This window comes from Oreochromis niloticus, linkage group LG13 (assembly GCF_001858045.2).
Source record: "Oreochromis niloticus isolate F11D_XX linkage group LG13, O_niloticus_UMD_NMBU, whole genome shotgun sequence".
Taxonomy (NCBI): Eukaryota; Metazoa; Chordata; class Actinopteri; order Cichliformes; family Cichlidae; genus Oreochromis; species Oreochromis niloticus.
The window spans coordinates 31,240,648-31,311,998 of NC_031978.2; the positions used below are offsets into that span (position 1 = coordinate 31,240,648).

The 71,351-nt window shown below is 42.1% G+C and overlaps 4 protein-coding genes and 2 long non-coding RNA genes across 7 annotated transcripts; 1 reads left to right on the plus strand and 5 right to left on the minus strand.

Annotated features, from left to right (window-relative positions):
• Positions 1-353: 353 nt before the first annotated feature.
• Positions 354-4,503, minus strand: sdhaf4 (succinate dehydrogenase complex assembly factor 4). Its single transcript, XM_003456670.2, has 3 exons — positions 4,199-4,503; positions 1,993-2,106; positions 354-647 (listed from the first exon to the last, which is right to left on the minus strand). Exons 1-3 carry the CDS (start codon positions 4,275-4,277, stop codon positions 538-540), a joined length of 303 nt encoding a protein of 100 aa, XP_003456718.1. The 5' UTR covers positions 4,278-4,503; the 3' UTR covers positions 354-537.
• A 1,846-nt stretch (positions 4,504-6,349) lies between these two features.
• Positions 6,350-12,688, minus strand: tlx1 (T cell leukemia homeobox 1). Of its 2 annotated transcripts, none has more exons than XM_013265006.3 (3): positions 12,099-12,688; positions 11,009-11,210; positions 6,350-10,142 (listed from the first exon to the last, which is right to left on the minus strand). In XM_013265006.3, the coding sequence occupies exons 1-3, from the start codon at positions 12,547-12,549 to the stop codon at positions 9,932-9,934; spliced, it is 864 nt and encodes a 287-aa protein (XP_013120460.1). In that variant the 5' UTR covers positions 12,550-12,688; the 3' UTR covers positions 6,350-9,931. The 2 variants fall into 2 exon arrangements, with proteins under 2 accessions (XP_013120460.1, XP_003456734.1); XM_003456686.5 differs by having other exon boundaries at positions 11,009-11,246.
• Positions 12,689-22,238: 9,550 nt separating this feature from the next.
• Positions 22,239-27,042, minus strand: LOC112841942 (uncharacterized). The gene is made up of 2 exons (XR_003213438.1): positions 26,965-27,042; positions 22,239-26,795 (listed from the first exon to the last, which is right to left on the minus strand). It is a non-coding gene; the product is annotated as an uncharacterized LOC112841942 (long non-coding RNA).
• Positions 27,043-35,742: 8,700 nt separating this feature from the next.
• LOC106096653 (flocculation protein FLO11) lies at positions 35,743-38,243 on the minus strand. Its single transcript, XM_019366362.2, has 2 exons — positions 36,109-38,243; positions 35,743-35,925 (listed from the first exon to the last, which is right to left on the minus strand). The coding sequence occupies exons 1-2, from the start codon at positions 37,699-37,701 to the stop codon at positions 35,743-35,745; spliced, it is 1,776 nt and encodes a 591-aa protein (XP_019221907.1). The 5' UTR covers positions 37,702-38,243.
• A 122-nt stretch (positions 38,244-38,365) lies between these two features.
• Positions 38,366-39,732, minus strand: LOC112842026 (uncharacterized). Its single transcript, XM_025897768.1, has 2 exons — positions 39,231-39,732; positions 38,366-39,049 (listed from the first exon to the last, which is right to left on the minus strand). Exons 1-2 carry the CDS (start codon positions 39,624-39,626, stop codon positions 38,807-38,809), a joined length of 639 nt encoding a protein of 212 aa, XP_025753553.1. The 5' UTR covers positions 39,627-39,732; the 3' UTR covers positions 38,366-38,806.
• A 13,575-nt stretch (positions 39,733-53,307) lies between these two features.
• LOC109204773 (uncharacterized) lies at positions 53,308-54,258 on the plus strand. The gene is made up of 3 exons (XR_002064268.2): positions 53,308-53,487; positions 53,560-53,649; positions 53,728-54,258. It is a non-coding gene; the product is annotated as an uncharacterized LOC109204773 (long non-coding RNA).
• The last annotated feature ends 17,093 nt before the right edge of the window (positions 54,259-71,351 follow it).

Here is a 71,351-nt window from a genome sequence, read left to right on the forward strand (position 1 = left end):
GCTCTATGCAGTTGAAGTCTGTGTTTAAATGTTTCAACTGATATTTGATTACTTTTTCTTGTGTAATTGTTCTTAAAACAAAATGCAAGAAAGGCCTGAGTGTTCAGTTAGCTCTGTGTATATGATGGTAATAGGATCCAGACACAACAAACACAATGTAAGCGTGCACATTCCATCTGCAGTGAACCCAGGCACCTGATCATATTCCTGGACCTGCTTTGATATAAAATGAAAATGGTAGACAAAAGAAAAACAGCATGGGGGAATTCTTCTGCCAGTTTGCCCATGGATTACCCAGAACAGAAGTGTCTCTGTAGTTATACCTCTGCTGACCTCAATGAAAACACAAAGTGTATCTTTGTTGTTTTATTACTTTAATTTGGAAACTTGCAGCAACTTGCTCGTTACTCCTCCATCATGATTAAACAAAAGACAGAAAACCACTAATGGCTGCATACATATCCAAACTGCATCAGTATGTCATTTTACAGTACATCTCCATACTCATAAGGTACACATTAATTTACAGATAATGAGCTAGAAGTCTACACACCGGCCCTTTCTCTCCCAATCTCCATAGCGAGTTGGCTCTGGACCCCGTGGGCCCCCCTTCTCCTTCGTCACAGGGTTCACATCATCAGGGAACTCTGAAAAATAAGAGTCATTGAGATCTTCAGTGACAGTTTTTCTTTTTTCAGTTTACAATAAGGTCACTTGACCTTTTAAAACCTCTAAACCAGGGGTGTCAAACTCCAGGCCTCGAGGGCCAGCATCCTGCTTGTTTTGAGATATCCCTGCCCTACCTGCTGTTGATTACCTGGATCAGGTGTGCTTTGCCAATAAGAAGCTACAAGGACAGGTTAGTTGGAAAACAAGCAGGACAGCGGCCCTCGAGGCCTGGAGTTCGACACCTGTGCTCTAGACCAATTTGGAATGAAAATGCATATTAAATATAAAAATATACCTTTCATAAATAAACCCACTGTCAGTTCAAATGAAAATGTTGTGTTAGGAGGACTAAGCACATAGTCTAAAAATGTGTTTTAATATGAAAGTTTGAGAATCCATTTCAACGACTTTGGCAGTTTCTGATTTAACTTCATGGTCATTTTGGAGGTACAGTTTGTGCTTGTGAGCCCTTTCTTAACTTAATCCCTATAAACACCTCCCAAAAACCAACATCCCGGATGTCGGACAGAATGTGGACATGACTCCTGAGTTTGTGTTTTCCAGTAGTAACGTTGGAAAAGTGAGAAAAAAAAACATAGCATGCTCATAAAAACATAGAACCATTCATGTATAACTACCAATGTAGCATACTAGCTTTCTGTAGTACGATAGAGTCGGCTCAGTGTGCTGCTTATGGCTCACTTATTTAATCCACAACAGTGGCAGTACAGATGAAAATTTTACAATCACACTGCTGTTTAAATTCACTACCACCATCATCTTGAACTGTTCCCTCAGGGTTGGTGGGGTGGTTCTGACTTAGTTCCAGATTAAAACAGACTGGGAGCTCTGATTTGATTTGGAGCAGCACACGATTCCAGGTGCCACAGGTCGAAAGGGGAGGTACACCTTGGACAGGTCATCAGCCTGTTGCAGAGCTAACAGAGAGACTGACAACAGTCACACTCACAGTTACACCTATGGGCAATTTAGAATGACCAGTTAACCCAACTCCACTAACTGTATGTCCTTAGACTGTTGGAGGAGAACCTAGTACAGTGCTAACCACTGTTCCACACACACATGGCAAATTAAGCCACACGGTCATAAACAGTTTTACTCTCCTGTTTCATCTTAATCTCTGTTCTTGTTTCAAAAAACAAAAAATGTAATAAAGAAACAGCACATCTACTTTCATTCTTCATTATCCCTGATTATTAACAGTATTATTTACAGTTTGTTCGCTGATCACTTTGGTTGTCAACTTGCTGAGTGCAGTTTGTATGTTAACTAGATGCAGAAAATGCTTTGTCCCTTTCTCACTTTCTAGTACGTCTTTGCTCGTCTCTTCGAGGTTGTCAAATCGTCCTTTTGGGGTTTTGGCCTTCTTCAATGGCTCCTTGTCATTCACCGCTCTGCTGGCTGCCCGCAAACACCCTGAAGGAAGAGACACACTCAAGTATTAGGTTCCAGTTTGTTCAAAGGCATCTTGTCTACTTTTGTTCTGCTGAAGCTCTGTATCCAGCCATCACAGCCCCATGTGACTATGATGCATGAACATGGAAAGATGCCATACTTCACTTAACCTCCTAAGACCCGAACTCTTCCACGGCATGCATTTTTAATTTCTCTTTGATATTTGGGCTGATTGGGGCCTGATGAATGTAAAAACAGAATTACCAGATTTTTTTTTTTTTTTTACCTTATTTTTGTTTTTAAGACAAATACGAGCCACATATGAGGATATCCTTTTAAAACTTTGATAGAACAGTAGCAGTATAATCTCCTCATAAATGGATATCAGGCCCATGTAGAGCAAAATTAAGTATTTTGGTCTAAATAACCCAAAATGTGATGTCCACATATGTGGACGGCAGGTCCTAGGAGGTTAAGATTGAGGATTCTCCACCATGGTACCATTTTGACCTTGGGACCTGTACACTATGCCAGCCACTTGGTCATGGCGTTCCATGCATGCCCTGCCTGCTAGCATCTTGCGCCCTGCTGTTATGTGCCCTCTTTCAGTCCAGCTTTGTGGAACCACTGATGGGATTTCTCAATATTGGCCACTTCTTCTATGGAAGGGGCCTGACCTTCCATCATGGTTCCTGTTCTTCTTCTTCTTCTTTCTCAGGTTTCTGCCTAAGATATTCACTATGCATATTATCAGTTGTACCCATCTTCCTGTATATTGGCGTTAACGCTCACCTTCCTTCCACTTAGCATACAGACTTAGGGTGCTGGATTTGGGGTGAAATCCTCCATGCATGGTAAGGAAGTTCCTTGTCTTGATGTCAGCTTCTGTTTCCTCCTTTGGCCAGCTTATTATCCCAGCAGGGTGTAGATGTTGATTGCCTGGATCTTGTTCTTCCCATTCAGCTGACTTCTCAGGACTTGCCTTACTCTCTGCAGATATTTGGTGGTTGTGGCTTTCCTAGCGGCGTCTTCATGGTTCCCCTTTGCCTGGGGGATTTCCAGGTACATATTGCTATCCTCAGTAATGTTGCCTTCTGCGTTCAATCCCTACCTTTGCTCTCTTTGTTACCACTCGATTACATTTCTCCAGTCCAAATGACATTGTGATGTCACCGCTGCAGATCTTAGTGGCATGGATCAGTGAGTCCATGTTTCATTCACTCCTGCCCTGTAGTGTTGTTCGCCGCTGCTCTTAGGGTACTGTTTATCTTGTACAGTTCCAGGCATTCTAGAAACCATGTGTGAGGCATACACCTTCTTGTGGTCAATCCAGGCGGTGCACAGGTTGGTCAGTCTGGTCTTACAGTCTCGTGTCACTGCTCCATCTAACATTAGGTTATGTTTTGCTCCTCTAGTGTGCTTGACAATTCCCTTCAGTGCCCTGATCATGTATTGAAACATGTACCTGTTCATCTTAGCACTTATGATGCCTGACAGGTGCTTCCCTATTGTATTGAGGCAGGTTACTGGTGGTAGTTGGACAGGACCGGTCCGTTCTGGGCATCCTTGGGAATCAGTTAGCCATTCCAGGTCAATCTTGTCCATTAGCAGCTGGTTCATTTGTACTGCCATGTGCTCGTGGAGTGCAGTTAGCTTTGTTGTTAGCCTGGTGCTGTCCAGTTCTTAATACTGGAGACCCTTTCCTGGATATCTGCCACTCTGATGGTTGCTGGATCCTGTTCAGGGAGGTTGCTATGGTTTGCTCTTAGTCACTGAACATTGCTGTTGTGTGTTGCATCCTTCTCCCATATTAACACACATCTATAATCTTTCTCAGCTGCTTCTGGACCCACTTAAATGTCAAGAAGTGTGAGTTTTCCCCCTTACAGAATGCAACATGTCCCGTCTGCAACTTTCCAATCAAGAAGAATCATTTATCTCTTATTTAGAATACGGACTCTTCTGTTAATTAATTATGTTACAAGAACTCCTCCTGGCTCTGTTCTCTTGTTCTGACGGCAGATGTATTAAATAAAGCATTTAAAGAACAACAACAACTTGCAAATATTGTCAATTTTCGAGGTTCCGTTTTCTCTCACTGAAGCGAACTGACCTGTGAAAAGCGGCTCCACAGCTGGACTCTTACAGAACAGCTGTCTGCCGCCGGAGGAACACAAGCGCAGGAGTGACATCTCTAACAAGCAGAAACACTAAACCAGCAGTTGTTTTCAATGTACTCCGCCTGCACTTATACGATGACGTTACTGTTTGTCGACTAACATTTACGCAATTTTCATCATCACCTAGCGACGAAAAATGATCGGCGAGCCAGTGCAGTGCTGCATGCAGCCAGCAGGGGGGGATCAAAGGCTAAATATCCGTTTTGATGATGACTCGTCAGTTTCAACGTTGATCATTTAATTAAAATACAGCTTCACACAGTAGCGGTTTTTGATACGGGCGACACGGGCGGTTGCCCGGGGCGGCATAGTGGTGGGGGGCGGCATCACGGGCATCGGCAAAAAAAAATAAAATAAATTTGCTCGTACTCATGCTGCCCCGACATCATGCGCATTTTGGGAATGTCGTAGGCACCGATCGGTTTTCTATCGCCCATTTGCTGGGAGTAAGGGCGCCTCCGTTTGCGAGGTGCGCCTGCTGCTTGCAGCACAGGGAGGAGAGGGCGGGGCGGCGGGGGATTCTCTGGCTGGCTGGAGCAGCATCTAATAACCAACTCGCAAAATAAGACAAAATAAAAACAAACCAACAAACACGAAAACACCGGACATCATGATACAGACTTATAATTTGCACCGATGTTTTTTCGAAATTCTATACGCGAAAAGTGAGCGCGAGAGCCCTCGGTGCGCCTGCGTGCTGCTGAAGTCAAAGTAAACTTTATGTCATCTCCGCTACATACAGTCCAGTATATAGAGAGACGAGACGACGAGGCTCCAGTTACAGAAGGGCAAGTAAACAAACAATAAATATAAGAAGAGTAAGAAAATAAATATACACTTTAGGACGAGGGGTAAAGGGATCAATGACAATTTAAAATTTATAATTTACAGTTTGATGATTTAAAGTCTCGCACACAACCCGGGAGACCTGCTGCTTCCAAATAGAGCACATTTCATTCATAATGTTGTAAATCCAAGCCCATTATGTATTCATGACTTGAATCCTGGGTTGGGCGAAATCCCAGAAATACACCCTAGACAAAGCGAATCTGTGAAATAAGGTGTAGGTCTGTTAGGTTATGATTCTCGGGTTGGGGGATGGGTGTTCATACTGGAGTGCAAAATTAAAACCAAGATGGACAAGAAAAGTTCAAAGCCATCAGGTCCTCAGTTTAGAAAAAAGAGAAAAGAGGAGGAGGAGAAACGAGCCAAAGATACAGGTAAGCAGATGTGTCATTGGATAATGGCAGGTCATCCTGAAACAATCAGAATCAGAATACTTTATTAACCCCTAAGGAAATAATGTGGGTTACAGTTGCTCCAAGAAGAAATGGTAAAAATAGTAACAGTAACAGACTAAACTCCAAACAATACATTATGTTACAGATTTTAATATTAACTAGTCAGTGTCAGTTGTTGATTTGTCCTGTTCTCATTGTATGACGAATTATGATGGCTGTCCGGTAGCCGTTTGCATACTATGCATACTCTCTCTTCATATGTGTGTGTGTGTTTCTCTGGTGAAATTCAGTATGGTTCCGACAATAGTTTTATGTTAATGTACAATCCTTAATATGTTTTGTGTGTGTGTGTGTGTGTGTGTGTGTGTGTGTGCGTTGTCGGGGAGGGGGGGCGCCAGAGGGAGTGTTCGCCCAGGGCACCAAACAGGCTAGGACTGCCACTGGCTTCACATGTAGACAATAGGGTTGTGCAATTCATCGAATTTTAATCTAGTTCGCAGTTTTAATTTCCAGTTAAATTAATGTGATCAAGCAATACAAAAATGCTAACCCTTTGCTAACAGAATGCAAAGGAAAGCAGATCAGCTGCTCCCTGAATCAGCGCTCAGCGGCCTGCGTGTGCAAATCACAGCTCACTGATCTGGATGGAAAACACGGGTCACTACGCACACAGCTGCATCCCATCTAAGTCGAACAGTTTTTCCACATTTGTCCGATAAACCCACCGAGGATGGAAGGCTTCGGGAAAATGTTCACAGTACTAGACAAGATACACGATCTCCTGCAACACCTGAACTGTACACACATGCAGGGCACATGGAGCGTGATCTCACAGCTGTGGAGGACTTTTCTATATGTTTTATTCACATCATGCAGGTACAATGAATGGAGTGTTATGTTTACGTGCAACAGAAGTATTTCTCCCATTAAACTTAAGAAATAATCATGACAAATAGTCCTGATCTAAACAGTGATAAAAGAAAAGTGTGTTGCTTTCGTTTTGTGTTGGGTTTTAGTGGAATTTTTCATTTCAATTGATTTTTATGTTATTCTAAAATATGCCCTGGATTTAGGTTAATTTAAAATGTAACACCACATTGATGTGAGAGTAGTGTTAATTTTAAGTGTAACAAAAATATTTTTGTCAGCAAAATGAGCAAATAACTGTAATCTTAATACTGATCAAAAGCCGTAGTAGGAACTAAATATTAAAAACAGCAAAACAAAACAAGAGCAATAATAATAATGACAATGACAATAATAATAAACATATGCATGCCATGTTTTTTCTTTTTATCATGTGCACCCTCCGCATTCACCCGTGAGTTAAATTGATGAGTAATTTCATGTTATTCTACTTTATACTTCCATTGCATCAAATTTTAGAGGGAATAACCTTTGCTGTCAAATTCATGTGACAGCAAAAGTTATTAGAATAAAAACTTTACACTGTGAATCATAAACAACCAGCCAATAAGATAATGCCACCTAAAAGGTTAAGTGAATGGCAGTCATCATCTCATCAAAATTAACATTTTCATGTAATATCACACACACACTTTGGCCCTAGTATTGGTATATTGTGAAAATATTAAATTTCAACAATGAGTTGCAATTAAAATACTTGAGCTTTATTTCAAGCAGTAGCTGTAAAACAATTCTTTGATATTAAAGCATGCAGAATGATAATGTAATGATATAAGATTATTATTAACAGTCACTTAAAATACATTTTCGTTTTGGAACTTAGCCGTCTAAATGTTGTACAGCACTGTGTGCTTGGAGTGTTCAGCTGCCCAGATGAAGATCTAGAAACCGCTCGTGTACTGCCAGTTGACAAGTGGAGTCAGCTGTTTTCACAGGAGAAAAAAGTGTTGGGCACCTGAATCAAGTGAGAGAAAGGAAATCACACACCCAGTACATACAGTCCAGTCTCATATGATTATAAAGACACAGGCCACAGCATCAGCTTAAACAGGACAGCTGATATTGGGACCTTATAAACAACCGATTATGTAAAGGCCCTCCTACCCTCTCCTTCTAGAGCTTTTTCAAATTGCTCATCTCCACAGGATTCAACTGTCACAAAGAATCATTTCAGAGTGTATGATGCAGAGGGCCGTGCAACGTCATTTTTTTAAATTTTTGAGTAGGTATGTCAATGACATCACTGGAAGCAAACAGCTCACACACACACACACACACACACACACACACACACAATTAATTGCTCGTTAACTGACGGTGCCAGAAAGCCGTAGCCCAACTTTAACCCCTGATAATGACTTTTGTTCAGAAATACTAATATTGGTCTTTACACCAAATTCACCCCACAGCCAGGAGCTAATCTTGATTTATATGCAGATTACTCTAAAGCCACATTTCCACTGTCTGGTACTTTGATCTAGGCACATTTCTCTGTGTAGTTTTCCATTTAAGATAGAGCTCACTCAGTGCAAGTAGGACTCTAGGGCGTGCTCGGAGGCACACATGAAACTCACATCATCATTATCTTACTCAGGGCATTTATTCTGGCCTGACCAGCAGGACTTTTTGCTGTGATCCTGGGTGTGCAGCGGATTCTTCAGCTGCCTTGTTGTCTTTCTTGAACATAAGATTGGGAGGTGTTTATTAATGATTTACTATAAGTATCACAGTCCCCAACATTATGATTTAATCTGATTTCAGGCTGTTGCAGGGATGTGTGTGTGTGTGTGTGTGTTGGGGGAAAGGAATTCCAGGAGGCACCAGTGTGGATCAGCTTCAGTGTCTCAGCACTGATATTTCTGAGTGGATGATGAAATTCTCCTTCAGCCTTTCAGAAACCAGTCCTGGCAAATGTCACATCACACATGTATACACGCACAAACATGCTTCTGCAGTCTGTTGGCATCAGTGAAAAAAAGCAGAAAAATATCCACATTTATGTTTTTGTTTATACACTAATGTATGAAAAGAACTAAATCTGTCTGACAAAACAAATAAGCAAAACAGAATTCAAACCCCTGATTTGTATCTGGAAGTGCTGTGAGAACTGACTGATAAACAGTGAGATACTTTAACGATAGCCCACGAAGAGAATTCGATCTACATAAATTACAGAACATAACACGATCATAGTATTTAAAGAAATTCATTATTTTTTCACTTCAGCCATTAGAGTGTCACACAGGGAAAAACTACGGCATAAAGTGGGGAGGTTTTCTATCTCCTTCATTCTAAATTAGTTTTTAATGAACATACTTGTTATTAATTATTTCTCCAATCAGCTGTTTCAATCATCATTCTCATGATGAGGCTCAAGAGACATTCACGCTAAATGCTACGTTACACAGAAAGAAAATGTGTGTCCGTGTTCAAAATATGTAACTGCCTCCTGTGTATGAAGACAGCTTTTTGCTGTTTTGAAGCATATCACACACACACAGACACACACACACACAGACACACACACAGACACACACAGACACACACACACACACACACACAGACACACACACACAGACACACACACACACACACACACACAGTGGACAAAAAATGAACACACGACAGCTTTTTGTAATTGGTTTTTGGTGTCAGGTCTAAGATCCTTTGCTTTACAGAGGTGAGAGTTAGGAAAATACCGTCTGTAAAACCCTTTTACAAAAATAAGAGAAAAGAAAATGTGATATGAGCTAAACTGTGGTGAAAAGTATGTTTTTTGTTAAACGTACTTATAAAGTGCCATGGTATTTGTTCCCCCATTAATCAGAAGATTTTTGACCATATATAGCCTAGCTACAGTAAGACGGGGTGAAACACACAGGTTTACTCTTTTCACTCTCGCTGTTGTTCATCTCAGGTGATAAAATAAGTGCTCTTTTATGCTGCAGTGAGCCAAAATTCATTTCGTGTGCATGACAAATGTAGGATAATTTGGAACACAAAGAGGTGAAAATTTGTGTCCAGCAACACAAGTCAACAGATTAAAAGTCGCAGTCACATCACAAACTGCTGTGAGGGGTTGGATAGACACTGATTGCAGAAGCATATTCTTTTTGTAAGAGACTCCATATGAAAATATGTTATTTAGCCATGAATCATTTAGTCTCTTTTAGGAAATTACAGTAGCTACAACAACTCTTCGATGCCAGTCTGTCACACTGTCCATCAGTACTCCTCCGAATTATTCCCAAAGATTAAACCTTGGTGTCTGCAGGGCTGGATTCACTCCAGACCACTGAAGAATCCACCTCAGACTGTGATCCCCATTAGGAGCGAGTAGTGCTGGGGGACTCTATCTGATGGTGCTTCAAAGTCTATCTGACAGTAGATGGGTGACAACAAGAACAGGGACATGACCTTGCATGTAAGCTTTAGCCAGCTTCTCTGCTATTAAGCAGTCTCAGTCTCAGACACCCTGCTAGATGGTTTGTGCTGATTCTACTCGCAGGCAGTTACGCTGCCTATCTTTGCGGTATTCTCGTTCCATGGCTGCAGGCTCTGCAGGGCAAATAGAGAGCTGTTCTGTAGGCACAGCGGGTCCGGGGTCACGGGTTGGTTGATCGTCTTCTGGAAGGCCTCCTGCTGCAGCTGCATGAGGATCCGATTGGCCTGCTGCCGCTCAGCCTCTCGCTCTTCCGCCGTTTGCCGTCTGTATCAACAACAGAGTGACATGAAATCGAGCACAGATTCAGCACAATGTACAAGCACGAGCTGTGACACTCCGGGGTATCAGAATTAGGCTACATCAGTTTGTTTTGGGAGACACACAGAGAATTTGGAGAGTTGGGCTATATGTTTTCAACTGTCTAACTAAAATAGGCTAATGCAAACAGTTTCTTTCAAATATCAGTGATGTTTGATCTTTAATAGTTATTATTATGAAAATATTTCTTGTTGCTGAATTTGCTCTTAAAAATGTAGAAATGGGAAAGTGGTATTAAAAGCCTTTCCTGAGCTTTTCTGTGACACAGAAAATGATTATTTCTAGGAAAATAAAAGATTTCTACAGACTGATAGAGAAATGTTCTACAAGATTACCATATTTTAATAGTCACAGAGCCAGAGATTTTCACAGAACGCCTGTTTCACTGTCTCTAAGCTGAGCTATATACATGCCAGTAGCTGGCTAATTTCATTTTAATTAATTTGTCCAATGGCCTTGTTAAATTGGGAGGAAGCTTTCTGTCGGCACTTCACCACAATCCTGCAATAAATGGTACCTGAGACGGGTTTCTTTTTTTTGCATACCATATTTTTATCAGCAAAATTAAGCTACACAGCATCTGTGGCCTATGAGGATTTAAGGTAAATATGCAAATAAGAACACACAACAAGATAACGTCACAGAAGGGAAACTCATGGTGGAATATTTGGGTCCAACGAGACCTTTAAAAACACAGGTGGTTTTCCTGACATCCCCTAGGAATCAAATAGGCAGTCTTTGATAAAGAATGCCTGTTCGGCGCATGTTCGGTAGATTTTGTACAAACGCGTATATAGTACTGGTAACTTCACCTCCACTTGGTGCGTCTGTTTTGGAACCAGGTCTTGACTTGTGCGTCGGTCATCTTCAGTGCTTTGGCCAGCGCAGCACGTTCAGCCGACGCCAGGTACTTCTGCCGGTGAAAGCGTTTCTCCAGCTCACAGATCTGCAGGCGGGTGAAGGACGTCCGGGGCTTTTTCTTCTTCGGCGGTGTCCGGTTCTGATAAGGGTGACCTACACGACGTGTTACAGTGAGGGGTGAGAGGGACACTAAACAGGAGAGAAGGGCAGAAGGACGAGAAAGGAAAGGACAGGATGAGACAGGACAGGGAAGCAGGATGTGCAGGGCAAAAGACACCGAGAGCGCACCAGCAGCGCAGCAGGAGAAAAAGCAGCTCCGTAAAAATGAATAAAACTATTGCCTATATTACATAGTAATATAGGCAATAGTTTTTTAATATAATGCAGAAGTCATTTTTTTAAATTATGCATATATATTTTAATTCAGGAACTGAATTGGTTAAAAACCATGATCAAACCACTTATCATATTCACATTGCCTTACAGTAAATCCGCCACATATTTAGTTATAAACAAAATTATATTTTCAAAATTTTAAACCAAAGTTTTATATAAGAAACACGGTGCAGTTAATAAACAGAAGTCTAAAATTCCGGGGCGGCGGAGCGGCTACACAAACACAGAGAGGCAGCCACAGGTTTTCAACAGTCACCCGGATTTCTCTAACGTGTATTCTGTCTGTGTACAAATTACTGCTGAGAATAACTGATTCTTCTCTTTCTTCCCTTAAAAAAAAGAAAAGTACCGCGAGTTTAAACTAACGTTTAGTATTGCTATTTTATCCACTCTCTCTCTCTCTCTTCCACACACACACACACACACACGCACACACACACACGCACACACACACACACACACACACACACACACACACACACACAGATATTATTCTTTTTTTATTTTAAACAATGAATAATCGGACTACAAAATGAAGAGAGATGAGAAACCACAAAGCAGTCTGCCGGGTACATTTACATTTTCATTATAGGAAGGTCCAATAAATACTACTTCTAATAATAATACTAATAATAGGTGGGATACCTGTGAATCTGTCTTTAGTGTAGCGTCGATTGCTCTCCATCCATGGGAACGTGAGCGCTGTCAGGTTGTTGATGGTCCCGCTCATCGCAGGCATGGAAGAGTTCCCGGCGCTCAGAGGCCGGTGAGCGGGGACACGGATGACCCCGGCGGGGTTGACGTTAGCACCGTTCATATTCACGCCCATGCTCATCTGATAAGCACTGCCGAGGGAAGACATCCCGCACGCGCTGCCGGTGCCGTTATATCCGCTGTTGTTGCACGTGAAACCTCCGTTCACGCCGCCGCTCGCGCCGCTGTTGTAGGCCGGGTGTCCGTAGTCCGGCTCGTGCATCCTCGTGCCCAACATGCAGCTTTGCTCCACGTTGCTGAGGATCTGATCGATGCCGAAACTAATGGACTCCACTTGCGCGTGCTGCTGCAGGTGCGCCCCCAGTATCCCTATGTGATCCATGGCCTCCGCGAGCCGCCGCGAGCCCCCGCTCCTGCGCGAGGAATTTAGGCTGCTTCACGCGCCACTTCCTGAACTCTACTGTTTGTGCTCACGCGAGCTCCGGTAGTTCTAGTGCATGCGTCTTTCTGTGTGCGTTTGCAGGAGAACCCCAACACCCCCACATCCCACACTCCCCTCCCAGCGCACGAGGACACCAGTCAAACTGCCAAAGATTAGACAGAGATTAAGATCCAGTTTCAGGCCTGCGAGCTCAACTGGTTAAATAGGCTACTGCTCTCTAAAACACAAATTAACAGCCGCACTCGATCAGTTGGAAACAACTGAAGATGTTTCTGCTTTTTGCACTTTTTTTTTTTTTTTTTTTTTGCACATTTACTGTGCGGGCCTTCAGGCCTTTAGCTTCACAACCTGAAACAATCCATTCTCTGACGTTAAATTCAGTGCTGGCAAATGTTTTCACTTGTTCTAGTGCCGGTGTGAATTACCGCAGTGAAAAGATTACACATTCACAGTTTGGGTGATTTTCTCCCAGCTGCGCGGCGCTGAGCTAAGAGGAGCTGTAGAAATATGAATGAAGAAAGCAAAAACCGAATATTTAATTTTGGTTAAGGAAATTTGATCAAGTAGCATTTACACATTCTTCGTTTCTTTTAACATTTCGTACATTTATCTCAGCAACAGTGTTTCTAGACCCCGCTGCCAGTGTGCTGTGGATGAGGTAGAGAAAAAAATGGATGAAAAAAACTGTTACAGTTAAATTCCGTGATCGGCCGACGGTCTGAGGGCTGAAGTGGGTCCGTGAACTGAACTCACTGTAAAAGGCAACCAAAGAAATGGCAAATAAATGGCACCAGTTGAAAGAACTCAACGCAGTCAATTTTTAATTTATGCTGCAAAAATTGGGAACCTTAATAGTTTGGTCTAATGGGCTCAAAATATATAATATGAATCACTGAAACATATTAATGGTACGCTGCTCCTTTGTTGTTGCATCGACATCATTAATTCATGTTTAGAGGGATGATGGGACACAAACACCGTCGTGTTTAACCGAAACAGAACTGCGCAATGTTTTCCCCGCAGACATTGAAACTAACATAAATTTCAAAATTCAAGTTAATACAAACAAATAGCGTGTTGTTATTCGACAGTTATTTTAAATATTAACGATTATGGAAATGATCAATGACTACGCGCGGATTTAAATTAGGACGATATTTATCGCAGTTTACCAGAACAAACAGCTCTAAATTTATTCAGTCGTGGATCGTAGATCATAGCAATATTAAAATTGATATAGTAACTTTTATATTTTGCTTTTTTCAAGACACAACTATTCAAACTCCTCCTCAAGTGAATGAAAAATTAAACCGCACAGTTTATTGATTTTCTCTCCTTCTAAAAGCTACTGGGACTTAATTACTTAACGTGGGATTACAATCTGATACCTTTAAAGAGTTTTCACTGTCCAGTGGGTCGACATCAAATTTTAATGCCTAGCAGCGTTTCTGCACACTAAAGTGCAGGTCTTCGTTTAAAACGGGACCAATAACGAACATTAGGGGAAAGGCTGCAAGGATCAAATGCAGTAACTCACTAATACAACGCAAGACTGAACTTAACTCCAAGCGTAGTTTTCAGAAAATCAGTTTGGGAAGTTTTATCTCTTCATGCAAAGCAGCTTTAAAACGGAATACTGCACTAAAACACAGCTGCCGTCTTTTGGAAATACATTTCCTTGAACTAAAGTGATTTTCAGAAATGATTTTATTTATTACAAAATGTGAGTTTATGGCTCTAAACATGAATGAGCATTTTAGCTCTAAACTCTGAACTTTCTACTGGAAAAACCAGTATATAGAAAACCGAGTGTGTGATTAAAGTGCTAATATGTCACTGAGAGGCTCCAACAGGCCTCATATCTTAGACAATAACACCACTGATAACTTTATGGTAAACTAAATTATCAAGCGGCCATTTTAATTCCAGCCCAATGGGCCTCATGGAGTCTGGAAAAAAAAACTTGACTAAAATGGAAAGAGGTTTTGATTTCTTGGCTCTTTAAGGAGCATAAGCAGAATAATCAATAATCCCCGTTAACTGAAGTTAAAAACTGTAACTGTTTTCATCTGCTTCTATTGCCTGTAGAATAGGCCAGAACATTGTAGAGCCAAACTATTTTTACACATTTGTATGATCACTGCCCTGAATACTTAACTTGTGTCATGTCTTCTGATATGATTTTTTTAATAAGGTTTCTCAGTTAAAAATAAAACATAAAACCTTAGATGACACCTGAATCCCTATTTTCTAGATTCCTACACTCTTTTTATGCTTCTTTCGTGTGTGTTTGTCTTAATTTTTCTAGTTTACTGTTTATGACGTTTACAGTCATAATAAATAAATAAATATTTAGAAAGCACAGTTTCATGGCCCCCACAGACTGGTGTTTAATGTTTTTTTCCCCCCTCCTCATGTGGATTGGTGGAGCCATCAAAGCAGGCATGTCGGTACCTTCTTTAATAAAGTGTGAATGCCTGTGTTATTTTTTTTTTTAAAAAAAATCAACCTCATTTAATTATGAAGGGAGAAATTACTAATAGAGCCAAAAAAAAATAAAACACAGGAATCTTTTGGGACTGTCTCTCCTCTGAAGACAGCCATAAGTCACCATTAGAAAATTGCAGCTTTTGGGAATTCCACAATAGCTTTATTCTTCAGCCTCTTGGAAATGGGTATGATAAGGAGGAAGTGGAGGAGGCTTGGATTATTATTAGCTTCAGAGTTACACAGACCCTTATCTTGGGTTGCAACCCTAACTAAGTAATGCCCATGCAAAAAACCAAAATTAAAATAACCTGATCAGAAATCACATGTTCACATGTGTCATATTAAAAAAATGATCCAGCAAACAACTGATATCAAAGACCTGTATGGTTTAACAAATTGCCAAAAGCTTCCCAGTCGTGAATGCTAAAGCAAATTCACCCCAAGGTCAGTGCAAAGTTCTGCTCAGAGAAATGGCAAAACTGCATTTGCTAAATCTTAGACTCTACAGACCCCAGTTAGCAGGTTGAATTCAGTTCAGTTTCACTCATATAACACCAAATCATAACAACATTTGCCTCAAGAGGGTTTATATCAAGCTCAAGAGGCACCCTCGCTGCAGGAAGGAGCGCTTTACAGAGCATTCATCCCAACAGCAGTTAGACTCTATAACTCCTCAATCACGATGTCATAAGTCAGTGGACATAGTGGACAGTCACCACTTCATGCATAATGGACCTTCTATGTGTATGGACATGTGCAGGTATATATGTATGTATATGTATAGTTAGTGTGTACATGTGTGTCTGCATGTACATGTCTATACATAGGAATAGTAGTGGTAAAATAGTTATGTTAAGCTATATAGTTTATGTCTTGCATATTTCCAACCATATCCATAATCACATACTGTGTATGCTACCGTTGTATATAGTGTATTATCTTACTTATTTTTTATTTGTTTGTATTTTATTTGTACTTTTTGTATTTTCCTTCTGATATCTGTACCTGAGCTGAGGTAAAGCAAAAATTTCCCCATCGTGGGGAAGTCTTATCTTATCTTATCTTATCTCTTATATTATAAAGTAAAGACCCTACAATAATACTAGAGAAAACCCCTACAATTAGAGGGGCCCTCTTTGAGCAAGCACTTGTCAACAGTGGGAAGGAAAAACTCCCCTCTAACAGGAAGAAAGAGCCAAGCTCAGAAAGGGGCAGCTGCTGCAACCTTTTAGGAGTGAGGGGAGGAAGACAGGACAAAAGACATATTTGTTAAATGTTAAAGTCTAAACAAAAAATCCCCTGCCCATGGGTCTTTGGAAGGGCTGCTGAAGGGCACACACACACACACACACACACACACACACACACACACACACACACACACACAAACCACATAGTTCATATTAAAATAGAATAAAATGGAAACAAAATATGATAAATGAATAGCAATAAACACAGTATCTCAGCAACAGTGTTTATAGACACGGAGAATGCCACAACAAACAGGGAAAGAGTTGAGTTGAGTTCATTTTTATTTCAAACATGTACATTCACAATCATTACAAAATATCATTCCATCTTTTTGTTTGAAAAGGAGTAGTCAGACGTATACACTTATTTGGCCCTACCCCCTCAAGTTTTACCTCTCATTCATTTAATTTTCTTTTAGTCTTAAATTAAACAAACAACATATGAAGCAAAAGTAAAGCAAAATAAAACAAACAAACAAAAACAAAAAATAAACAAGAAATAAACAAGCCCCACCACAGTATAGTTTCTTTCATATAAATAAAGTGAGGAAATAAAGTGATATAAATTAAGTGAGGACTTAAATACACAGGTAAGGTAACGAGAGGATGGGGAACAGGTGGGAACACAGCTGGGGCAAATCTGACATTACGAGACAAAGGGGAAGCAAAACTAAATACACTGAACACAGGACAAAGACTATCAAAATAAAACAAAAAACCAGAGACCCACTGAGACATGGACCCAACACTGGGACCGGGGAAGAACAGCCATGAGAAAATAACTAACTCGACATGGAGACACAGTAACAAAACCTAAGAACTAGAAAGCACAAAATATAATCTGAAAAGAACTAAGGAAGCTAGAAATACAAATTACTAAACCATGACAAACATTAAAACAAAGAATACCCGTAAATCAGAAGACACATAAACACAGGGTCCCCAGACCCAGGATCATGACAGTTGTGTTTTCCAAAGACACACCCCAGAGGCAACATATACAATGAAAAAAGAAGTGGGCCCAGAATGTGCCCTTGAGGCACTCCACAAGTGAGAGGTGCTGTTATAGAAGAACAGTCTCCCACATGTAAAGAGAAACTTCTATTTGTCGATATGATTTAAACCAAGTCAGAACTGTGCCTTTGAGTCTGTCTTTATGTTCTAGATGGGATAGAAGGATCTTATGGTCCACAGTGTCAAAAGCAGCAGGTCTAGAAGCACCAAAACTCCACGGCTTTTGATATATCATTTGGACATATGAGAGCAAATTGGCCACGTTTGATTATGCAGAGAGGCCACATGGCCAAAATTGTAACAGGACAACGAGCAAGCACAGCAGCAAATCTACCACAGAACAGCTGAAAACGAAAGCATCAAGGTATTGAAATGCCTCTGTCACTCCCTGGCTGACTTAATCAGTTTTCTCTCTGTTTGTTGTTGTTGGTGTCTGTGGGCAGGACCCATTCTGGGTTTATTTCAACAAGCTAGTTGTATCCCCATACTAGCTTGTGTAATTTTTAAAATATTCATATCACCACTTACTATGTATGGACTTATATTTTTTACTGGTATGGTCATGTCATGTCATATATATTTATATATATGATTTGTTAGATTCAGTCATGTTGATATAAGGTGGTACAATGTAACCAGACTGTGGTCATGTGTCTAATGGGGAGATGCTCTTGTAATATCATGAAGTCACATGAAATCTCATACCATCGCCTTTCCTGGGAAAATTTGTGCAGTTATCTCAGAAAGATGGCAGAAGAGTGCCTTGCGGTCATTTTGAAAAGGTAAGATAACATCTATCTTCTTCTCTTTAAATGTAAATTATGTGTACAAAGTCATCTTTGGTTTGTTTATTTTCAGTGATATCTGTTCACATGTGTTTTTTGTTTTATAATCAGACTGTTTATGCAATGTTAATGAGCTAACACATGTAAGTAGAAAAATAACATCATTAACTAAATTAATCATGATGGCCTACATAATAAGGACAATTACTTTCTTCAGTTATAGGTCTTGTGATTAATCTAACACATGCACATAGCCACACTTTGTGCTAGACATAAAAAAAATTAAAATTAACCTTATATATCCAGCTGCTCAAGCAGTATCCTCCATAGAGAAGGAGACTAGAGGCCAAGATCAAGGTAGCACTCAGGGAAGTTAGGCAACTATCCGAGTTGCAGGTGCAATGAAGTACAGCAAGCTGTCCATACTGGAGGCCTTGGAAACTGCCAAGCAAGGACTTACAGTCTTGGAAAGCCGCTTGAAGAGGTATACCAAAGAAATAGGAGGCAGGAAAATAAAGCAGCTGTTCTCCACCGAACCATCCAAGATGCACTCTCAGTGGCAGGGGAACAATATGAGAACAGCACCACAAGGCTGGAGACGGAACAATACTGGAAGAGCATACATGAGGAGGACGCAACCCATAACAGTAATGCTCAGTGGCACAGCAACCTCCCTGAACAGGGTCAGTTACCATCACAGTGGCAGACATCCAAGAAAGGGTCTCCGATATGAAGAGTTGGACAGCACCAGGCCCAAACACAGGCTGAAGAAGCTGATTGCACTTCATGAGGGTATGGCAATACAAATGAACCAGCTGCTAGTCGATGAGAGACACCCAGAATGCCTAACTGAAGGCTGGACAGCCCTGATCCCCTTCCAGCAGATCCCGGGAACAACATCGGAGATCTCTGTCCAGAAGAGCGCAGTCCTAGGAACAGCTAAGATACTGCGCAGGACCCTCAAGCTCCCAGGCCTCTGGTAGAGGGCCTGAACTTGAAGGATAAACCGCCCGCAGAGGCAAGAGGGGAATTTTCTTTTTTACACACACACACACACACACACACACACACACATATATATATATATATATATATATATATGTACATATGTTACACTTGGTGTTGTCAGGTTTACAAGTGTGCATTTAGCGTCCTCACAGCCCAAAATGAGTTGTTTCATAATCAACTGCCTGTGCGCATGTGTTCTGTAAGGATGTGGAGTTGTAAAATTATATCGGAAACTTTATTATTGGTATTAGTATTATTATTTAGAATTATACAAGCTACCTTTACAGGCTGGTTGCAGTATTCTACAACCAGCCTGTATCAAACTGCTAAAAGCATAACCTATTAATCAAATTCAACTTCAGGGGAATTCTCTAGTCTCTCATTGGCACACAGCCATTCAGATACAGCATCTGATGCTATTTATAAAATATCGTTATTACAGTTTCAATTTATTTATTCTCTTCTAAGAACAAATGTAGTTATTTGATGTATTTTTTCATTTAGAAAAATACTTTCACCTGTGTAACTCACTTTCTTCAGTTGTTGTTTTGTTTGCCTTTGTGTGAGAAAACCCTTCTGTTGTAGTAGTGACAGTATTTTGCTGAACCATCTAAGACAGAGGGCTGCTATTTCCCTTTCCACTCAGTGATTGAGGTCTTCCTATCAGTGCACTTATCATATGAATGTCAAGGACTTGGAAAAAATCCCATTTTCAGGTGACTGATGGAAGCCAGTCAGCAAACAGACTGAGAGTTAAAGAGAAGGAGTGGGGCAAAAAAGAGCTGACAAACCTCAATATCACATCAATGAAGCCAAACAGACCACAGATTGATTTGGTAAAAAAAATATCTTAACTGAAGATTTTTTTTCTGGTAAACCGACTGGTCACTGCATTCATTCTTTCAGATTATATCAGATTGTTGATATGGTCACTCCTAAATATTTTGCTATCTTTCTAATCTATTCATTTATTTTTTCAAGGATGATTTTTAATGATGGCCTGCCTCATTTGTACTTACATTTAAAATTACAATCAATGGTTATTTTAAAGTCAGATGTTATGTCTGCTTCATACAGAAGCTCACCTAACTGTGAAACTGCTTACCAGTCAGTCAGTATAACTGAGCACTCAAAGCACTTTACAGAACTTGCCTCATTCAGCAGTTCACACAAACACCTTTTCTTTCTATGTAAGTGCTTCTTTCTAACATTAACAGACGTTACGATGGATTATCAGAGAGCATCTTGGGGTTAGCATCTTGCCCTTACGATTAGTAGGTGACCGGTGCTACTACCTGAGCTACAGCCACCCCCAACGTTGCTCTGTAGTTGAGTGTCTTCCAGATTCTTCCTCCGACATGGTGATTTTAAATAGGCAATGTGTTTCTCTGTATTCATCTGAATTCTAAAAAATGTACTGAAATATAAAACAAGACTTATACAGAAAGCTATCTCTGCTACAAGCACCACTTGCCTGTAATGAAATACTGAACATTTTTTGTATGGATTACTTTTAGATAATAGCTTGTATAATTCTATATACTGATACTAATACCAATAATGAAGTTTCCAATATAACTATTGGTACTTTTAGATAATATTTAACATTTGTACATTTTAATGGTGAACAGAATTTACTGCTGTGTTGTGCAATTACAACACAGCAGTGTTGTATTAACATGTACATGTTAATTGCACAACACAGCAGTTAAATGAATGTTAAATGAATTTGTAACTTTATCAGCTCTCGAGCCCTTTTGGAGCATTTTACCTTTATTAGACGTCACAAGAAATGATTTGTGAGATAAAGTCTTTGGCAGGCTAAGTCTGATGTGCCATAAATCAGGAGCTAAACCAAGACTAACAGGCCTACTGACCCACAGCGTTTCATAGTTCTCCCATATAAGGGCTCTGGTTAGTCAGATCCCAGCTTGTTGACCTATTGACTTGTTGACCTATTGAGGAGAATAAATGGAGTAGCTGATGGGAAGAATTGTTGGCTCTGTGTGGAGGAACCGAAAGGAAAAGCGAATGCTTGGCCTGACCTCTTACAGCAGAAGATTAAACTTTTGAAGTTTTAATAAAGAAAACTCTTCCCACTGAGATTTGATTGCTGTTTTTGTTTTTCCACAGAGGAAGATCCATTTTGTCGTACATCAGTCAAACTGACTGAGTGCTGAAAGTGCTCTATTATGCTCTCACGGGGTTGCCAGAGTTCTTAAAAAGTAGCAGTAATGGTTTTCTGAAATGGATCATTTTAAAGATTATATTCATAAAAAATGTAACTTTCGAAGAGTTTCATTACCACAGCTGTAGTGGAAACCAGGGCTATATTTTTGCACACTTGTTCTTATTCCACAGTGTTTCATTGCTGCTGTTGTGTTAACTGTGTTTAACTGTGGTTAGCAATATGCTAGTAAATAACATCACTGTGGGAAATGTGTTTTATTTAGTGAGAATGTGTTTGGAAGTTTGTAATATAAGTAAATGAAATCATCAACTTCAACTTCTCTCTAGTTTTCTTCACATTCCCCAAATTGCTCATTTAACTTCCCACTGTGTTAATGTGAAAAACCTACAGGAAAGTTTGCTAGTTTCATGGCCATAAGCTTAGCATTCCTGAGTGGAAATAACAAACCACGAATGGCTTATAAAACACAAACGTGTCTTATAAATCCCAATCACAATAGGTCTTAAAGTAAAACAGTGGTAACCTGCAGTTTAATACTAGAGAGTGACAGGACAGAGAGATACACTGTGATTAGGATTGGCATCAATACAGAAAAAAATCTGGAGACATAATGTAATTCAGCCATGTGAGCTGATCTTCCATCCCCAAACTCATAATTATTTCACTTTGGTTTGGTCTCAGTGTTAGACATGCAAAAGCTATTCAGATAACAGATATTCAACAATTGGCTGCTTCAGTGATGCTTTATTATTATTTGCACAATCTTTCAACCGTCTTAGTTCTGTGGTAATGAATGAGAGCAACGTGTGTCATTAGAGCCTGAGGTTATAGACACAACAGAGCTGCTGGTGTGAAGGTCCATCGCTGCAGCCAGTGTGAAATGAATCCGTTTAGACAAAACACAATCTATCACACAGCCCATCAGTAAACACATCAGTATAATGTGGCCGTATGCAAATGCCACCATGACAACCTCCATGCTGAAATAATACAAAGCCAACATGGCTACCACAGATTTTAATATGCACACAAATGTTTTTTGTACTATAAGTATAATCTTTGTTCATCTTTTACACATTTCTTTAGTTTTTCAACCACTATTAAAACCAAATGAGGAAAAAAGTCAAAGAAATTCTGCATTTTCAAAACTCTTTCTCCTGATTGCACAGTACTGTATGTTAGTCATATTTTTAAGTCCACTGTCTGCAGGTTGGGAGCTCTCTGATCAATACAGAATCTCTATCCAACAGAATAATGAAGAACTATCACATGTAGCACAAGAAGGAAAAGCTGTCTTGTCTTATAATGGTCTGTTGATGGATGTAGCACAGAACTAGTTTTTGTTGGCCTCTTCCTTTCCTGGACAGCCAAACATGTAGTGAGGGTGTGTTGGGAGCATTTGGTATGCCCACTTTACACAGTAGGGATGGCATGCTGTGGAACAACTCAGCTGGTTGGTGGACAGATTACTTCAAGGATCTCCTCAATCCCACTGGCACGCTGTCTTTAGCGGAAGCAGAGCCTAGGGATGAGGAGGACAACTCACCCATGACTGTGGGTCACTGTAGTGGTTAAAATACTCTCCAGTGGGAAGATGAGGTTCACTCTGAGATCTTGAAGGCTCTGTTTGGAGAAGCGTGTCAGCTGGGTGATGCTCCTACAGTATGTGGTGACTGGTCCATTGCTATGGGCCATTTACTCCCATAGTAAGAGCTTAGTTTGCATTGCTGGCAGTAATGTTGTTCTTGTTGAGAGTTGCTAACCTTTGACCCACTTCTGTTCATATCCAAACTGTTATGGACAGAATTTCTAGGCACAACCAGGTTTCCACTTTGGTGGCTTTAGGATCACGTGACTGTTCTGTGCAGGGGATGTGATTCTTTTGGTGACTTCTCATGACCTTCACCTTGCATTAGAGGCAATTTGCACCTGATTGTGAAGCAACTGGAATGAGAATCACACCTCCAAGTCTGACACTATGGTCCTCAGCTGGAAAGGGTGGGGTGCTTACTGGATCTGGATCAGACCAAAAGCTCCTGGTATTGACCACAAGAATAAAATCAGGGAGTGATGTGGCAAAAATGAACTTTTTCTTAAGGGTGGCTGGATCTCCCTGAAGATTAAGAAGCTTGGTCAGTGAGGAGGGGCTCCTGGACACCTCCCAGCTAAGGTATTTTTTGGCCTTGGTCCATACCAAGGACACACTGGAGAGATGGTGTCTTTCAGCTGGTTTGGGAATGCCTCATGTTCCTCTGAATGAGCTGGCTAGGGAGAGTGAGACCTGGGCAACTTTGCTTCAGCTGCTGCCCCTGCAAACCAAACTCAGTGACAGAAAAATGGAAACATGATTCCTGTAGTATAAAAAACATTCCTTTCCATTTTTCTTATTCTGTTCACCTCTACCATTCTCTGTCATATCATCTTCCTGACTATCTGCTGCACAGACAAGAATGAAGTACAGAACTGAAATTAGCCTCTTAACCTTAACAACCTGATGCTGTTTTCAGTGCTTTTGGTGCTAAGGCACATCAGATGACAAACCATCAAGACCCACCATACTGGTGGTAAAAAACATGAAAGTACACATCCTGGTTTAATCCCCCAAACAGCATTATGTTAACATGAGATTTCAAATCTCTCTCTCTCCAATTTTTTTAAGAAAAGAAATGTCATTGTAGTACAATCATTCTTAGCCTATCAGTGCTCTGCTCACCTTTCTTTTCAAAGAAAATTTAGTTTTGGCAGAAGATGCTCACGGACAGTTTCCCAGCTAGAATAAATACACTGTGCTCTAAAACTGAGTCTGATTGATATGCATCTGTTTTACTTAACCACCTACCCTTTAAATCTATTTGAAGTACCTGCATTGATTATTTTTTTTTGTAGTTGTTCATTGCACCACACATTTAAATTTCTCAGAAGCCAAGTCAAATTGGTTTCACTCTTGTAAAGCAGATAACCTTTAATAAGGCAAAAAAGTAAAGAAAAATAGGTGTACCCTTCAGACACATGTATAACAAGACAACAGATGGGCTGTGTCTGGTGGAACAGCTGACCCTGTCAGCATCCTGAAACCCCAACACCCCCACCCAGTCCTCCCAGTGCCTCTATCCTGTTCTGAGTCTCAAAGGGTTGAGTGTGCACTTCCTGCTGCCTCTGTACAATTGGGTGGGAGAATGGTAATTATTCTGCTTTCTATTTCTCATCCATCCATGCAGTGATGGCAGCTGGGAGATGTTGGTGCTCACAAATAGATGGAATCATCCTGCTGAAGCCCCTCTATATGTGGCCATACTTAGCTTCGGTTCTAGAGTCATCTTTTGGGTTTGTTTTGTATCATCTGCAGGGATATCATGAAAAATTGTCAATTATAATGCCCAGGATGACAAATACAGCCCCCCACCTGCCAGTGCCCCTGGTATTTCAGACACATATGATGTCTTTTGGTAAAAGAACAGGATTTTGAATAATTACTTTGGTCACATGCAGATGATTGTTAAAAGCCCCGTTTTTGTTCTCATATTTAAATTGTTGTCATTCGCTGTTGTGAAGGATATATTTATCCTACTTACCACCTCCATCCCTCCAACATCCAAACATGAATTTTATCCCTCTTTAAAAGAAAAGCATTGATCTGTTGTTATCCAGAGCTAATGTGGTCTAAATCTGCACACCAACAACACGTATTGGCCATGAAACACATTTGACTATGAGAACCTCCTTTGACAAAACAAAGTATTTTTATGCTTTTGAATGATAATACATTGGAAGGAATAGAAAAGAAATTCTTCTTTTTTTGTATTTCTACCTCTAGATTTTTATCCACATCTGAATCCTCTATATGACAGTTGTATATTGATGAAAGATTAGTAACTGACCTGATGATTGTATAAAAAACTGTACAGTTTAGTGTTCATTAGAGGCAGCCAGGAAAAAAGGCTGCGCTTAAGTTATTCCAGAAACGCTGCTTCCACGCACAAATACACAGCATCATGCAGTATGAAGATGTATTAGGCATACTGATTTCACTTGTGTGAAGCTTGTGCATGGACAGACACACACACACACACACACACACACACACACACACACACACACAAACACTTCAAAAACAGACTGGCTGGTGCCTGTGCAGCCCCAGGGGTGTGTGCTGCTGCCCTAATGACATGCTCTGATCCAAGTGGAGCCGTTGCATCTCCTCAGCCTCACTTGGGGATGAGGACAGAGCTGCAACAACAGATACTGGACCTCCTCTTTTGCTCACTCTGTTTTTCTCCCTCTCTTATCTTTGTGGAATTAATGTTGTATTGTCTTTAAGCTTTTCTTCTTTTCTGCTTTGTTTCCATTGCTTTTTATGCTCTTGTTTCTGTCTCTCCCAAACTTTCCAAACCATTTTAACAGATCCTGAATCCAGCCAAGACCTACTCTCTCACTTCATGAAGTTACAGTCACACAAAAAATCCAAAGTGCAGTTACTGCTCATTTTCCATTGTCTCGTGTGTGGAAGGCTCTGGTTTCTATGGTTTTCATTTAAACAGTTCTTCCATTGGTGTTGCATCTCTGAGCTGCATTGCTCAATGACAGCAAACATAGAGCAAGAATGAAATTTTTACAAAAGATTTAACCTGCACTGCGCCACACTTTTTGTTTTCTGCATGAGTATATTTATCTGTGTGTGTCTTTATTTACTACTACTATTATTATTATGATTTAAAAAGCAGTGATTCCAAGAACAACATTAGGACTCACAACAAGTGAAATGTTGTCTGCAAGGCAAAACAGAAGGTGAAATGAAAGAGTACACATACGTATGATGGGTGTGTTTTCCTCTTTTTCACTCTCAAATTTTCCAGAGGTTAAATGTCACACTCTAATTGTCTTAATGGACTGTCTTGACCTAAAACAAACAGATTTCAGGTCAGCTTGAATGAGGACATGGGAGCGGCAACAAAACAGTAAACAGAAATGTGTTAGACATAACACACTTCTGATGCAGGGCTAGTGCAGACACAGCGGGGTCACTGGTGTTTCTAGTTAGTGTTCCAGGAGGATTTCTCAAGTGTGCAAATCTATACTTTTTGGTCAGATGTTGACAAATGCTACAAAAGTGATCAGGTGGCACTTCACAGTGCAACCCAGAAGCAACCCAAGAATTTCACAATTTTTCAGCAGTTAAGTCAGTCACCTGATCTCAATAAATTCACTCTACACATATATACCGACACATGCAATGGCGTTACTGCAGCGCGGTGTGATCAAACAGAGGGTGAAAGGGCGGCCTATGAGGTAATAGGGAAGTGAGTCAACCCCCTACAAGATTGCCAGGCACTCATTGCTGTACCAGGCCTCCTGCTCTGACAGCTTCTGGCTGACATACACCACAGGTTCATCAACCTCCCTTACCTGCTAAGACAAAACAGCCTCCAGTCCTGTTTTCGAAGCATACGTCTGCAGAATAAAAAGGAGGGGAAACTTAGGAGTGTGGAGCATGGGTTCCCCCCTTCTTCCCCTGCATGAATGCTGCCCGGGTCTTTCCACTGGAGCAGATGTGGGGCTCCATTTCAGGTGAGGTCAGTTCAGGGGCTGGTCAGCTCTGCAAGGTTTGAGGCAAACCTACCATAATAACTGCCTCGCCTCTTTTTTGGTCTTCAGATGTGGGCAGGAAGTGATAGTTGTTGTTTTCTCCATTCGTGGGTGGTGCGCCCACGAATGGAGAAAATATGAATTACCACTTGGGAGGTGGGCAGGTGCTGCCCACCTCCCAAGTGGTAATCCATATACCGTACCTCAATCCATCCAAACCGGCCCTTCTTTGGGGACTCCGACCAACCGCTGCATTTGCTCTGCCCGGGTATCACTATGGATGAAATACGTTTTCCAGATAGGCGGTGGCATATGCAGCCTACGGATGCAGAACCTGGTCCATGTGGCTAAGGCTACAAACAGAAGTGTGACAAATTAGTACAAACCACACTGAGTGGAGAAGGCTGTTTTTTTTCCTTGGACTCTGGAGACAAGGGAATCTGCCAGTAGCCATTGGTCAACTCCTGTGGTATGAAAAAACAAGCAGTGCCTAACTGGTCTAGGAGATTGTCCTGTCCAAATAGAACAAAATACTTTCCTGATGATATTCTAATTAAGACTCAGAAAATCATCTTGTTAAATATGTGCACATTTTTCATTGTGAAGACCTCCTTACTGTTCTGAGACTGTGTCCCCTGGAACATTCTGACAATCAAGGTAAAAATTAAAAAGAAGATATTCTCAATTATAACTGGAATATATTTATAAGACGGCTTGAAGATGTTTTCTTCCATATTTTATTAGTTAGTACTCAGACATATAATCATTTTGATGATAAGAAGGACCAATGAAAACTTCAGGCTTTTAACTTTTAATTTTAGATATTCATCTTCAAACACTGGCTCAGATTTCAATGTGAAAAAAGGGACCTGAAAGTCTGTTTGATGAGTCTTTAAAAAAGAAAAGAAAAATGATTTAATATCGAAAGTTAACATTTAGCAGTAATCATGATATATGCCCAAATTTTGGATCATAAAAGTTTTGAGCACATCTGAGATGGTTTAACAGAAAATGTTCTAAAATTCTGATGATTTGAAATGGACCATTTATGTGGTGCACATGGACGGCGCTAACGTGTTAACGGGCAAACCGCGCGAACGCACAGGGCGATCTGCGATAACTCACTAACAGGATTTGCCACGTTAATGCAGTTGTGGCGTTAATGTGATTTAAACGAGATTAACGCTGACAGCACTATTTATTATCCAATATTTTGAGATTCAATAATATATTATTCAGAAATTGTACCTGTCTTTTGCAATTTCATTAATTTGTTTTTGTGATGTGTGTGTGAACGTGAGTGTGTGTGTCTCTCTGTGTTAGCCCAGGGCCACACTGTTGATGTGTCCAGGGTGGACAGTTTGTCAGTCCCATATCAGGCAAATGGATTTTTCATTTTCATTAACGAGCAGATACTCAGACATTGATGTATCTGTCCCAAATTACAGGTCCTGAATTATTTTGATAAGACGAGTGAAAATTCAAGGTTTTATCTGTATTAATTTTTGAGATATGAGGTATTCCACTTCATATAATATATTAAGCTTAAATTTTACAGCACCCATTTATCTGTTTGAACTTTGGACCAAAAACATTTCATGCAAACAGCAGACCAAGACTATTTTTGATCTTGTGTGTCCTGACAGCTTTTGCTGAATTATATCTGAACACACTCTTGCGTCAAACTCATTTGCACAGTGAGAAACAATGTGATTGTATTGTTCGCTGTGTATTTGGACATTGCCTGTAAAGTACAAATTGCCTACATGCCACCCCTAGGATTCTCGGACCATATCATGGTTCACTATATCCCTGCATACAGGCAGAAACTAAAACTTTCTAAACCTGTATTGAAGACATCTAAGTACTGGATTAATGAATCTGCAGGCACTGATGGGGAGGTTTTCAGGACTGCTACCAACAATTTGGACACGTATACAGACTGTGAGGTCCTACTTCAGTGTCTGTGAGGACAGCTGCATCATGCATCACCATCACACACCAGGGTGAGTTATAATTAGTGAGTTATAAGGATAGCAGCATTATATTAATGCTGCTATCCTGTATATATCGTACTTACTATTGTTTGAGTACTTACGATTGTTTTATTGTACTTTTTATATTTTACATTTATATTTATTATTGCATTTTGCACCAAGGGAGTGCCACTCCAATTTTGTTGTACCCTGTACAATGACAATAAAGGCTATTCTATTCTATTCTAATGTTGACAAGCCCCGGTTCACAGCTAAGCTAACGAGGCTAGTGCTGGAAAAGGAGAGAGCGTTTCAGAGTGGGGACAGAAGCAGCCCACAAAACAATACCTAATGACATAAGAATAGTTTCTTTCCCCAGGCTGTCGGGCTACTCAACATCTTCCACTCAGCTCATTTCACGTGTTTCAATAAGACACCTACTTACCCAGGCAATAGAAATTTACTGGATTGAGGAAAAACACTTTACACTACACACAGTGAGTCGCAGCAAGAGGACATCCTGTAAGTTTCTCTGACGGCTTTGTTTAGTATTTCACATCCTTGGTGTGAGAAAGATCTTGCTGGCCAGGGCAAAAGAAACTGAAACCCACGTGTGTCCAAGTGGAATTTCAAAAAAATGTGCAAATCTAAAAAGAATTTCTAGCTAGGGGTTTAAGTTAATGCCTTGTGGTTATCTCAGTAAAACAGAGATGACGTATCCTTCGTATCCTGATGATTATTGTAGCTGATTTTCATTTCACTGTCAAGTGTTCTTTAAAAATATGGTATTCAGGGAAGAAGAAGAAGAACAACAACAAAAATACAGAAAATGTCCTCAGAAAACCAGTTTCTTTATAAACGCTTGGTGGAACTGAAAGCTTGTTGAAGCTGTAACATATAAATGATGGCTGTAGCTTCTGGGTCTTAAAGTAAATCCAGCACATACAGTGGCTTGCAAAAGTATTCAGCCCGCTTGAACTTTTCCACATTTTGTCACATTACAGCCACAAACATGAATCAGTGTTATTGGAATTCCAGGTGAAAGACCAATACAAAGTGGTGCACACGTGAGAAGTGGAACGAAAATCATACATGATTCCAAACATTTTTTACAAATAAATAACTGCAAAGTGGGGTGTGTGTAATTATTCAGCCCCCTTTGGTCTGAGTGCAGTCAGTTGCCCATAGACATTGCCTGATGAGTGCTAATGACTAAATAGAGTGCACCTGTGTGTAATCTAATGTCAGTACAAATACAGCTGCTCTGTGACGGCCTCAGAGGTTGTCTAAGAGAATATTGGGAGCAACAACACCATGAAGTCCAAAGAACACAGCAGACAGGTCAGGGATAAAGTTAATGAGAAATTTAAAGCAGGCTTAGGCTACAAAAAGATTTCCCAAGCCTTGAACATCCCACGGAGCACTGTTCAAGCCATCATTCAGAAATGGAAGGAGTATGGCACAAGTGTAAACCTACCAAGACAAGGCCGTCCACCTAAACTCACAGGCCGAACAAGGAGAGCGCTGATCAGAAATGCAGCCAAGAGGCCCATGGTGACTCTGGACGAGCTGCAGAGATCTACAGCTCAGGTGGGGGAATCTGTCCATAGGACAACTATTAGTCGTGCACTGCACAAAGTTGGCCTTTATGGAAGAGTGGCAAGAAGAAAGCCATTGTTAACAGAAAACCATAAGAAGTCCGGTTTGCAGTTTGCCACAAGCCATGTGGGGGACACAGCAAACATGTGGAAGAAGGTGCTCTGGTCAGATGAGACCAAAATGCAAAACGCTATGTGTGGCGCAAAACTAACACTGCACATCACTCTGAACACACCATCGCCACTGTCACATATGGTGGTGGCAGCATCATGCTCTGGGGGTGCTTCTCTTCAGCAGGGACAGGGAAGCTGGTCAGAGTTGATGGGAAGATGGATGGAGCCAAATACAGGGCAATCTTGGAAGAAAACCTCTTGGAGTCTGCAAAAGACTTGAGACTGGGGCGGAGGTTCACCTTCCAGCAGGACAACGACCCTAAACATAAAGCCAGGGCAACAATGGAATGGTTTAAAACAAAACATATCCATGTGTTAGAATGGCCCAGTCAAAGTCCAGATCTAAATCCAATCCAGAATCTGTGGCAAGATCTGAAAACTGCTGTTCACAAACGCTGTCCATCTAATCTGACTGAGCTGGAGCTGTTTTGCAAAGAAGAATGGGCAAGGATTTCAGTCTGTAGATGTGCAAAGCTGGTAGAGACATACCCTAAAAGACTGGCAGCTGTAATTGCAGCAAAAGGTGGTTCTACAAAGTATTGACTCAGGGGGCTGAATAATTACACACACCCCACTTTGCAGTTATTTATTTGTAAAAAATGTTTGGAATCATGTATGATTTTCGTTCCACTTCTCACGTGTGCACCACTTTGTATTGGTCTTTCACCTGGAATTCCAATAACATTGATTCATGTTTGTGGCTGTAATGTGACAAAATGTGGAAAAGTTCAAGGGGGCCGAATACTTTTGTAAGCCACTGTACATGCTGGATTTACTTTAAGACCCAGAAGCTACAGCCATCTACACTGTATGTACCTTAAACCTGCATTTTTTGATGGCCACCAGGACATGGTATATGGACTGGTTCTTATATAGCGCTTTTCTACCACAAGGGCTCGACTTGTGATAGTATTGATTGAAATGCACTTTATGAAATTTGGTTATCTAGAGGTATGCTCATATATCCAGGTATGCTCACTGGCCTATAACTTATGATCAGAGATGGGCAGTAACGCGTTACTTGTAACGCGTTACTGTAATCTGATTACTTTTTTCAAGTAACGAGTAATGTAAGGGATTACTATTGCAAAAACGGTAATTAGATTACCGTTACTTTCACGTAGGAACGCTGCGTTACTGCGTTACTAAAACCGTGATTTTTTGCGAGAACGTCTCATGACAGTGACGTAAGCGAGTGCGACGTTCGTGACAACAGCTGTCTGCATATCATAATATATGGAGTGCGGGACAGAGTGTAGCATGCAGCGTTTAAAGCGTGGAAGTACTGACCTTATTTTGAGTTTGATTCCATAAAAAGTGACAAAAACATTAGTGTCCGTTGTGCGTGGGAAGAAAACTTCTTTTTACAGCGAAAAAACCCCTAAACTTCCAAGCAAGCACCGAGTGTACCACGACGTAACGTGAAATTCACAGAGAAACTCGCGGATTCTTCCACTGACCGCCGCGGCACACCTGCACCAGGGTAAACCTCCGCCTACCCCAGTCCTGCTTTACAGGTGAAAATAGAGCAACAGGACCGCTAGTCTTTGATTTTATTTATTTTCTGCTGTGTTTTACTTGCATCTATTTGAAAGAGTGAGTGTAAACACAAAAAACATATTTTATTTTATGTGCTGGAATGTGCAGAAAATAGGTTTAAATGTTAAACAAATTTCTTCCAGTCAGAGAATGTTGCATATAATTTAATTTTTGCTTGATGCATAAAGTTAAAAGATTAAAACTAATAAAACAAGTTTTAAAAAGAGACATTTCCATTTGATTACATTTTGTATGATGAATTATGCAGAAAAAGTAGAATTTGGCTGAAAGATCTATCGCTTTATCACCTATTCAGGTTGTAAATCGTGTTTTTAAAAAGTAACCAAGTAACTAAGTAATTAATTACTTTTGAAAATAAGTAATCAGTAAAGTAACGGGATTACTTTTTGGGGGAAGTAATCAGTAATTAGTAACTGATTACTTTTTTCAAGTAACTTGACCAACACTGCTTATGACTGATAAGTTGCTGCCTCATGTGTGTGCTTTGACAGTGACATTAACTCCTTGTTGTTACAGAGGCTTTCGAAACACTGTGATAGTTAGGAGGCTTTCAAACCAATGGGTGATGTCATAGTTGCAAAATCCACTTTTTTTGTCTTTTTTGGTTGCATCCAAAGCCAGAAGACTTTGATTAATCACACTGTGTGGTTATTATTATCACACTGTGATAACAAAAGTAAAAACATAATGCACTATTACTGTTAAATACTGATTATAGACAGAGTGATGAATAGAATCAGTGGACTATGTAGAAATGTGGGTCTTTAAGAGTTTCTTTAAGAATGCTATTCTTCCTTTACAAGTAAGAAAAGAACCTGGAAGACATGCACTGGCTGAGATTTGACCTTTGTTCTGACTGTTCTTGCATCCTGTTGATGTGTCCCATGCTCAGGGTGTAGGGGGAAAGTGTGTGTGTGTGTGTGGGGGGGGTTCCAAAGTATATTTCGTGATTATCACTGTGGTGGATTTATATCACAGTAGACAGAAAGTGTCCATGTTTTTGAAATGTAGAACCTTAGGTCAAGATCAATGGTTATAAGCCACAATAACTCCTGCTTGTTTCTCCATCTTCCTGGAGCTGGTCGGAAGCCCTTCACTGCATGCCTCTCAGTCCTGTCACACCCTGAGATATTAATGAGCCGGAAAGCCCAGAGTTCACATATTCTGTTAGCTGATGCTTGTCCATGACTGTGGAGACAAGCGTCACTGCAACCAAGGCCATGAGTAGCTCCTGACTGTCCCCAGGGCGCAAATTGCAGCATTGATCTGGGCTAAATCATTTTAAATCAAAAGCAGTGTTTAATGAATGACTGGTCGCCTCAAACTATTTCTAGTTCGACCCAGTATTCTTCATTAAGATAAAAAGCCTATCCTAGGTCCATCACTACTTGGTGTACTCCTTCCTTTTTATCCAACATGCTGTAAGTTGTGACATTACAGTTTCTGCCCGTTGCTTGAACACATTTTGCAAAACTTCGCTCATTGTGCCAAAACTCTAAACACAAGTAAACATGACACAACACTGGGAAATTCACATCTGTGCCAAATTGAAACTCTACTCTCAAAACTTAAACTCTGCTATCAAAACCTAACATTCCGTTGTCAAAATGTAACTCTGTTGACAAAATGACACACACTTGCATCATATGCAAACACTTTCATATCAGGGGGAACACACTAGTCTACTTTATATAAAACACTGCAGTCTTTGATTGTCATTGTTTATTCAGAAGGCATATTTGCAGGAGACACATTTTCAAACAACCAAAAAAGCAAATAGGCCTACTCAATATTGTACATTGCAGTACCATGAAGTCAGATAAAGCAAAAAACAAAAACAAAACACAATACAGTAATAGAAAAAACTGTCATGATTCGGCTGTGTGGCAGGCAGGAAGTGGACCCAAACGCAAGCTCGTGGAGGCAGGAATAAACTCAAAACACAGCTTTATTGCTGGACAGGAAAACGGCGAAGCAAACTGACATGAAACTAAACTGGGAAACAATACACAGGTACACGGAGAAACACACGGCCATGAATGAGGGAGAACGCGACACTGACACAGGGAAACGCAGGGCTAAAATACACTGGGAAGTAACGAGGGGAATGAGACACAGAAGGGGAGCACAGCTGGGAGAAATCAGAACTGACGAGACGAGGGAGCAAAGTAGAATACACTCACAAGAGACATGGACCTTCAAAGTAAAACAGGAAGTAGCACAGACGCAAACTAGACTAGGGGAGACGGAGCAACTAAGAAACACAGAACAACAACAAAGAGACACAGAGGGCAGCTATTAAATACTCAGAACTAAAGAGAATACAAGAAGGCCAAACTAAGACACTAGACTAAAGAATAAACTGGGGGAACAAAGGGAACTAAGACCACAATACAAAACTCAGAGACACAAGAAACTCAAAACACTGGGTCACTGACCCAGGACCATGACACTACCCCCCCCCCCTTAAGGGCTGGCTCCAGACAGCCCAACAGGAAAAACAAAAAACACAAAACAACCCGACCAGGGCGGGCGGCGGGGGCCCAGGACGGAGGGCCCGGAACAAAACCAAAATGTCCATCCGCGGGACTCAGAAAAGAGTCCAACACAAAATGTCCATGAAAAGCACAGGGGCCCTGGAAACCATTCAGAACAAAACAGGCGGGCCAAAATTGTTCAGGGGGCTGACCCCGGTCCCGACAATACAGGAGCCAAGGAGAAAGCAGTTCGGGTGGCTGACCGTGCGGACGGCAACGGCGACGACTCAGGCGAAGGCGGTCTGGGGCCGGCCACGTGGAAGACGGCGGCGGCTACAGAGCGGGTCCGGAGAGCGGCCGCGTGGAAGGCGGCGGCGGCAGCAGAGCGGGTCCGGAGGCCGACCGCGTGGAAGACGGCGGCTCTCAAGCGTCGGGCGTACTGGTCGAGGCTTGGTGGGCACAGGACCAGACGAGGTAGGACCGGACGGTGGCGTGGCAGCCACAGGCGACGATGGAGCCGGACCAGGTGACGGTGTAGGCGGAGCAGAAGCAGACGATGGAGCCGGACCAGGCGACGGTGTAGGCGGAGCAGAAGCAGACGATGGAGCCGGACCAGGCGACGGTGAATTGGACCCTCCAGCGGAGACGAGGAGCGGCTGGAGAGGTTTGCCTGAACCCCCAGCGGAGACGAGGAGGTGCTGGCCGGGCTGATCAGAGCCGCCAGCGGAGACGAGGAGGTGCTGGCCGGGCTGACCAGAGCCGCCAGCGGAGACGAGGGACGGCTGGAGAGGTTCTCCTGAACCCCCAGCGGAGATGAGGAGGTGCTGGCCGGGCTGACCAGAGCCGCTAGCGGAGACGAGGAGGTGCTGACCGGGCTGACCAGAGCCGCCAGTGGAGACGAGGAGGTGCTGGAGGGGTCCTCCTGAACCCCTAGCGGAGACCAGGGATGGCTGGAGCGGTTCTCCTGAACCGCCAGCGAGAAGAGATGCAGAGCCAGCAGGTGCGGAGACCTCTGCCTGAGGGGACGCTAACTGTAGCTGCACAGGGCACGCAGTCGGCTTAGGATGCAACGGCTGGGGCTGTGCAGTGCAGTGCAAACAGTCTGTCCAAGCTTTGTCAGCACCACGCAGTCCTTAACTGGCTGAGTGAGCACACAAGAGCTTTCAGCAGAGGACGGCAGTGACTGAGCAGGTTGCTGAGCTAATAACTGAGCTGGTGGCAGAGTTAATGACTGAGTTGATAATGACAGAGCTGATAACTGAACAGGCAATGGAGCAAGGAACTGAGGTGGTAACAAAATGGATGACTGAGCAAGTAATGGAGCTGATAACTGTGCTATAGACTGAGCTGGTGACAAAACAGGAAACTGTGCTAATAACTGAGCTAATGACTGCGCTATGGACAAAAGTGCAAGTTGTAGTGATGGTGAAACAGCAGGTAGTTGAACTTGTGACTGAGCAGGTGTCCGAGTCTTGGCTGCTCTCCTCCGGGGAACAGGAATGGGTGCAGGGCCTGGCCGAACACCAGCCATCCCCACCCGAGGAACAGATACGGGTGCAGGGACGAACTGGGCTCTTGCAGCCTTAACCCTGGGGGCCGGCGTAGGTGCAGGAGCTAGCTGGACCTCTGCTGCTCCCACCCGAGGAACTGAGACGGGTGCAGGAGTCGGCAGGGTCACAGCTGACCTCACCCGGGGAGCCGGAACAGGTGCAGGCAATGGCTGGGTGTCCATCAACCCCACCCGATGAGCAGGTACGGGTGCCGGGATGAATGGAGCCTCTGCCAAGCTGGAGACAGATGCAGGGACCAGCTGGACCTCAGCCACCCTCACCCGAGGAACTGATACGGGTGCAAGGGGAAGCTGGGCCCGCGCTGCCCTGGGTACAGGAACCGGAGGTGGAGAGCGAAGCACAGGAACAGCAACTGACACAGGGTAAACTAGGTTGATGGTGCCGAACACCGTAATAGCTATCAGAGACTTATGGCAGGCTGATTTCAGCAACTCTGCTGTTCTTAAGCTGTCCATCTTATAGTTAGCAGTCTTAGGAAGAGTGAGTTCAGGAACAGTCACAGGTACTGGAGAATTCACACAAGCAGTGTCTGGATAACCTGGATGTGAAATAACACTACACACAGTCGTACAAGATGTAGCCCGAGACGTGGTACACATAGTGTCCATGAAACTTGGCCGAAAAGCATGGTGCACAGAGTTAAACTGACACGACCGGGGAACAGAAAAGTTAACCTGTGCAACCAGCTCTGCAGTGCTCAAACCAAATTCTTTTGCCAGTGTATGTATAGCAGACAAAACCTTACGGCTCTTAACCTTAGCAGGCATGGAATACACAGTTTCAAGGAGTCCACAAGGAAAAACAGAAACAGTCTCATGCTTAGCAGGCACGGGAGAAGGCGAGGTTACACAGGTAGTGTCCGAGTTAGCACTTTCGAGTTGTGGCACAGGAAAAACCAGAGCCTGAGAAACTGACAGAGCAACACTGGGAGTCACAGATACCAGAGCTGGTTCAAAGATTAAACTGTTCATAGCAGCGGAAAGACTATTAGTCTCTGTGTCACCTGGCTCAGGCAGAACGCTAGGAGTAGATGTTACATTGGCTTGCTCAGCAACACAGGTCTCATTCTCAGTAACTCTTTGGGGAGCTGAGAGAGCAATAGCTGGTTGAGGGGTTGGCTGGGGAATGTCAGAAATGTCTGAAGACAAAAATGGCTGGAACATGAGACAGTCACGGGAAGGAGCATCACCTAGAGAACACTCAGTCTCAGATGGTTTGTGCTGCTCATCATGCACGGTTACATCTAGAGCCGATGATGGTGGTGGTGTGTGGCTGAGCTCAGACTGGGAAACCTCAGAATGTACAGGCTGATTAAAACAGTTCTGCGGGGCTACAATGCTGGTAGCAGTATGTAGGTGAGTCTGGTGTAAGATAACAGTCTTTGGTTCAGCTAACTCCACAGGTGAAACATTCATATTGGCTAACTCAGGGAGATCACTGCGAGCATTACAAGACTCTGAGGGCTCAAAAACACAAAGATTACTAGCGCAAGCACCTGGTGAATAATCTGACACTGAGGTGCCTCGCTGTATAGTGTCTCTAGAGTTCAAACACAAAGTGGCGGAGTTATCCGATTCAGGTAACACAATGGCGGGCAAAACAGAGTTACTCACAGTAGTGCATAAGTCATGAAGTCCGGGATCAGAAAACTTGGGCTGAGTGTGTGACGCACAGTCACTCTCACCCACGGGTGAAGCCTGCTCAGCAGTACTGGAGCGACGGCGGCGTGAACGCCGTTTTCGCCGAGAAGGGGAGGAGACGAGCCGGGCCGCGAATCCTCCAGCGGACCGGGCTGAACATCCTCCGACTCTTCATACTGGAGAGGCAGCTCTGGGCGGATACGTACGGTGGAGACGAGGAAGTCCTGAATGAGGGGGTGTAGCGCGCCGAATAGCCATGGGAGTCCGGACACCATCCTCTGTAAACGGATGGCTACGGTCAAACTAAGACACTAGACTAAAGAATAAACTGGGGGAACAAAGGGAACAAAGGGAACTAAGACCACAATACAAAACTCAGAGACACAAGAAACTCAAAACACTGGGTCACTGACCCAGGACCATGACAAAAACACTATACTGTAAACACAAAAAATCATGACAATTGTGCATACGTGGGCTCATGGATCCCGCCGTCTGTTGGGGTCTGGCCACAGGACCTCATCGACATCGCAAGCAATGTCTTCTCCCGCCAGGCACCGGGGAAAATATCCCCTTGCATGTCGAAACCATCCATGGATTGCTGTCACCTGAATGTCGCCGCAGGCCTGTTCCACTGCCTGCAGAAGAGGCATGTGGGCATGTGGTTGGCGGTTATATACACGCCATCTCCAAGCCGAAAAAAATTCCTCTATAGGGTTTAAAAATGGTGAGTAAGGGGGCAAGTATACCACTTCAAGTTGATTGTGGTTGGAGAACCAGGCCTGGACCAGAGCAGCCCGATGGAAACTGACATTATCCCATATCACCACAAACCTGGGCTGATCTGGGCTGTTCTGTACAACTATATTATGGAGAGCATCTAGAAATGTGAGTATATGTTGCTATTGTATGGACCTAGTTTTGCATGATGATGCAGAAGCCCTCGAAGGCTTATGGCGGCACACAATGTAATATTTCCCCCGCGCTGCCCTGGGATGTGCACAATTGCCCTTTGGCCAATTACATTACGACCCCGTCGTCTTGTTTTGCACAGGTCGAATCCAGCTTCATCAATGAAAATGAATTCATGAGACTGTGCAGCTCCATCCATGGCCAAGATTCTCTGTAAAAAAACAGAACATATTACTGTACTACAGTGCTACACATACAGAACCCTCACCCCAGCACACAGGTACCTGTGCAGCTCTCAGAATGGATCCATGTGGTGCTGATATGGTACATATTCAGCTGCTACTGGATTTCACCAATACTGTATTGTAAATGTAAAGGACAGTTACACTTACCCGTACATATTCAGCTTGACGTCCTTTGACCCTGTCACTGTTCCTCTCAAATGGGACTCTGTAGAGCTGCTTCATGGTGATGCTGTGTTTTCCCAGGATGCGTCTGATGGTGGTGATGCTCACATGGGTTATGTTGTTGAACACTTGCCTGCCTGCAAGTATTGTCTTTCGTAGCTGGTGGAGACGGATGGCATTGTCTGCCCTCACTAGGTCCACAACGGCAAGTTCCTGCTGTTGTGTGAACAGGCGTTGGCGTCCTCCCCCAGAAGGTCTTCGAGTCATTCTAGAGACATACAACCACATATTGTCATCGGTTTGCTTATTTTTCTTACAGTACTTTACTGTATATACTGTATCATCCACTGTACAACACTGTACTTCAATATAAGTAATCATGGTATGTTTCACAAAAACTACCACTTTGGCTGCAAAAGGAGCATTAGCACCCTGCAATATCCTGTACACTTGATATGGTCATGTGATATACTGTAGAACAGTGCTATAAGAACCATCTGAGTAGAAGGTAGAGAGGTGACGACGATTTCTCCTGTTTTGGCTTCCCTTCATTGGCTTCCTGTTAAATCCAGAATTGAAGTCAAAATCCTGCTCCTCACATACAAGGTCTTAAATAATCAGGCCCCATCTTACCTTAATGACCTTGTAGTACCATATCACCCTATTAGAGCACTTCGCTCTCGCACTGCAGGCTTACTTGTTGTTCCTAGAGTATTTAAAAGTAGAATGGGAGGCAGAGCCTTCAGTTTTCAGGCCCCTCTTCTGTGGAACCAGCTTCCAGTTTGGATTCAGGAGACAGACACTATCTCTACTTTCAAGATTAGGCTTCAAACTTTCCTTTTTGCTAAAGCATATAGTTAGGGCTGGACCAGGTGACCCTGAATCCTCCCTTAGTTATGCTGCAATAGACGTAGGCTGCCGGGGATTCCCATGATGCATTGGGTTTTTCCTTTCCAGTCACCTTTCTCACTCACTATGTGTTAACAGACCTCTCTGCATCGAATCATATCTGTTATTAATCTCTGTCTCTCTTCCACAGCATGTCTTTATCCTGTCTTCCTTCTTTCACCCCAACCGGTCGCAGCAGATGGCCCCGCCCCTCCCTGAGCCTGGTTCTGCCGGAGGTTTCTTCCTGTTAAAAGGGAGTTTTTCCTTCCCACTGTCACCAAAGTGATTGCTCATAGGGGGTCATATGATTGTTGGGTTTTGCTCTGTATGTATTATTGTGCGATCTACTGTACAATATAAAGCACCTTGAGGCGACTTTTGTTGTGGTTTGGCGCTATATAAATAAAATTGAATTGAATTGAATTGAATTGACATACCTGTTTTCTAGTTGGAATGTTCTTACAGTTTTTTCTGATGGCTTGAGCACATTTTTTGTAACTATTGGCTATTTTTGCAAAACTCTACACACAAATAAGAAAACTCTTCACCCAATCAGCAAAACATTGTAGTTTTCTTGTAAAAGCGAATAACCTTTGCTTAACTCACCACACCTTTGTAAAAATGGTATTTTCGTATCCAACAGTTAACACAAGCCATCAAATTAATAAGCACACAATGCACCAACTACACACTGATGGTATGAATGAAAAACACATCTGGCTTTTGCTTTCTCTGTGCACAAGGTAGGCTATGTCAGATTGAGCTCATACTTTTGTCATAGATCCGTAAGCATAGAGGGATCCAAACTTCAAGTACTGCTGTTTATTCACACACATCAAAACAAACACAAGTGTTTATTTCCAAGTCAAAATGAAATAGTAATTTCACTGAGGAAAAAAAAGAAATCAGTCTACATTGTGTCATCTCTGTGGATCTGGCCACAAAATTTCGTCTACATCACATGAAATGTTCTCTAGTCCAGCGGTCCCCAACCTTTTTTGTGCCACAGACCGGTTTATGCCAGACAATATTTTCATGGACCGGCCTTTAAGGTGTCGCGGATAAACACAACAAAATAAAACTAGTACCGGTACCAAAAAAAAGAAGATTTATTCATAACACACGTGAAAAGACCCAGGAAAAGCGAGTTAACGATAAAAACGATAACAAAATAACGCTGAAAACCGATAAAAACCCTGAAAAACATACATTTCACACCTGAGCCTCAACTCTCGCGGCCTGGTACCAAACGACTCACGGACCGGTACCGGTCCGAGGCCCGGGGGTTGGGGACCGCTGCTCTAGTCCAAGGCACAGGGGAAAATATCTTCTGGAATTTTACATCTATGGTATTGTTGTGTTTCTCATTAGCATGGCAGTGCTACAGATCTTAGTGCAAAGTGACTGTACTAACCGACTCTCATTTCAAAATGTCCTTATGATGCTTGCTACAGTGTAGCGGCTCAAGTTAGGCTGAACCCGTTGGCCAGCTTCCCTCAGGGTCACTCCATGGTTGATTACATGGTCCACTATTGTAGCTCTGATGTCATCAGCAATTCTATTTCTTACTCTTCTTACCCTTCCTCTCCCCCCTCCTCGTCCTCCTCTCCCCCCTCCTCGTCCTCCTCTTGCTCCTCCTTGTCCTTGTTGTCCTCTTCGTCCTACTTCTTCACCTCCATGTCCTCTTCCTTGGCCTCCTCTACTTCTCACTCTTCCTGCTCCCTCCATTGTACTCCACACACACAGCTTACCTGTATTATAGTGCTTAGGCTGATTGCAAAGTGAACTAATTATCTAAAAAAGTTTTCACATGTGACAGTGTGCCAGACAGTTGGCAAAATAGTGTAAATAATAGCCTTAAATGTGTATAGTTTTGCTAGGAGTGTGTTGATCCTTTGCAAATTGAGTGTAAAGCCGTGAGTTGTGTTTACAGTTCTGCAAAAAGAGTGCTGTGCAGTGGATTGTAGCTACAGGTTTGCAAAGTGTGTGTTACAAAATGGCAAACTGAGTGCAAAGCAGTGTTTGTGCTTTTAGTTTTGCAAACTCAGTGAGTGGTTTTGCTATAAGTATTAATAGTTTTAGAAATTGTGCTATAAGAATCACAGTTAGGGTTTAAGCATTCAGAAAAAACTGTATTACAGATGCCACTGTGAAGCAGCTTAGATGTGGGTGGACTCTCTGCCCAGCTTCCCTCATGGTCAGGCCATGGTTGATGACATGGTCCACCAAAGTTGCTCTTATGTCATCAGAAATATGGGTCCGTGCATGGCCTCTTCGACCTCCTCCTCCTCCTCCTCCTCCTCCTCCTCTTGCTCTTGCTCTCCCTCCATCCATGCTTGCAAAGTTCTTGAAATGGCTGAACTGAGGGCTTTTTATAGTTGGCTGATTGGTGTTCAGTTTTGCAAGTAAGTGCCTTCAGGTGTGTATTTGAGTGGTTGCAATTACCCGATGTGTTTTGTATTTTGGATACATGTGTTTTCCAAATGGCACCCTGAAATTTCATTTTTGAATGAAGCGTCTTATGTATGAAATAGAGTGTAGTATGCAGGACCATGTGTGTTGCATAAAGGAGTAAGTGTGTTGCATAATTGCAACTAGAGTGCAAAGCAGCGCTTTTGTTTAAGGTATGGGTACATGTGTTTGGGGTATGGTAACAAAAGCTTCAAGTTGTGTTACTTTGGTCTAAGCATGGGTTTATAGTGTTCAAGCAACGGGCAAAAACTGTAAAGGAACTGTCCACAAAGTACATCTCTTGCCCCAAGACAGACCACTGTTGCCTTTCCTCTGCAGAGAGATGTGAAGAGTAGATGAGTAACATCTCAAAGTGGCGAGTATTGCCATTTGGGACAACTTGCAACCCATATTTCGCTATCTACACCCTCCAAGGAATGTGTCAAGGTAACACAAACCTGGTTAACACAGCTGAGGAGTCATTTTATGTAGACAACCATCTCCACAGTATGTCCATACCAGAAGAGACGAGGCGCTTGGTGGACAGCCTGTGCCAGCTGTTGGCAGAAGGATGATTTGAGATCAGACAATGGGCTTGTAATATTCTTGCTGCTATTGTCCCACATGCAGCCAGGTACATGGCTAGTGAGCTTTGGCTGTGAAGGAGCAGTACTGACCTTCAAGAGCTAACCATACTCTGCTACCAGACAACTCCAGGCCTGTGATGGGCTGATAAAAATAACAAAAATCGAGGGGGAAAGCAGGCAGCCCTGTCTGATACCCCTCTGCAAGTTGAAGCTTTGTGTAGTAAGATCATTTCTCCCAACACAAGCATGTGGGGAGCTGTACAGTGTTTTCATCCAGTCTATGAAAAATGTTTCCACTTCCCTTGTTACCCATCTGTCCTCTGTCTTCCTTTGTTCATTGTCAGGTCGTCTGTTCGTCTTCCCCCATATTTCTGGTCCATAGTTTTTCCACAGTTCCTGTGCTTTGCTCTTAGTTTTTCCCCCCAGTTTAGATTAGCTATTGGTTTTGATTTCTCTTATTTTGTACCTTCATGTTTCACCTTAATAAATTGCTTGGCTTCTGTTATTAAGTTCATGTCATCTTCTTTTGGGTCCATTTAACAAACACAAGGTCTGCTGCTGCAACCCCTTGACACTCTCTCCCACGTCTGTGGGAGCAGAGTTCAGCTGCAACTGTTAAATGTTCAGTTTAACGGGATGCATAATGTCAGAACAAGATCTAGACTGTGATTAAAGTGGTGGATGGGTTCTTTTATATTTTAAAAGAAGAATATTGAGTCTAATAATAGATCGAATGCTGTGTTGAAGCTGTGATTTTTAGCATCTAGGTAGATGTTAAAATCATCCAATACAATTATTTTAAGCAGTAAATCAGATAGTCAAGCCCAGGTGGATAACAGATAACAACAAATATAACAGGTTTTGGAGCTTTCTAGCTAAGCTAAGCATCAGACTTTCAAGTGAATTAAAACTCTGTCTGGGTCTTTGGTTCATTACAGTTTTTTCTGATGGCTTGAGCACATTTTTTGTAACTATTGGCTATTTTTGCAAAACTCTCACAAATAAGAAAACTCTTCACCCAATCAGCAAAACATTGTAGTTTTCTTGTAAAAGCGAATAACCTTTGCTTAACTCACCACACCTTTGTAAAAATTGTATTTTTGTATCAGACAGTAAACACAAGCCATCAAATTAATAAGCACACAATGCACCAACTACACACTGATGGTATGAATAAAAACACATCTGGCTTTTGCTTTCTCTGTGCACAAGGTAGGCTATGTCAGATTGAGGTCATACGTTTGTCATAGATCCGTAAGCATAGAGGGATCCAAACTTCAAGTACTGCTGTTTATTCACACACATCAAAACAAACACAAGTGTTTATTTCCAAGTATAGGATTATTTGCAATCGCCATATTGACTATATGGGTTTCTTGGTCTGCAGTGAACATGCTTCCTCTGCTCCCAGCATCTGGTCGTCTAGCGATTCTGTAAAGTAACAATTTCAGTATTTTTACATCTATGGCATTGTTGTGTTTGTCATTAGCATGGCAGTGCTACAGATCTTAGTGCAAAGTGACTGTACTAACCGACTCTCATTTCAAAATGTCCTTATGATGCTTGCTACAGTGTAGCGGCTCGAGTTAGGCTGAACCCGTTGGCCAGCTTCCCTCAGGGTCACTCCATGGTTGATTACATGGTCCACTATTGTAGCTCTGATGTCATCAGCAATTCTATTTCTTACTCTTCTTACCCTTCCTCTCCCCCCTCCTCGTCCTCCTCTTGCTCCTCCTTGTCCTTGTCGTCCTCTTCATCCTACTTCTTCACCTCCACGTCCTCTTCCTCGGCCTCCTCTACTTCTCACTCTTCCTGCTCCCTCCACTGTACTCCACACACACAGCTTACCTGTATTATAGTGCTTAGGCTGATTGCAAAGTGAACTAATTATCTAAAAAAGTTTTCACATGTGACAGTGTGCCAGACAGTTGATAAAATAGTGTAAATAATAGCCTTAAATGTGTATAGTTTTGCTAGGAGTGTGTTGATCCTTTGCAAATTGAGTGTAAAGCAGTGAGTTGTGTTTACAGTTCTGCAAAAAGAGTGCTGTGCAGTGGATTGTAGCTACAGGTTTGCAAAGTGTGTGTTACAAAATGGCAAACTGAGTGCAAAGCAGTGTTTGTGCTTTTAGTTTTGCAAACTCAGTGAGTGGTTTTGTTATAAGTATTAATAGTTTTAGAAATTGTGCTATAAGAATCACAGTTAGGGTTTAAGCATTCAGAAAAAACTGTAATCATCCAAATCCAAAATGTTTTGTGGTGTTTAATAAATTTGGCCAGATTTCTAGATTTGGGATGGAGCAGCTCTCCTAAGAAGACCAGAAAGTGTCTAGTTTTATCTATAAAGCCAACATCCTATTTTGTAAGCTAAGACCTCTGGTTGGGTCATCAGCTGGCCAGATCTTTCAGGTTTTGATTTCTGCCACACATATGCAAGCCTTTGTATTTGCTGAGGGCTTGGATGTCTATCCACACCTGGTGGGGGTTGTTGTCGGTGAGGAAGCCCTCTATCCTCCTCCTCGGGTTGACTCTGGCAGTGCTGAACTGTCCCTCCGCCTGAAGGCTGAGTTACGAGTTGTGGTCAGAGACTGTACTTCAATCGTCATCAAAGGTTTTTGGTTTGGAAAAACGTGGATGGTTTTAGTCACTGTCTCAGTTTCTACACAGCACTTAATGTAGAAAAGTCCTGTAGCTGGAGGGGCGAATCATCTGGCCATGTTTTAGTGACCCGGGTGCTTGCAGGAGTTTGTTTCCTAATGGGGGGTGTAGACAGGGATGAGGAGCAGAGAGAGATGGTCGGATTGTCCTAGGTGGGGGAGGGTCATTGCTCTGTAGTCCTGCTTGATGTTACAGCACACATAGTCCAGTGTCCTGTCCCCCTGGTAGGATACTTAACATGTTGGTGGAGTCTACTGCCACCAGATAGACTGATGATATTTAAGATTGAAGCATTAAATAATGGTGGGAATTCCTTTAGCAATGGTGAAGATGTGGGATCTAATAGACAAACTGATGGTTTGAAGGAAGCGATTATTGAAGTTAACCCAGAGAGATCAATGAGAGCGAAAGAAAAAGATACATCTGTGAGATGGTTGAGTGATTTTTTCATTAATTGTTTAAATTTTATTCATGAAAAAAAGGATTTCATAAAAAAAGAAACTCAATAAAACACTTATTTCAAAAACATTTTTAAATAATAAATGTAATTCTTTTTGTAAGAATACAGTTTAAAAACAAGAAATTGGTAAATGGACTCAAAAATCAAAGATCTATTTCTGATATTTAAAATATCAGAAATATACTTCTGATTTTCAAATCCATGTCCTCACTGCATTTACCTTTCTTGTTAACTCAAGCTGTTATAAGCTAATATATTAGCAAAATGATTAGTTTTGAATTAAACTACTGGAATATCTCCTAGATCAGCTAACAGATTACCTATCAGATAGGATATCCCGTTTCCCTGACTCTTCTGGTCCTTGAAAAAGCAAAGTTAGCCATGGTCTACTATGTAAGGAGCTCTCTGATTGGTTACAGAGACATAGGCTGGCTGCCTGGATTTTTTTACACTGCTGTTTGTGCCGCTAGCTTTGCACTGCTGAGACGTGTGTGTGCTCGTATAAAGCGCATTCAGTCTCAGTATTTACAGTCTGCCCAACACTGATATATGAAGAAGATAATGGACTCTGCAGTGAAATGGAGCATTAGCCACGTTAGCCACAGACAAACCTGCAACGTAAACTTCGTTAGAATCAGAGTCATCAGTTTGGGAACACAAACACTGAATTTGACACTTTACTCTAATTTATGCAAAAAAAAGAAGCATTTAAACAAAATAGGCAGTATATATACATACTATATTTATAAGTAAGAAAAAAAGTTACAGAAAGTCTAAAGATACTGTACATACTCTAAGTGCAAAACTGAGTAGTGCAAGATGCATATGTGTGTATCACCTGAATGATGTAACAGTGTTCATCAGAGTCACAGCCTGACCAAGAAACTGTCTCTGGTGGCTGGTTTATTTATTTAATTATATTTTTATTGAAAAAGGACATGTTACAATAAAGTACATTGATATTATTTAGTCGAGAAAAAAAAAGACTTTTTCTTAGTCCTTTTGTTTTTCATTCAGATAACAAAAAGTGAACTTGGTGGCTTGACAGTGTATACATATTGTAGCATGTTAACTTATTTACATAAAGTACATTCAATACATATTGTGAAGTAGAGGGTCGACCTGACATTGTACAGTACATGGGAGATACACCAATTCAGGGCCGGTGTTACCTTAATTCAGGGCAGAGGGGGGACACAAAGCAGATGTATTTATTCCATATTTTGTAGAATTTGTCTTTTCGAATTTTTAAGGAGAATGACAATTTTTTCCATTTTACATATCTCAAAAACCACATTGAACCAATCCTCAAGTGTTAGCGGAGTTGGATTTAGCCACTTTCTGGTTATTGATTTTTTGCTGGCTGCTAATAGCGCTTGTAAGAGCTTTGTGTCCTCTCCCCGGACCCAAGGCCCAAGTACAAATTAACAAAATTAATATCAAATTTTATCTTAAAGACCTCACACAGAGTTTTCTGAATTCCCAGCCAGTAGTTTTTTAAATTAGGGCAATCCCAAAAGATGGTAATGATGTGCCTCTTCTGATCCACATCTTCTCCAGCATTCCGCTGTCCCATTTTTATATCTAGTTTGATGAGGGGTTTTGAAAAATCTAATAATGTTCTTCAAGCAGTGGTCTCTCCAAGATAATGAACTTGTTGAGTACCAATGAAAATTACAAATCCTCTCCCAGTTCGTTTGTTATACCCATGATTCCAATTCCCATTTGGTCTTAATATTTTGAGTAGTGTCCTTCATTGCCAGAAGAAGCACATTATATAATTTGGAGATTGCCTTTCTCAGAGAACCAAAATATGCTAATTTAACTTTATTAAAAATTCCTGACTTGACTGAGTTTGGGTTTGGGATACTGCAATGTTTGTTAAAATTATCCCGCATTGAAGAAACCTGAAGAAGTCTTAGGCCATTTCTTGTTCCTTTTCTGAAATCTGAAATTTCTTCTTCTGAAATCTTATCACTTTCATTTGGTTTAAAATCTGTATCGTAAGCACACCATCTAAATTGTTTTAGTATTTGTTCACTACCACATACTTTAATCACTTTATTCCATATTTTTAGAGTGTGGCTTATCCATGTTCCTTTACCTTCTTATCGGTCTGCCAGTTTTTTGTCCGCAGTTGAGGCTTGTAGTTGAAATTTAGAAGTTGTATTAAATTCTATGGATTTCCACTTAGCTTTCAAATCAGGGTTACACCATTGCAGCAGAGTGATGACCTGAGATACATAATAATAGTATTGTAAACATGGGAGCATTCCCCCACCTTTTGCCTTGCTGAACTGTAAGATACTAAATTTAATTCTTGGTTTTTTCCCCTGCCAAATAAAACGCGAAATCCATTTGTCCCATTCCATAAAAACTGTGTTTGAGTTACTTCAACAGGTAAAGTTCTAAATAGATATAGGAATCTTGGGAGTACGTTCATTTTCACTGCTGATATCCTTGAATTTAAATTTAAGAAAGGCACCAGATTCCACCTATCTAAATCAGATTTCATGGCCTGTGACAAAGGACCATAATTTACCTGTGTTAGATTAGAAATGTTATTCCCAATTATTCCCAAGTATTTGAGTGTTTCAGCTTCCCAATTTATATTATAATTATCTCATAAAGTTTTAGATGCTGTATAGTTTAGTGTCATTACCTGTGTTTTGTTTAGACAGTTCTCCAAAGTCGTTTAGAGAGGACATCAACTCCTCAAATGATTTTTCAGGTTCCCTCAAAAAGACCAAGACATCATCTGCAAACATTGCAACTTTTTGTTCTTCCCTGGCAATTTGCGATACCTTTAATTTTAGTATTGTTTCTTATAAACTGACCAAGAGGCTCAATATAGAGTGCAAATAGAAGTGGTGAGACTGGACAGCCCTGCCTGTTCTCTCTTTCCAGAGTAAAAGATTTAGATAGATCTCTGTTGACTTTCACACAGGCCCTTGGTTTATCATAGAGGGATTGTGTTATTGAGATGAATTTATTGTGAAAACCAAAAGTCTTTGATACCCTATAAAGAAAAAGTCATCTGACTGAATCAAAGGCTTTCTCAGTGTCCAGTCCCACCAACACTGCCTGGATCTCTGTTTATTTGTTCCATAACATGTAGGGAACACCTTATGTTGTCCACTGTTTGCCTTTGTTGGATGAAACCACACTGGTCCAGGTCTATTATATCAGGTAAAATTTTTTCAAGTCTCCGTGCCAAGATTGCTGTAAATAGTTAATAATCCAAATTTAATACATTGATCGGTCGATAACTGCTACATTCTGTCCTATCTTTACCCTCCTTGGGAATGATGGAGATAACGGCTTCCTTCCACGAGGGGGGTAGTTGACCCTTTTGCATAATCCAGTTAAATGTTTTCAGTAAAATAGGAAACACTTCCTCTTTCAGGTTTTTGTACCACTCTGCAGTGTACCCATCTGAACCCAGAGTCTTGCCTACTTTTAATTTAGATATTGCCAGGTGAAGTTCTTTGTTTGTTATTGGTTGGAGTAAACTTTCATTTTGGATATTTGTTAGAGCTGGTAATTTTAATTTATTCAGAAAATTATCAATTTTTATTTCATCCGTTGTTTGTGATTGAGTGTACAGTTCTTTATAGAACAACTCAAAGCTCTCTTGAATTTTCTCTAATTGATTTTCAATGATCTTTGTTTGAGGGTTTTTTATTTTAAAAATTGTGTTTTCCAGTCTCTGTTTGTGCAATTTATAGGCTAAGACTTTGGAGGATTTGCTTCCTATCTCGTAATATTTCTGCTTTAAAAAACAATTTTCTTTTGAGTTTCTTGCATATAGATTTCATCAATTTCACCCTGAATTTTTTTAATTTTTTTTTTTAAATCTCAGAATTACCTTTGTATCCATCTTCCCGTTGTAGTTGTTATAACTTTGCCTGAAGGTTGACTAATTTTTGCAGCTTTATATTTTTCAATTTAACATGTAACAATCTTACTTCTTTTGACCAGGTTTAGAACTCCACTTACATTAAAAGATATTACTTCAGTTGGTTCTCCTTGCATTCATTCCTTGCAATTTCCCCCTTGCTCCCCCACTTCCGCTGCCTCGTAAAGACAGTAAAACAAAAATTGCCACCAACTAAAAATAAAATTGTGAACACTGAACAGTTGTCCCTCTCCTGACTTCCACCCACACGGTCCTCTTACTGACCAAGTCCGAGGGAAAGCCTCCAACCCAAAATGAGTTGCAGTTCCCTCTGCTGTGACAACAGTCCCGATGGTCCTCTCCCCCTCTTGTCCCTTTACTTCGATCAAGTTGCTCAACGAATTTATGTTAAGTCTGGCTCTTTATCTTGTCTTACCCATCAGTCACCACTACTAAATTCCATTTGTTGCAGATAGGATTAAGTTTAACCTGTATTATCCGGTGATGAACGTCTGAGCACTTGCCATTTTTCTCTTTAAAGCTGCGTGACTTCGCAGCCTCCAAAGTCTGTTTTGTTTGCACAGGCTGCCATGCTCCTCGCTGAATCCTCTCCCAGAGTGACACTTTAAATAAACAGCGCTCTGCCTGAAAGCAGCAGTTTGAACAGTTTATGTCTGGGATGTGAGGGGTCTGCAGAGATGTTTTCTGTCTGTTTCCTAACCCTGGACCTGTAAAGGTCCTGGATCGAGGGAAGGTCGGGACTGATGATCTGCTCTGCAGACCTGATTGTCCGTTGCAGTCTGGCTCTGCGCTGCTTTGTGGCTGAGCCAACACAGACAGTGATGGATGTGCACAGGACAGACTGCATCATGGCGGTGTAGAAGATGACCAGCAGTTCCTGTGGCAGGTTGGCCTTTCTGAGTTGCTGCAGGAAGTATAACCTTCTGATTCAATAAAAAGGACTAGATGTTACAGACCCTGATAATGCATTGCTTTAAATGGAGAAAACCTTGAGGGATGGCTGTGATGGGGAAAGGCAGCCCAGACACTTTACCAGTTTAGGTAGTGGACCTTGGATTCATCGGGTGTTTCGGCCATTATCACTAGACACCTTCATCCAAGGAGGCCCTACCAGGGTTGATCAGGCCCCGGAGTGTGTCACTGGTTTATGTTAACTTGTTATTTCTCTTCTTCTTTCTTCTGTTTAGTTTCCTACAGTTTATTTTCCATTCACTGCAACTGAGAAATAATACTTACCTCTTTAGCATTTATGGAGCCTAACTTCTTCAAAGGGATAGAAAAGGTGATAGAGAGAAGTAAGACAAAAGGGACAAGATAGGAGAGAGCAGAGAGGAGAGCCGGAAGGGGGGCACCCGATCTGGCTTCCTACACCTCTCAGCCGAATCGGGCTTTACGCTCTACCTCCCCACTGCCTCCCAGAAAAGGGAAGAAGAGCAGAGGGGAGAAGAGCGGAATATTTCTTTTCTCTTGCGGTTAGCTGACTGCCTTAGCTGCCCAGGTGATGTCAGCCCTTTTTAACCATAGCCAGTGACTGGTCCTCTCAGCAGTGTTAGCTAGTTCTCTTATAGCCTGCCGTTGTACCTGTCCTCTGATCCCAATCTCTCTAAGCAGCTTTGCTGTTTTGCTGGCAACAAAGCCCCTGCACCCCACTTCCACCGGGTGCACATTGATCTTCCAGCCTCTGTCCTCTGCCTCAGCTGCCAAGTTGGCATAGCGCAGCTTCTTACTCTCAAACGCTTCCTCCCATGGTACCGTCAGTTCAATGACGTATGCAAGTTTTTGGGAGTTAGACCAAAGGACGAGGTCTGGTCGCAAAGTTGTTGTTACGATCTCTGTGGGAAAAATTAGCCTCTGTTCCAAGTCCGCTTGCATCTGCCAATCCCTGGCAACCTTCAGCGGGCCCACGTCCGGGGTTGAGGGGCTCGTCCTCGGCTTGTCTCCTTCCTGGACAAATGTTGATGAAAACTGACGCTCCTCTTGGTTCGTGAAAGGTTGAGCGTTGATGGATTTTCTTTTGCACTCAACTTTCACGGCTAGACACCTGAGGACCTGGTTGTGTCTCCATGTGTATCTGCCCTGAGTAAGGCTAGTCCTACAACCAACCAAGATGTTCTTGAGTGTGGCTGGGACTGTACACAGGGGGGAGGGTGGGTCCTTTCCGAACCACATCTGCAGATTTATTGGGGAAGGTAGCACATCATATGCCGCTCGGATGATGAAACTTAGTCTATTAGACTCCATTCCCCAGATTTCACTCCATGAGAGTTTCCTCTATTCCACACTCTCCCAATTCATCCAGCGACCTTGTTTGGCCAGCGCTATGGCTCTCGCATGTCTGGCTGTTTCCTCCTGTCGTTGCACCTCCTCCACTACCATTTTTCGACGTTCGGTTACAGATGCCTGTTGCCACCGAGGTGTTACTGCGCCAAGACCAAATCCTCCTCTGCCCTGTTGGACGTGACCCACCACGTCACGATGCCGAAGAGTGGATTTCGCCTGTAGCATAGATGTGGCTGGGGTCCACTTACTCCCTGTTGCTAGGGTGGGAGCAGTACCTCTCACCATGGGGTCCCGGGAGTCCGTGAGTGACATCTCAAGCCTCACTTTTGCACATTTAAACTCCTCAACCAGACTAGTGATAGGCAATGACAGTATCCCGTCTCTGTAGAGTCCAACGCTGCTGAGGCATTTGGGAAGTCTGAGCCACTTCTTAACGTAGGAGCTCACTAGCCTCTGTAGTCGATTGGCATGATTGAGTGAGACTTCGTACATTGTCAATGGCCACAGTAGTCTGGGTAATAACCCAAACTGGAAGCACCACAGCTTCAGTTTCCCTGGGAGTGCAGTGTTCTTAATCCGCTTGAGGTCATCAGCCAAGTTCTGCCTTAGTTGTTCTAGTTGCCACATATCATTGAGGTCTGCATTATACCACCATCCCAGGCTCTTTATGGGCTTCTCTAAGACTGTTGGAATTGGTTCTCCACTGATATAGAATTGCTCGGTTGTCAGTTTTCCTTTTATGATGGAGATGCTGCGAGATTTACTTGGCTTAAACTCCATTCTTGCCCATTCTATGTGTGACAGGTGAGACCTGGAGCCTTGGAACCGCCCCTGGTGGGCGGAGCTGGTCTGTGCTCCTTTCATAAGTGCAGGTGTGGGCAATTAGGTATTCCTCAGCAAACCTGAAGCTGCAAGTGTGTGGTCCAAGTTGGGCAAGTTGGTGTTAACTTCTGTCTATGAAAGTCTGATATGGGTCCTCCCCTAAACTTCTGTTAGAACGGTAGGTACACAAAGATGTACCACTTGAGCTCTGGCTGTTGGCAGAGGTTTATAGTTATGTGCACCCTTGTAGGTGGGAAACATTGCTCCCGTGAGAACGGTGTAGTGGACTTCACCGCCACTGACCCACATTTATTAGGGTGTGACACGAACTTGTGGACAGGTAACAAAACAATTCAGTCGAGGAATATTCCTGTGTTTTATTGTCCAGCATAAGTGATCTCCTGCCTTTTATTCACAGAGTACCGAGCTGCTGCTTTGCCAGGTGGATTTCTGGCTGCGGGCAAAGGACCCGACACATCAGTGTGTTTTGTTTGTTTGTTTTAAACTGGTGTAATTCGACGGACTGACTGCTGCGGCTGTCGATTATTGTTTTGTTTTTTGTTTAAATTTTTTCTGTATCAGTAGGCACCACAGATATTGATTCTTTTAGTATTTTAACCCCTTTTTTATATATATATATTGTCGCGAACGGTGAAGGCGCTGCAGGGAAAACAAATCCTTTTTTTGTCTCGCCGCTTTTGCATGCACAGCGGTGGGCCCGAGTGAAGACGGCACTGAAGAGTTGCCTTTTTCTATAGTGTTTTGCCCATTTGGGGGTTATGTGTGAGTTGCCGTCCCTTTTTAACCTGTGTGCTATGTTGATTTGCTCTTAAACGGTTCCCCGCAGCGCTTGTCCTGTCTCACGGGCAATCATACAGTTTTATCGTTTTTAAACAAGGTAAAGTTTTTAATTGTTTTTAAGTGCCGCTGTTACATTATTACTTTTATTTTGTATTAAAAATTAAACTCTTTTTAACTGACTGTGCGCCTACGGCTCTGTCCTATTTTAAATGGGTACCTACCACGGGTCACAAACGTTTTTCCTGGAGCTTCTGTAGCAGTCACCTAGTACATGGTTTTGTTGTTGTAATGATGGTCATGTTATCCATGTAGGCTCTAATGGGAGGAAGACGAAGGCCACTCTTGAGTCTCTCACCTCCCACTACCCACCGAGATGCCCGCATGACCAACTCCATTGCCATGATAAATGCCAGAGGGGAAATCGTGCAGCCTGCCATAAGTCCAATTCCCAGGTGCTGCCAGGCTGTGGTGGTGTTCTCAGCTGTCACACAAAACTGTAAATCCAGAAAGTAGGTCTTGACCAGTCCTGTGATGTGGTTTGGTACGCTGAAATATTTGAAGGCTATCCACAAGGTGTCGTGCGGAACTGACTCACAGGCGTTGGCAAGGTCTAAAAAGACCACATGAAGGTCTCTTCATTCTTGGCAGTTTGAATCTGGTGCCAGATGACGCTGGCATGCTCCAGACATCCCGAGAAGCCCTGGATGCCGGCCTTCTGCACTGATGTATCAGTAGTTGTTTCTTTGCAGGAAAGTAGATAGTCTTTGGGCCAAGACACTGAAGAAGATCTTTCCCTCTACGTTCAGCAGGCTGATCTGGCGAAACTGTTCTTCTCCATAGGGATCAGAATACCTCCTGCTCTTCGCCAAGCCTTTGGAATCACTCCTTTCTGCCATGCTACCTTCATCAGCTTCCACAGGTATTTGAGGACTCGTGGGGTGTTTTTATAGAGCCTATATAAGATGCCATTAGGTCCTGGGGCTGGTGGTGCTCTTGCCTGCTTCACTACCTTCTCCACTTCACTCCATGTAGGTGGTCTTATGTCCATTTGGTGTTCAGGTGCCTGGATAGGCGGCATATCACTCGGAATGGTAACTGGCTCGTGTCTCTGATAATCAGAGTAAGTTTTCCACAGATGATCTTCCAGGTCTTTTATGGGCATTTTAGAATAGAATAGAATAGAATTCAACTTTATTGTCATTGCACATGTCACAGGTACAGGGCAACGAAATGCAGTTTGCATCCATCCAGAAAGTGCTTTAGTCGTGATATAGATATATTACAATATAAATTAGCAATAATAGAGATGTGTAAGTATATTACAGAAATGGGTCTATTATGGTATGTTATAATGTACACAGTGTGAAGTATGTTATGAATATTCTATAACTATAAGTATGTACAGGCTGTAGTGAGTACAAGCTATGTACAGGCTATGAACAGGATATAAATATGAAATAAAAACTATACAGAAATCTGAGATATACAGCTATACAGAATGTGAACTATGTAAGTTATAAACAGTTGTGGGATTAAAAATTATCGTATGTACAGAATGATTATTTACACAGAATTATACAGTAGTGGTAAAGTGCTAGTGGTTGTGGGTGTGTGTATGTTCAGTCCATGAGTTTAACGTGGGTCAGATGTCAGGAGGCAGAGTTCAGGAGTCTGACAGCTGTGGGGAAGAAGCTGTTCCGGTACCTGGTGGTCTTAGTCCGGAGGCTCCTGTAGCGCCTCCCAGAGGGCAGGAGGGTGAAGAGTCTGTGTGATGGGTGACTGGGGTCTCTGATGATTTTCCCAGCCCTTTTCAGACACCGCTTCCTGTAGATGTCCTTTATGGCAGGAAGTGGTGCTCCGGCGATGCGCTGGGCAGTTTTCAGGACCCTCTGCAATGCCTTCCGGTCCGAGGCAGAGCAGTTCCCGTACCAGACTGTTATACAGTTGGTCAGGATGCTCTCGATGGTGCAGCGATAGAAGTTCACCAGGATGTCTGAGGACAGGTGGTTCTTCCTCAGAGTCCTCAAGAAGAAGAGGCGCTGGTGAGCCTTCTTGACCAGCTTGGAGCAGTTGGTCGTCCAGATGAGATCCTCGGAGATGTGGACTCCCAGGAACTTGAAGCTGCTCACACGCTCCACAGCCATCCCCTTAATGTGGATGGGTGGATGTGGGTCAGCATTCCTCCTGTAGTCCACGATGAGCTTCTTAGTCTTCTCGGTGTTAAGCAGCAGGTTGTTTGTGTCGCACCACTCAGCCAGACGATCCACCTCCTCCCTGTAGGCGGCCTCATCGTTGTCATTGATGAGGCCAATCACCGTGGTGTCATCTGCAAACTTAATGATGGTGTTGGAACCATCAGCAGGTCTGCAGTCGTGGGTGAAGAGGGAGTAGAGGAAAGGGCTCATCACACAGCCTTGTGGTACGCCGGTGTTCATTGTGATTGTTGATGAGCAGCGGTTATCCAGTCGGACATGTTGGGGGCGGTTGGTCAGGAAGTCCAGTAACCATTTGCAGATGAGGGAACTGATGCCCAGGTCTGTCAGTTTCCTGATGAGTTGTGAGGGGTGGATTGTATTGAACGCTGAACTGAAGTCTATAAACAGCATTCTGGCGTAGGTGTTGTTGTTGTCCAGGTGTGAGAGGACAGAGTGCAGTGCGATGGAGACTGCATCCTCTGTGCTCCTGTTCTGGCGGTATGCAAATTGGTGGGGGTCCAGGGTGGGGGGAAGACAGGATTTGAAGTGTGCTAAGACCAGCTGCTCTAAGCAGCTGGTCTTAGCACTAATCTATTTTGAGGCACCAGCTCTTCTCTTCAACAAAAAGGCCCTTAACAAAGTTGTATGGGTTGCTGTAGAAAAGGGTCCTTGTCCATTCTTTCTTCTTACGTTGTCGTCTGAGGTGTTCAGCTCTTCGCAGCTTAGTAAGTTGTTGCTTTATTTCCTCCTGCAGTGCAGTGCGTCCCTCCCTTTCTGTCTCATTGGCCCTCCTCCACTGTTTCCTCAGTTCTCTTCTCTCTTTCACTAATCTATCAATTTCCCGCTGTCTCCTGGACTTTAACTGGTTTAATTGGCCTTTCTGCTTTCAACTGGACCCTTTTGTTGATCTAGTATAAGAGCCAGTTCCGAGTCAATGGTTTCCCACTCTTTTCTCACTGGATCTGGGCCACAGAATCTGATCTTTCCTACCTTACATCTTCCTTTCCCTTGCTGGTAGTGGTTGGCTAGCCTCAGTGTTGGAAGATTCTGTTGGCTGTTTCTGGATGGGCTCTGGGCTGGAACGTAGTGTTGATTGTGGCTGGCTTACATCTATACACAAGTATACTGCTACTGGCTGGATTTGACTGAGTTCCGATCTGGAGACTATGGGGGAGTCTGTACGACAACGAACTTCGAACGGGGTGCTGATGCCCTGAGGACCGTGGGGATTCTCCTGCCTCTGGATTTCAATCGACTGATTTGACTTACTTCTTAAAAAGTATGTGTCAATGCGAGGCCCCTTTCTCAGCTCGCTGAGACACTTTTTCCTGCCTTGGTGGATTTTAAGGCCCATGTCAGTTGCTAGTTTTGACCAGCCACAAATGCAGTTCTGCAGCTTCTTTCCTACCATCATTGATGGTAATGATGGCTGAGCCAACACAGACAGTGATGGATGTGGACAGGATAGACTGCATCATGGCGGTGTAGAAGATGACCAGCAGTTGCTGTAGCAGGTTGGCCTTTCTGAGTTGCTGCAGGAAGTATAACCTTCTGGAAAGAGTCTGTATGTGAGGATGGTGTTGTCATCGGCAAACTTCATTATTTTCACAGATGGTTCTTCTGAGGTGTGGTAATTTGTGTGAACGGAGAAGAGCAGTGGGGAGAGAGCACACCCCTCAGGGATGCCGGTGCGTGCTGATGGTCTATGTGTCGAATGTGATGCTCCTCAGCCTCACCTGCTGCTGCCTGTCCTGCCTGTCTGAAACTCCTAAAAATAACTTTTGGCTCAATAATCTTTTTCTCTCATGATTGGCAGATAGTTTACTGTGGTTTTCTTTTGAAAACTGCTGCTTTCTAAGGCAAAATATTACTAAAATATGGCAAGAAAATGCTACCTGAAAAAAATCTGGACAGTTTTTCATGAGAGAAAGCCAGCTCGTCAGCACATATCTGCAGTCTGCCATGGTCCTGAGTCTTCTCCATATGTTCCATGGGTCATTGTTCTTGAACTGCTCCTCAATGCATATCCTGTACTTAAATTTTAACCTCAGCAACTTAACCACCTGCAGCGTTTTGGGTTTCGAACAGTACCATCCATCCACGGTTTCGATTAGGAAAAACCTTAACAGTCTTAGTGGGTAGGACAGCATGAGTGACCTGGCCTGAACCATCAGGTCTGTAGTCTGGGATGAGTTCAACAGAGATACAGTCAGACAGGCCTAGATGTGGGGCTGCAGCTGCCTTATGTTGCAGTAGACCTGATCCAGAATATTTTTGTCCCTTGTTAGAAAGTGTATGAATTTAAGGAATTTGAGTAACACAGTCTTAAGTTCTGCATGATTAAAATCTCCAGCCACAATCACACTTGCCTCAGGATTGGCATTCATCAGTCTGCTTATCCGGTAGTGCAGCTCCTCCAGAGCGACCTTATTATTAGCTTTTAGTAGAATATAGACAGCAACGATCAGAATGGAGCACAAGTCTCTTACCAGCTTGTATGTTCTGCAAATAACTGCACACAGTTTCGGGATGTTGTTATCCAGCCAGCTCTCGGTGACGATTGCAACACAACTGTCCAGACCTTGATAGGCGATGCATAGCTGAAACTGATCTAGCTTGTTGGTGAGGGACCTGGCATTAGGAACAAAAAGGCTGGGGAGAGGGTCTGTATGGGTTAGCTCGTAACCTAGTGTGTAAGCCGCTTATCCTGCTCTGCCTTTGGTGTTGCCTCCGTCTCTTGGGCCACAAAGGAGAGATGGTGAAATTCTTTTCTATCCCTTGTAGCTCTGGTGGGATAAAATTCTGCCTCGAATGCACAAATTGGATGTTCTGATTGTTAATTTGTAGTAATTCTGCCCGCCCATACTGTGTAAGTGATGCAACTGGCAGACTGGACAACAAAAAGCATGTCTTTATCCTGTCTTTCTTCTTGCAGCAGATGGCCCCGCCCCTCCCTGAGCCTGGTTCTGCCGGAGGTTTCTTCCTGTTAAAAGGGAGTTCTTCCTTCCCACTGTCGCCAAAGTGCTTGCTCATAGAGGGTCATATGATTGTTGGGTTTTTCTGTGTATGTTTATTGTAGGATCTACTTTACAACATAAAGCACCTTGAGGTGACTGTTGTTGTGATTTGGTGCTGTATAAATAACATTGAATATCATTATATATGCTCAACCTTTGAATCATAAACTCTTGTGCAAATTGGAGACAGTCATGCAAAAAGCCTGTGCTGATTTGAGACACAATAATCAAATGTCAGAAAGTTGTCTCAATAAACAGACACTATTAAAGCTTTCTGCTTTGCTGGAAGTTGTTCAGGGATACTTGGTGATGATTATCTGTGTCAGATGTGATGATGTTGGTTGGGAGAGGGATCTCCAAAGCTTACATCAAAAGTAAACAAGTTTTTTCCTGGCATTTTCCTTCTTTGGTTACATCTCTATCCATCAATTTTAATGACAGTCAACTAAGAATAATAATCTTTCATCAGCTAATAAACAGTCATAGAGATGTCCAAAAGTTGAATCTGTTCATCTGGACGCTACGTCCAGATGAACAGATTCAACTTTTGGTTCAACTTTGTCCAAAATCTCCAACTTTTGGAGATTTACTTTCCTGGATGATTGAGAATGCATCAAGAAGTCATAGAGATGGTTCAATTCAATTTCAATTCAATTCAGTTTTATTTATATAGCGCCAAATCACAACAAAAGTCTCCTCAAGGTGCTTCATAGGTACAGAGAAAAACTCAACAATCATATGACCCCCTATGAGCAAGCACTTTGGCGACAGTGGGAAGGAAAAACTCCCTTTTAACAGGAAGAAACCTCCGGCAGAACCAGGCTCAGGGAGGGGCGGGGCCATCTGCTGTGATTGGTTGAGTTGAGAGAATGTCCATTTAATGAGCTGTGAAGCTAGTCCTGTTCATCCTTTCATTCCCTTGCAGTCTTATGGGTGTTATGGTTTATTTACTATGAATATTATGATCCAGTGTGTTGTCTTTGTGGCAAATAAAACTCAGACTACAGATGTATGCAGATGATAAAATTGTCTGCAACCAGAACTAGATGAAAGCATACATTCCTATGCAAAAAGAACAATTACACAATTATTTAGGATTACTAATTACTATAATGACACCCTTCACTTTGGGGTTAGTGTTAGGCAGGTACAATTCTTGGCTGGGTTTAGTAACAGCTCCACAAAATCAGTGTATTGTCCTCTGCAGTAATGAATACACAACTGTGTGCATTGAAGGGGTTGTAATCTTAACAACCTTTAATTGACTAAACTTTTGTTCAGCATGCAAAAGAAACATGGCTACATCAATTCTGCACCAAATAAAAGTGGCTTCACGCAGATTGGGGCCCCAGTTGCTGTGACAAGCTGGATGATTGATCACCAAGTGCAGTGATTCTCTAACCTGATCAGAGAAATTACTGTGGCGACTGCCGGGCCATCTGAGCCACCACAAAATTAAATCCACCGAGCTCATCATCTTAGTGACACTCTTGCAAAGACACACACACAACTCTTTCTCACTCATGTCAACACATACTGGGAACTCATCTACACTCAGTCACTCTCTTCTTCCATCTCTGTAACACACACACACTCACGCACGCACACACACACGCACACACACACACACACACATTCTCCTCCTGTCTTTTCCACACATACACAGAAAGAGAAACTCTACCAGGGCCTCAGGGGGCTCCAAGCACCAGATGATAGGAACAATGGGGGGACATGGAGACATATTAATGTACTAAACACTTAATGAACCTCCATCTAAAGCAGAGAGCTGAGGCACAGGATGGTAAGGAGAGGGAATGAAGACGAGGGGAGGAGGGAATAGTGTTTATTAGTTTACAGCAGATTAATGGGGATAATCATTTAAGTGATGGAGATGGATTACCCTCTCAAAGCTGGCCATAGCTAAACACACTTACCCACATACAGCCACAAAAACACTCCTTCGCGCAGCTGATAAACCAGGTGTGCATATATATGTGTGGATGGTGTAGATTCACTGATACATGCTACGTAGGAAAGATAATTTTCTTTTCTTTTGGTCACATATAGAACAGTCGTGTCATCCACACCTTACGTGATGCAGTTGGTGTTGACTGAATTGAACTGCATCACACTGGTGGACCATGAGAAGACATGCCGTTGAAGAGTGGTGTTAACTTTCATTGTTAGATTTAACAAGGAAAATTAGCATAACAAAAATGCACAAGTAGGAGTAGAAACTGTGGGATGATTGACAAGCATAGCAGTCATTTATAAACAAAGACACAGCAAGCTCATTTCAATAATGGCAAACAGGAGCTGTGCAAATTAATAGGTTAAAAAAAACAGTGAGGAAATTTAGATGAACGAGATGCAGCCTAAAGAAAATGAATATTTTTTTGAAATGTGAAATTCAATAAGGAATAGCTGGGAACTGTGTAGGGTCTTGTAGGTTGAAACTGAATTAGTACAAACTATTCCACTGTATGAACCTGAAATCTGTGCGGTACAAGTGACCTGTATGACATTTAGAAGTCAAAATACAATTAACTGTAAAAGTAGAAAATGGACACAGGCGAGGGTACCTGGACCTGGGATATAGAGTATGTTTGGGGAGTGTGATTGTGTGTACAGTGTCTATTTCTGTCTGTCTCCACGTCGGGTGAGTCCTGAATATTTGCTTATGTGTATATGGGGGTGGGAATGCACGTTTGTGTCTGCGTGCGCCTGTTCATCTGTGTCTATATGTCAGCTTGGGTCTTAGATTCCACCTCTCTGGGAACATCTCAGGCTCTCCAAGATATGGAGGCCTATCTCCCCCCACCACACTCCCCGCCGGTGGCTGATACCCTCAGACGTTGGTGCGTTGATGGTTCTTGGTCTCTGGGCCTGTGGCTCGGTCCTCTCTGGCACAGCTGGCTGCCGGCAGAGCCCGCGGGCACGTCACTGCAACCCCCTCTGGCCTCTGCTCCGTGGCTGCTGGGTGACCCCTCGCCTAAGGCTCTCCTCAGCTCTTCCCAGGAGGGTGGCACAGTTGCCCCTTTGGTGGTCCTCCTTGGGTCCTCGTACTCTGGGGCCTCTGGTTGTCTGGGGCCTGGATCTCCTGCATGCCTGCTTCATGCCCTGGGGGACGGGGCTATGACTCCCCACACTCCCTAGCAGATCGTTACATGGAGAAACCTTTTGAATACAAGCGTGCTGATCCACACAGGTGTTCACAGACACAAACTACACCTTTCTTGGCTGCTACCTCAAAGCACATTGTGCGCTGTTGATCTTGCGTGCTGCACAATCACATTTAATTTTTAGTATCTACTGTTATCTACTGTTAGCTAGTTTATTGTGATGTTGTTGTATTTATTATGTTGCTCTTTTTTGTTTGTTTTCTCTTCTGTTTTTTTTCTTCTCTCGACAGGTGATCCAGGTGTTTTTTTTTCTTTTTTGTTTGTTTCCTTTTCTCTCTCCCCTCTATTTTGTCTTTCTCTCCCTCTCTTTCTTTCATTTCTTCTTTCTCCCTGTCCTATCCCCCAATCATGTCTGTCCCGTCTGTAACAACTGAAAATAAAATAAAAATAAATACATAATTATAATGAAAAAAAAGAAAGAAAATGGACACAGTCTCTTGTATATGCTGCGGGCTGTATGGGGCCTGCAGGCTGGTATCATTGAAAACAATACCAGATAAAATTTAGACAAAAATGAATGCAGTCATATTAAAAGCGGCAACCTTCATTGATTTCCAATATCAAGTAAACAAACAAAAAAAAAGAAATAACTTGAACGTTCATCTGTGTCTCTGCACTGCTCAGAAAAATAATGTTTATTTAATAAAATGTTTCACTGTTGGCTGATCTGAGGTGATCCAATCAAACTTCACTGCAGTGATTTAGGACAATTTAGGGGGGAAGTGATGCATATTTTCTGAGAAAAATATTTGATGTAATGTGTTTGTATTTCTTGAAATTTCCTTAAGCTTTATCCTTATTAAGCCAAAGTGAGCTAGGCTTAGCTAATTCTACTTTCATCTACATATGAATCAAATTTACAGACTAGGTTTGGATATCTGCTATCACTTCCAACATAAATGAAGACAGAAAACTAAACAGCAGTGACGTTTGTAGGGTTATTCAAGTTGGGCTAGCTGCTATATAATGATGTGCTAAAGATCTATGTTAGCATGACATAAACACAGTGAAGCTGGAGGATGAACGCTAACTTTTTCCCACTCGATAAAAGTTAACGTGAGGGTTCCCGATGGTTAGGGACAAATGCAATCGCATGGCAGGATGCTGTAAACGGACCAAACTTCAGTCAGGAGAACAACTGAGATAATCCATCCACAATACCAGGTTAGTCATTCATATACTGCTGCATGGGCTGGGCTGTAGTTACATCGTAAGGTTTTAAAAACTGAGCTTCAAAATGGACAGTGATGATAAAAACAGAGAGGCCGACAGTGATCACTGACTGTTTTTAGGGCCTTGTTCAGATTAAATAGAACAAGATACAAAACATTAAAACATGTTAAAAACACAACAGCCTTAATAAACAGAGAGTAGTTTGGACCCGGAAGCAGGATTCATCAGGTCATCACTTAAAGACCGGATATCACACCTGCTGTTAATGTTGTAATGCAGTACAGATGTTATTATTATCACTTCTCACATCTTGTTTATAGATAGATAGATCTGTATTGTCACTGTTAAAAGAACAATGAAACTGTTTGCATCTCTCTGTAGGTAGCATGTAGATTTATGACTGACAGGGACTAGAAAGAGAGAGCAGATTCCTCCTGTATTGGGTTCACTTCATTGGCTTCCTGTTAAATCCAGAATTCAAAATCCTGCTCCTCACATACAAGGTCTTAAATAATCAGGCCCCATCTTATCTTAATGACCTTGTAGTACCATATCACCCTATTAGAGCACTTCGCTCTCACACTGCAGGCCTACTTGTTGTTCCTAGAGTATTTAAAAGTAGAATGGGAGGCAGAGCCTTCAGTTTTCAGGCGTGTCTTCTGACAGACCCCCTGTCTACTTTTACAATTAGGCTCAAACTTCCTTTTTGCTAAAACGTATAATTAGGGCTTGATCAGGTGACCCTGAATCCTCCCTTATGTATCCTGCCTTAGGCCCAGGCTGCTGGGGCTTCCCATGATGCATGCGTTTCTTCTTCACTCACTTTTGTCACTATGTAGTTCCCTCAAAACACACTTTGCATTTAACCATTTATTATTATTATTATTGTTAACCTCTAACTGTCTTTCACAGTGTGCCTTTTGTCCTGCCTTCCTCCCCTCACATTCAACCAGTGGTGGAAGACGACCATCCTTCCTGACTCTGGTTCTGCCAGAAGTTTCGTGCAATTAAAAACAAGCTTTTCCTTCCTACTGTTGCCAAATGTTTGCTGATTGTTGGGTTTTATCTTTTATTATTTTGAGGTCTTTACCTTACAATATAATGCACTTTCAGGGAAATGTTGCTGTGATTTGGTGCTATAAAAATAAAGTTTCCCTAACTGAATTTGCAAACTTTGTTACTACCTGTCACCTGGATTTTTTGTTTCTTCTAATTCTTCTTCAATTCAATTTCAATTCAATGTTTTATTTGGCACCAAATCACAACAACAGTCGCCTCAATGCGTTTTATATTGTAAGGTAAAGACCCTACAATAATACAAATAAAGGTCAGTTTTTTGTTTATTCAACTCTGTCCTTTGAGTCTGCATTTTCCACTTTTTCCCTTACTTGCTTTACAGATGGCTGTACATACTCACTACTGTACATCTCTGCTGCCTACATCTACACATATTGATAATGATTTTTGAATAAAAATATCTACTTTTGATCCATAAAAGACCTGTTGGCACCGATTTTAAGCTCCCTTCTCCCTGTTCTCCTCTCTCTTCCTTAATGATATGGACTCTTAAGGACTTAACAGCCACTTCTTCTTTTGTCTGCTAGGAGAAGTGTTGTCATCAGTTGTTTTTTTAGGGTAGACTGTACACTTTGCCAAAATATGCCAAATTATTAGCTAATAGGTTTTAGGGTTCCATGATTTCAGCGTGTGAGATTAAGTGTAGTTCAACTAAACTTAATCTCACAATCCCAAATTTTGTGTGGAGCACAGATTAACACTGAGTGATTTTTCCCTCAGATTTCTTGATGAATTGGGCAGACGCTGCCATCAACAGCTAGCAGAAACTACCCATTACTCTAACTTTTTAAGTGGTGTTTATATGGAACACTTGTGTGTGGATCCTTGCTGTAAACTAAACTCAGCATCAGTCTGATTTACTCTGCTCTAATCCAAACGGTTCAGGAAGGCTATTTACTCACACTGTGTACCCCTGTAACCCTGGAAATATAGGAGACAGGGGAGATGGGGGTGGTGTGTATGTGTGGTGGAGAAAGTGGGGGATGCTGAAAACAGAAGAACAGATTTTTTTCTTCTGTGTGTGTGTGTGTACGCGTGTGCGTGTGCGTGTGCATGTGTATGTGTACATATGCAGTGGTACCTGTGCTCTGTCTCAATCTGTCAGCTGCTCTGACACTGAGATCTATCTTGCAACAGTGGGCAGGAGACAGGAAAAACAAAATAGAGGAGGGTAATTAAACCACTTGGTGGATGGCGTATGTGTGTTCATGTGTGTGGGAGTGTAGTGTCTATTTTTTATGTATTTTTCTCTGTACTTCTGTTTCAACATTGTGTGTTTATATGTCTGAGTGTCAGACTGAATGTCTGTTTATATGTGTCTCTATGTGTGTGTGTGTGTGTGTGTGTGTGTGTGTGTGTGTGTGTGAGAGAGAGAGGGGGAGACACTTTTATTGCCAGTGAATGGAAGCAATATTTTGTCTACCAGAGAATAGACATGGTTGACAAAATGTTGCCCTAATTTTCTTCAGGGAGCAGCGAGTCTTTCCATCAACTCCACATCAATGCTAAACTCAATCACCTCGCAGGGTGAGTGACAAACTCTTACCATGGTTCATATTTGCATTAGCCTAATGTTTATTTAAAGCAGCAAAACAAAAGTAATTTTTATATTACTGACCTGGCTGTCACTGAAGTCAGGAGCAGGTTAGTTTGAGGAGTGGAGCAGTGTTTGCTGTAAGCCATATCGGCTAAATGTTGGAATTTCTTTAGGTTTCATTAATACTTAAGTCATTTAATGCTCCACATGGAGGATCATTTGAGTCCTGATAAAACAGAGAAGACTGGTGGACTCCAGCTTTACCTCTAATTGCTGGTGACAGTTTAAGGGAACTGCAAAAATTCTTGAGGTTAAGAGAAAGCCTGCTTGTATTTAAAATATTGTGTGTTTGGTTCTGAGTGTAGAGTTTTGAGTGTGGAATTTCATAACGGCAAGAAGAGGATTTCCAGTCTGTATCAGTAATGACATAGACCTGGCTCATGGGCCCAGTAAATGCTTTAAACAAATTCTTTTGATTTGCAAAGTTGCAAATAATTTGCCAATAAATACTCGCCACTAAATACAGAGGTCCATGTCAGGTCCAGGACACACTGATGAGAAGTGGGCTAATGGAACAAGAAGGCATAAGTAGACAAAGGTCAGTGCGCCCCAGGGTGGCTGTGGCTACAATGTAGCTTGCCATCACCAGTGTGTGAATGGGTGGATGACTGGTTGTGTAAAGCGCTTTGGGGTCCTTAGGGACTAGTAAAGCACTATACAAATACAGGCCATTTACCAAAGGATGAGAACAGGGAACTCTTGGAATGCAATTACCCATGTAATACATGTAATAAAGGAGTTACATGAAGAGGATGTGGGCCCTATGGATTCTTATGGACTCAACAGCTAGACTAACCTGGATGCAACTCGTAGCTTAGTGTTCCAACTTCTGGAAGAAGTAGCCCCCATCACACACAGAGATTAATGAGATTCAACACAAATGCTACAGCAAGGGGGAGCCAGGACAGATATGATCATCCCTAACCTCTGAGATTGGCTATCAAGCCCCAAGAACAACTGGTATATTGAAGGCATTGAATGCGATAGCAACTAACCTATAAGAGAGGATCATGCGATCTTGTGTTACCTAAGAAGAACCATTCCTGAGGCCTTAGAACCACCTAAAAGGCCTTACAGAGTGACACCAGCAAGGAGAATAAACCAGCTGTTCTCCCATGAACCATCCAAGGTTTACTCTCAGTGGCAGGGGACCAATATAAGAACAGCCCCATCAAAGCTAGAAACAGAACACATAATACCAATTCTACATCACAAGTGGATCTAAGCACAGACCACAGCAACCTCCAGTTACCATCACAGAAATCCAAGAAAGAGTTGGACAGCACCGGGCCTGACACGATTCACTTACTTCATTCATTCGAGTCCAAAGGAACCTTGTGTTCTAGATGATTAAGATTTAATTGTGATGATCATCTTATTCTCTTACAACCACACCTAATGTAACTGAACATACATGCTGATTCCTGCCATTTCCATTTCCATATCCATACAAGGTCTACCAGATTACTGTGGAGATGCTGCATCCTACATAACATCACAGTGCACAATGGGATTCACAATGATGTGGCTGAAGAACGGAGAGAATGGAGGAATCTTGTCAGGCATGCGAAGTTTTATTAGGAGCCTTTTTTCAGCTTTTAATTTGCTTGATAGTGAAAAGGTGCTGTTTAGTTTTTGTTCCTACCCCCCCCCCCCCACACACACACACACACATTATTCCATAATAATTTTATTAAACTTAATTAACATAATACAATTTTTACAATTTTAGGACCATGGACAGTGCATCGGCTTTCTACCGTTTTCTCACGAGCTGTGCTCTTACATATTAATAGCTGTTATTAGCTATACCAATTTAGCTGCAAGGACGAAGTATAGCTCATCAACACACACACACACACACACACACACACACACACACACACAAACAGTCATTCAGTCTAAAACTCAGACATAAACACTCAATGACTCCTCCACAAAGTTTTTAAAACTTTTGTTTAACTAAGCAAATCCAGCATAAAAAACTGTGGTACTGTGAACACAAACAGTCACTGAGTATAGAAATATACTTGTTAATTGGGCATTTCCAGTTTGCTTTACCTGTTTTAAGGGATGCGACTTGTTTTAATACAAGAATACTGTAGAACCCAATGTCAGTATAGCTGCATGCCTTACAATCCTACATCAGAGCCAATTCCAGTGTGAGAACAGGTGGAAGGTTTGGTTCCAGTTATTTTTCCAAGGATACCCAACAACATTTCATTTTTGGATTGTTGAGCTTGTAGTGTTTTGCCACACTAGATACTGTCAGGGCCTGGGTCTAGGGACCCAGGGCTCATGTATCTTTGTGTATATATATGTTTATTTTTCCATGTGGTGTTTTGTTTTCTCTCCCTTTTCTCCTGGTCTCTCCGTGTGTACTTCCGGATGTTTCGGGTCACCTGAGGGATCCCGACCCCGGAAGTGTTTCTGCGGTAGAGGCAGCCGCTCGTCATCCACAGACAGGTGCAGCAGATTACGCTCGTCAAGGCAGCTGTATTTAAGACTGTGGCTGAGTGCAGGCCGATGCTGGATCCTTGAGTCAAAACTCGTCAGGACAGCCGTGGACTTTTGTGTAAACCCTCGTGAATGAAGATTTGTTGCTAATCTGAGTGTGTTTATGTGTTACCAGGAATTGGAGAGCGGAGTGTGTTTTTGAAGTCACGGTGTGGGAACAGGAGTTTTTGGAGTCGCTACCTTTTTCACCTTTCACAGACATCTGCACTATGTGGGATTCAGGGAGAATCGCCACGGGGCCACAGTGCCAGGATTTGTATATAGTTGTGTTTTTCCACTCTCTGTCAATAAATCCACTGTCCATTATAAAGAGTCCTGCATTTTGGGTCCTACTTTCACTGCTACTCCACGGTCTGCCGTCGCAGCCCGTGACAGATACTTCTGCTCTCAGATCTAGTGTTTGGGTCTCAAGTGCTATAGCATCTCCTCGCATGTCTTGCATACTTGCTGATATGAGCTCGAGTTGATTCACTAAACTGTAAACAGTCAAGGGTGTTCCTGTTCAACTAGAGTATTTCACTCACAGGGCCTCCACCAGTCTCATTAGTCAACACCTTGGTGTACCCAATTTTTGATTTTGTCTGTTGCCTTAGATCAAGACACCTTTTTAAAATGTCCTTAGCAGAGTGCTTTTTCCACCCACTGCATTCATCCTTTCTAAACTAGACTGCAAAATAGCTCTCTGAGGCCAGACTAAACGTTCTGATTTTGGAGGAGACGATTAACTGTTGCACTAGTCAACTGTAGGACCTCCAGTTTGTATGCAGAAAATGTTTCTTTACACTGCATCTCTTTATATGTCATTAATGTGGTCCACACGAGACAGTGTGTGACCTATATTTGCATGCTTTTCTGACTGTAATTAAATAGCTGTGCATGTCTTGTTATTAAATCACCTACAGCTGAACATCATCTTTAAGTTTGCAAAGTTGTTCTACATTGCACAGATCTGGGCATATTTGGCATATATATTGTAATTGTAACTTAATTTTGTTGGAGTTGTTGGTTCTTCCCTCAGAGCAAGTTGGCCTAACATGATATTAGCATGTAGCTGTCCCAAAAATGTAATATGCAAGAATAAAAAAAACCTGACACTATACTATTTATACTGTTTTTATACTAGACAGTATAAAGTTTGAACTCAGTGAATGAATCTAAACATCTTTAGCTTAAATGCAAATTTATCTCTGGTACACAATCTGACCATGAGCACCACAGCCACTCTGCACCAGTCCAACACAGAGCTTTACTGTGAATTCATGACATTAATGCAAGCTAACCTGTTGATCCTGGACAAAACTACCAAATATTTTAATGCAACACAAGTTCCTATATCTTAGTTTGTTTTGCAGAACGTTTCACAATATGAAAATCCATAATTTATTAAAACACATTGTCTGTGAAGGTTCTCAGTCATCCAGGTGATGGTAATCTAGGGAGCTTGACAGAAAAGTTACTGTACTTTTTTAAGTTTCTTGAATATGTCTTGTCTGAGAAGCTTTTTCAGTTCTAAGAGCAACTGGTGGAGAGTCCCAGTTTTTTAAGCCCTTGGGAGTGTCCCTAAAAGGGGTGTTGATCTATTGATCATCTGCCTAATCAGACGAGCCAATGTGTGAAAACGGGTGTGGGTAATTAACTAGAAGAAGAGGACTCTCCACTTCCATGAACAAATTTGAGTCTATTAAATAGATTTGATACAAACCACTGCAGCAGAGTACCTTACCTACAGCGTGCTCTAATCGCTGCGATGAAATATTATGATCAACAGTATCGAACGCTGCACTGAGGTCTAGCAGGACAAGCACTTTACTGTACTTAATACTGTAAAGCATTCCTTTGGGTCTAGAAAAATCATTAAAAGGTATTTCAGATTGGACTTTCTCATTTTAAGACAGGAAGATTTTGTGATATGCATTTGAAAAGAGTTCCAGTCCAATTTAATTCAATTTTCATTTTGTTAAAAGTCAAGTAAAAAGCCTAGCTAGATGTTTAAGGTCTCTATTGAAATCGGCATCGGCCTTGAATAGAGGCGCTATGAAAATAGAGAACACTCAAAACTGCAAGAACTACAACAAACTAAGTCAAACAGAAAACATTAAACAGAAATTAAAAGTCCAAAACTCCAATCCACCGTCTGTGAATGGCAATATATGATGAGTACCAATGACTAACATATGATCAAGTAGTAAATACATTTGAAGGTTATCTAGGCAACTGAAGCCTGGAATGTCCACAACTGACCGGGTTACAGCTTCAAAGTGATGTGTCACAAGCAAAGTGCTTCTGGGTTATACACAGCTGGAGTCAGAAGGACCAAAGAAGTCGAGACCATCAGAGCTGAATAGCTATTGCCCTGACATCACAAGCGATGAAGGTTCTGGAGTGAATAGTCTTGACTGAACTAAGACCACAGATGAAAATGTTTCTTGATGCTCTGCAGTTTGGATACAAACCAAATCTACTTTAAGAGAAGCTACAGGAAA

Excerpts from the sequence above, each read along its gene's own strand:
- sdhaf4 (XM_003456670.2), bottom strand. The coding sequence starts at position 4,277 with ATGTCACTCCTGCGCTTGTGTTCCTCCGGCGGCAGACAGCTGTTCTGT. Across the intron at positions 2,107-4,198 it reads TGTGGAGCCGCTTTTCACAG|GGTGTTTGCGGGCAGCCAGC; the intron begins GTCAGTTCGCTT and ends CTCTTCCTTCAG. Across the intron at positions 648-1,992 it reads GAGCAAAGACGTACTAGAAA|AGTTCCCTGATGATGTGAAC; the intron begins GTGAGAAAGGGA and ends CTTATTTTTCAG.
- LOC112842026 (XM_025897768.1), bottom strand. The coding sequence starts at position 39,626 with ATGATTACTTATATTGAAGTACAGTGTTGTACAGTGGATGATACAGTA. Across the intron at positions 39,050-39,230 it reads GTCAAGCTGAATATGTACGG|AGAATCTTGGCCATGGATGG; the intron begins GTAAGTGTAACT and ends GTTTTTTTACAG.
- LOC106096653 (XM_019366362.2), bottom strand. The coding sequence starts at position 37,701 with ATGAATGTTTCACCTGTGGAGTTAGCTGAACCAAAGACTGTTATCTTA. Across the intron at positions 35,926-36,108 it reads TTGCACTTTTGTCCATAGCG|CAGTTATTAGCTCAGCAACC; the intron begins CAGTCATTAGCT and ends CTGCCACCAGCT.
- tlx1 (XM_003456686.5), bottom strand. The coding sequence starts at position 12,549 with ATGGATCACATAGGGATACTGGGGGCGCACCTGCAGCAGCACGCGCAA. Across the intron at positions 11,247-12,098 it reads CACTAAAGACAGATTCACAG|TGTCCCTCTCACCCCTCACT; the intron begins GTATCCCACCTA and ends TCTCCTGTTTAG. Across the intron at positions 10,143-11,008 it reads AACAGACGCACCAAGTGGAG|ACGGCAAACGGCGGAAGAGC; the intron begins GTGAAGTTACCA and ends TTGTTGATACAG.